Source organism: Pinus tabuliformis, chromosome 3_1 (genome assembly GCF_031772625.1).
Source record: "Pinus tabuliformis cultivar Carrire ecotype Pingquan chromosome 3_1, CPIR1, whole genome shotgun sequence".
NCBI lineage: Eukaryota > Viridiplantae > Streptophyta > Pinopsida > Pinales > Pinaceae > Pinus > Pinus tabuliformis.
In genome coordinates, this window is record NC_142301.1 from 205,325,609 (window position 1) to 205,397,697 (window position 72,089).

Below are 72,089 nucleotides of genomic sequence, written 5' to 3' on the forward strand. Positions count from 1 at the left end.
TTCACCTCATCTCTTCCCACATAGCCAAGAGAGTTTGTAATCTTTTCTTTGAGGAGTAAGTAGTGGCTCCAACGCCCCGCACTTGGGGTTAGTGATGTATGGTGTAACAATGTGTCTTGGAACTTTCGCTTAATTCAAAAGATTGTTAACATGCCAACACGTTTTCACAAATGTATTGTAACTGTTGTAAGACTAATCTTGAACACTAATAATGCACGTTCCTTTAACCTGTGTTGAACACTTGAACTATTTCACTTGTTGTAATACATAATCTGTTAATGGAAATGTGTTGTATATGTTGTTAATGTTGTCTCACCCGTGGTGGCTATCTCCCCGGACATCAGACATACCTTTCACATAAAGCTTGTTGTAACAACTGTTGCACTCGTTCAGACTCATCCATTGAGTGTTGTACGTGTTATCTTACCTTGTGTGTTGTGATTGCCGCATCCATGTGGACTGCTCCTTCGAAAAATGTGCACGTCCTGTTGTGTTGTGTGTTCCTAGCCAAGTTGGGACTTCATCTCAACCAACTTGGGACTGACTCTCACCCTCTCCCCTTACAGTGAAAGAACCATTGACACAAGTACATTAACATTCACCAATCACGCAAACCTCACTTCTCAAAGGAAAATCAGACCACTGTCCTATGTTGACAAACAAGATTTGAGGCAAATCCTTAAGACAATGGCAACCGGGCCATCATATCAGATGGGACTCCCACACCAAATGATGTGAGGTCTAGTTGGGACTTCATATCGGGGTGATCCCATGAATGTTGGTAGGTCCAGCACTGTCAACAGTACAATGGAGAGGTAAATGCAGAGAGATTAGATAATTTGATTCGTTAGATTGAAGTGTATTGCAGGATACAAAGAATCAAAGACGATGAAACTAAGATTCAACTTGCTTCTCTTAGATTGGAAGGTGCATCACTAATTTGGTGGGAAGCCAAAACTCAAGAGGACATGAAGAAACATGGTAAAGTTTTATCCTTTTGGAATGATTTTGTTTTTGTAATAAGAAGACAATTTTATCCATAGCATACATGTAAAAAACTATTATGGATTGGAAAAACTTTAGCCAAGCTAAAGGGAAAAATGTGCAATCTTATACTCAATAATTTAGGAAAAGAGCTTTGATTTTGGGTATAGATTTTTCCTCACAAGATACTTTTCTCAAATACATTTGAGGATTGCATAGTTATTTGAGACATACCATTCTCATGTTTAACCCTACAAAACTAAATGAAGTTTGTGTTTAGACAACTCATTTAGATGCTAGAGGGAAAAATGTTTCTAAAGAAACTAGTGAGAGTTCCTTTGAGTATGGAGAAAAAGGAAAGGGTAAGTTCAAAGGAAAAGGGAAGAAGAATGCTACCATCAAGATGGAGAAAGAAAAGATCACATGTAAACACTGTTCAAAAGAGGGTCATGATGAAGATCATTGCTAGAAACTTCATCCATAAATGAGACCCAAAAAGTTTAAGAATAAGGAGAAGGAGAAGACAATTGCAACTACACAACATGATTTAGGTTCAGATTCTGGAGATGAAACAAAGATCACAACCATGGGTTTGAAAGGTAAGGACATTTCAAGTACTAGTTCTTCAAATTGTCTTAATGAAACTCAATATGAAAAAACAAGAATAGATCTTTTCCACATTAGAGTTATTTCAAAACATACCAAGATAGATACACTGTTTGATAGTGGTTAACAAGCAAATCTTATCTCAAAAGACATTGTCAAGAAGTTTAATTTAGAAAGCATTCCTCATCCTAAACCTTATCCTTTAGGTTGGATATGTGATAATGCAAAATTGCATGTGACAAAAATAAGTAAATTGAAATTTGCAGTCACTGCAAACGTTTTAGATGAGGTAGAGCTTGATGTAATTCCAATTGATATATGTGGTATTGTTTTGGGAAGTCCATATCTATATGATAGGAGAGTTATCTATCATCGCCATGAGAAAATATATCATTTGTTCAAGAATGGGATTGAGTACGTTGTTAGAGCACACAACAAGAAGATGAATGCATCTCTTGTAGATGCAGGACAAATGAAGAGGATTGTTAATGCTAGTCAGAAATTTGCATTGTTAATGATCAAACATGCAGGTGTTGAGGAATCTAAAGCATTTCAAGGATATGAATCAAGATTGAAATATGATTTCATTGATGTTTCTAATTCATGTGATAAGATGTTTCAGGAGTCTAACATGTTGCCTCCTAAAAGAGGTAAACAAAATGAAGTAAATTTGTAGCAACATGCATCATTGTTGAACATTAGTGTGAACAAGATGCCAGTGTTATAGAGTGCAGAGGTCAAAGAGAAAATGCAAAAGGAAATTGACAAAGAGGAAATTGGTTCCAAAATTTCTTCTTGTGGATTTCATAATTTGTTGACTTTGAAAAGGGATGGTGCATGGTGATGGAGATCACATTTGGTCAAAAGTCGAGCCAAGTATAAGGCTAGATATGGTAAGCATCGTCACGACAATAATGTTCAAGGTGAGACGAATGTGAGATTGTTTATGTTTCCTTTGATTGGAGACCGAGGAGGGAATGTGTTTATTCCTTCAAAGGCAGTTTGTTGTTCTGCATATTTTGGGAAATTGCAGCAAGATGTCATCTATGACAGCAAGACAAGGACTCCAAAATTAGGGAAAATGATGTATTTTCATGAAAAGCTCAAAATGAAAAATTCAAGCAAAGTTCAGTGGATTGAGACTGGAACGGTGAGGGAACTATACCCTCATTTATTTGTTGACTGAAAAAGAGCTTTTGGAGGTCCAAAAGCTTCTAGTGGGGAGGAATGATCTTGTGGATCAAGAAAGTGCTCTAAGTTTAAATTGCTTGGATTGGCTCGAAACCAACACCAAAGCGTAGATCTCGTCACCCTGAATCCAATGCAACTTGTTTCACTCAAATCTAACATCGGTTGCTCCTGGAATCACGTTCTGTTCATTTTGGTAAAAAACTAAAAATATTGAAATTTGGGTTGCAGGGATGCCCAGTCAACAATCCGTACACTGAGGGGGCCATGAATTGGTAGGTTGACTGGTCCTCCATTGGCCAATGAATGGTTGACACTTGACACAATGTGGTTGGTTCCATTTGGTGAATTTTTATTGGTTGTGACATGGTGGTTTTCTATTGGTTGATGGTTTGGTGTGGTGGCCCAATGAGGGAGTGCCACATGGGCCAACCAATGGTTGCCACGTGGCCTCCTCATGCCCAACCAAAATTTAGTTATGGAGGCTAAGCAACCCATGGGATTCAAACGCAAGACCTCATACAAGCCAACAAACACCTCCACCAACTCTGCTATTTTGGTTCTTGACTTATATAGTGGTGAGGTTATATTTGAAGTTTTGTGATGCATCATTGGGGGAAGGGGGTCAGGCTAAGCCATAGCCCTTGGCCACCCCAGATCCATAGGACCATGGTCAAAGGGCCAAGGGCTAGCGCCTAGCCCAGTCCATGGGCCATGGGCATAGCCACATAACCCAAATGCGAAGGAGGAGAGATCGGAGGATAGTTGGAGGGGGCCAACCCCAGGTTGTATGATCTCCCATGTAACCATAACCGCGGAGAACCGACAGGATCCAGCTCCTAGGGGGCTAGCCCATATGCCATATGTGGGACCATAGAACCAGGAGCATGCGTCCAGCTGGGGCCTAGACAAAGCTCGAAATTTTTGGTCCCTTATGCAGTCTTATGGCTGCCATGTGACCTAAAAAATTGAGACTCAGGGCTTAATGGTGGATTTAACCATCCTACAAATTCACTTGCTAAGTGGGAATGTAGGCTATGTTTGCGTGCCATTTCTGCGTTTGGGGCACACAAGTCAGGAATATGCCGAATTGGAGGATGATTAGTAGGAGAATTTGGGAGAAACTGAAAATAGTTATAACTTTCTCAATTTGGTCAAATGAGGTGCAAAAAGAACCAAAATGGGGGTTTTTGACAGTGCTAGATCCATTGGAGACATCATTCCTACTATTTGGGTTGTGTAAAGCATATAAACACACTTTTGAATTTTTTTAATGAAAGAGGCCCAACATTGGAAGCTAGACTAGGAGATGTAGCCCAAGAGAGGGGTGAACTCCTTTATCATGATTTGTGTTATGTGTTTCAGATATGCTTATTTGTCTCTATTTGGCTATAAAATTTGGTTAAAATTTACTTGTTTATGTGTTTAGTAAATTTATCCTCTACCCAAAACACATATAAATTTAACTTGAAAATTGTTAAAAATCTTCAAGTTTACACATATAGATCAATTAATTTTGCCATTTTCTCATATCGATCATATGAAAAGGGAAGTTGAAATCATAGTCCATTCAAATATTTAATTCAAGCTACTGTAGTAAACATCATATCTTGTTTCCAATATTAACAGTAGTTTTCTTCAAAGTCAATCATTGTGACTTATGGAGTGTTAAACCCCAAATAATTTTAAATGGTAGTTATTTTCTATTATCACATTTGAAGGCAAAGTGATTAACAATGTTGAATGATGGAAAATGGGAATAAGAATAATGTAGCCAATTACAAACAGTTTAAAGTTTTAGGAAGCAACCATTTCGTGTAAGTGAACATTTTATTTAGGATGAAAATTCAATTATTGTATTTATGGTTGAATTATTGTAACACAAAAGTAAATGCACATCGTGAATAATTTTTATTTGCTTACATTGAGAGAGTGTGTGTATGTTTTGAGGGTGAGAATGAGAGATAGAGATATAGATGGGGGGGAGGGGAGTGGGAAGAAGAGTGAGGCAAAGACAGAGAGGGAGGAAGAGATATAGATATGGAGAGAGAAGTGTTAGAGAGAGAGAGAGAGAGGGGAAGAGAGAGAGAGAGGGAGGGTAAAATGGAGGTAGGGTAAAAGGGAGGTAGGGAGAGAGAGATAGAGATATAGATGGAGGGGGCAAAGATGTGTTTACACCAAAATTAATGCACACTATTAATTTAATTAGTTTGAAATTAATTTTGCATTGTACATCTATTTGCATCAAATCAAAAATCAACATCTACACTGAAATCAACGCATCTAGTGCAAGCAATCAAATAGGTTTAGAAAGCAACATCTACACTGAAATCAATGCATATTGTGCAAGCAATCAAATAGGATTAGAAATCAATATCTACACTGAAACCAATGCATCCAGTGCAAGCAATCAAATAGGAGTAGAAATCAACATCTACACTGAAATCAATGCATCTAGTGTAAGGTATTGAATATGATTAACCGACATCTACACTGAAATCAATGCATCTAATGCAAGCGATCAAATAAGATTAGAAATCAGTATCTACACTGAAACTGATGCATCTAGTGCAAGCAATCAAATAGGAGTATAAATCAACATCTACACTAAAATCAATGCATCTAGTGTAAGGTATTAAACATGATTAGAAATTGACATTTACACTGAAATCAATGCATCTAGTGCAAACGATCAAATAGGATTAGAAATCAACAACTACACTGAAATCAATACATCTATTTTAGTGAAAAACCAAAATATTCATGACTTTCTAGATCTAACTTCTATGTCTGTATTTGTCTTTGTGTGTCTCTTTCTTCTTCCCTCTCTCTCCACCTTCCATTCTGTGTCTATCTACCTCTCTCTCTCCCCTATCTCTCTCTCTCCACCTCTCCCTCCCTTACTCTATCTTTCTCTTCTTCCCCCTCTCCCCCTGGCATCTATATCTACACCTCCCTCCATCTCTCCTTATTTGTCTCTCTATCTCAACCCCATAAACACATCTCTCTCTCTCTCTCTCTCTCTCCATATCTATCTCTCTTCCTCCCTCCCTCTCTTTGTCTCTCTCTTCTTCCCTCTTGCCCCCTCCATCTATATCTCTATCTCCCTCCATCTCTCCGTTATCTCTCTATATCAGCCCACAAACATACACACTCTCTCCATATCTATCTATCTATCTCTGCCTCTTCCTCACCCTCTCTATTTATTCCCCTTATCTCTTTTTCTCTTTCCCCCTCCATCTATATATCTATCTCCCATTGTCTCTATATCTCATCCCCAAAACACACAGTCTCTCTCTCCATATCTATCTATCTCTCTCCCTCTCCCTCTCCCCCCCCTCTCTCTCTCTTTCACTTCTCTCTCCATATCTATCTCTCTTCCTCCCTCCCTCTCTTTTCCTCTCTCTTCTTCCCTCTCTCCCCCTCCATCTATATCTCTATCTCCCCTTGTCTCTCCTTATCACCCCCAAAACATACACACTCTCTCTCCATATCTCTCTATCTCTCTCTCCCTCCCCGTTGTCTCCCTCTCTCTCTTCCCCTTCTCTCTCTCTCTGTTCCCTTTTGCTCTCCTCTCTCCCTCACACCTCTCCATCTTTACCTTGTCACTCTATCTCCCTCTCCACATTTCTCTCTCTATTTCTTTCTTCCCCTTCAACCTCCCTCTCTCTCCCCCCTTCTCTCTCCTCTCTCTCAAGTCTTCTCTCTCCCTTTCTCTCCCACCTCCTTCTGTCTCTCCCCCCCATCACTCTCTCTCTCTCTCCACCCTCCAACTCTGTCACTATCTCCCTCCCTCTCCCCCCCCTCCATATATATGTCTCCTTGTCTCTCTCTTCCCCTTCTTTCCCTATCTCTATCCTATCCTTTTCTCTCTCTTCCCTCGTCTCCTCTCTCCTTCTTTCCATCTTCATATCTCCCTTGTCACTCCCTCTCTCTCTCTCTCTCCACCTCTATCTCTCAATGACTTTGTTCTTCCTCCCTCTCTTTATCCCTCCAAATCCATCTCTCTCTCCCTCCCTCTCTCCTCCCCTCACCCCCTCCTCTCTCTCCCTGTGTCTCCCACCTCTATGCCTCTCTCCCCCACTCTATTATCCCTCCATCTCTCTCTCTCTCTCTCTCTCTCTTAAATGATGGCATTGTATTGTATTTAATAAAGTAACTAAATTAAAAAAACCTAATTGATTGTAAAATATTAAACCTATATTTTGGATCAATCATGTCAAAGAAAATACAATAATAAAAAACTTAAAAGAATCATGTAGTATCTTTCCTCTATCATATTTACTCACTTTGCTTTCTCTCTTAGCTTGGATCCTTGGTTAAGATGCATCTATCCTGGTTCTTTATAATATTATTTATATTATATAAATTTCACATATGTATATATAAAAGTATTCTCATTTTTAATTTATTAAAACCTCGCTTTAATCTCGGTGGGAATATTTTTAGTAGTGGTGAGGATGGAGGGTTTAGATATATCTCAAAAGTAATTATAACCTTTTTGCTTTTAGATTTAATTAAAAAACGTTATAAAATTAAATTAAAATTAAATATTTGTAAAATATTTTGATTTGGAAATAGGTTATGCTTTTGGGCATGTGGTATTGATAACCCATGGTATTGGCCCACGGTATTGATAAACCATGGTATTATGATTTTCTTCCCTCCTCTCCCTTTCTCTCTTTCTCTTCTAGGTATTAACCCATGGTATTGTAAAAAAAACCTATTTAGAAGTTAATAATATCCATGTTAGATATTCATGATTAAAAATCTTGTTATATTGTAAATATCAAATTTTTATCTGCTTATTAATTAAATTTAAAGACAGTAATGGAATCATTATTTTAATATGGTAAAAATGATGTTAATTTATAAACACTATTTATATGTTATATATTTTAATGTGATATGTATATTATATTTTCTTTTATCTAAAAAAGTGTTGGTAATTTTATTAATAAAAACAAAATTACAATTAAAATTTTGAATTTAAAAAATATTTACATTTAATGTCATCTAACATTTCACATCTAATGGCTACACATATACCCTATACTAGGATGTAGGCGCCTCTAGGTGCAATAATATTTTATTATTTTAATAAAAATATATTTTGGCCATTGTTATGAAGTATTATCTAAACAATGAAATTGAAGATTTAAATTTTATATTATAAAATATTGTTTATCAATTAAAATTATAAATTATGGGTGAAAGCATGAAGATGGGTTACACTTTGGGCCAAATGTGGTGATGAAATTTTAAGTTTTTCCTCTTTTATCGAGTTGAAGCCCTCAAAATTCATACAAGCACTCCAAATTTTGATTTGGAGTAAAAAGACAAATTGTGAAGAATTATGTTGTGGTCCTAATGATATTTTTTGCAAAAAGATTTAGTGTCGTATAATATGTCAATTTTCCATTAAATGGAATTCTTGTCATTGCAAATTTTCATACATCTTAAGAGGCATGTGTGTGTTCATGTAGCATAAGTTAGTATAAAATGTGTAATGCAAAAATATAATTTTTATTATTTTTCAAAGTTGGCGAAGTGATATTTCAATTGCATTTTGTAGACACACATGTCACGTAAGGTTTTCTTCAACTATTTAAATAAATTGAAAAACCAAATGTACCTTTTGAAGAGGATTTGTAAACGAAGAAATTAAATGAAAAATATCATATGAATTCGAAAATGTCAAACTCATATGCCATTGGATAGAGGATTCCTTCATGAATCCAACGTCATCAACTTAGCCACTTAAGGAAAAATTAGCCCTAAGTCCGCTAGGGTACAAAATGATGTTGCAGGAAATTTTGCTGAAGGGGTGTTAAAATTATCGAGCTCTTAAAACACTCGATCAAGCACTTGATTTCGAAATTAAAATAGCTCAATTGAGCCCTTACCGTGGTTAAATAAAGGCTCGATCTAGCTTTAAAGCTCAATCTAGGTTTAAGGCTAGATCTAGCTTTAAGTCTAGGTCTAACTTTAAGGCTTGACCAGACCACTTTTTTTTAATTCTATGCCTAGGTTATATTGGCGGGAACTTTAAAAACCATGGCTCGATAGAGCTCCTGGCTAACCTCGGGTTACATTGTTTAAGCCCTCAAACAACACGATCGAGTGCTTAAAAAAGGCTCAATCGAGCCATCATTTTTTCCACTCAAACACGCCCTCTATCACCAAAAAGTGTAACCTTGATCCATGCTTTCACCCTTATAATAAGGAATTCAAAAAAATTATACATATATATATATCTATCTATATATATATATATATTTTAAAATTACAATGTATTTAAATATTACTATTCTATTATTAATAGTCCTAAGGGCTAGTTCAATTGGTCGATTTCTCATCATTAAAGCACCTTGTTAATGGGATATCACAAGGTCAACTCTCCTTGATGCTTTTCGGGTTAGGCTTCACTAATGAGCTGAATAGTTTCCATGGATATATCAACCAATCTCTGATGTCCGTGAACCACACATTTTTTTTGTAAGTCAAGTTGTATTGCCTTAGAAAATCAGATTACAACATGTCATCATCATCGATAAACCCAATACACCAAACTACATTTACTACATTCCTGGTATCATATCCCAAGATTGGACATGGATTTTTCCTTTTTCCTTTCCTTTTGTAGACATCAATCCATGTTGTTGAATTATTAGGGTCAACGATAGACAAAATATTGACATCATTTCTTTAGAATAGTCTATTGCCAAGGGTTTTTCCATATTGGTCATTTCCTTGTTATTATCTTATTGATTTGACTCGTGGGTGCACTTTTTCCCACTCATTGTAGAAGCCACAATTATGGCTGAGTCTCTTTCCTTTAATTTGAAAGATGAATCTCTTCCTATGAAGGATTAGCTGGTGCTCTTTGAGGTTGTGCTGGGGCTGGAGGAGTAAATGTTGTCTCTTCCTGAGGGTTACCCTAGTTTTTCCTTGAAGTATTCTTGGATCCTTTGATTCCCTTCAGATCTTGCCATCCATGGCTCATTTTTTTCATAGTCCGAGGAGAAAAGGGGCATACATTTTGAAGATGTCTAGGTTGTTGACAAGTCCCGCATCAGAAATAAATATTTTCATAATCCAATGATTGCGAGAAAACCTTACCCCCTTAGTGGAGTAGGATTTTATCCAGCAACCCCTTGCTGAGATCCACTTCAATATATATGCGGGTAAAAGTGAGAATTCCTTTTCAAAGCCTTTCATTATCAATTTTGATGAAGCTGACTATTAAATTTCCCACATCCTCTAAATTATGTTTGAATATGTCAAATGGATGGGTAAATTGGGAAGCCTTACCCAAATTGTAGTTGCCAGAGATGTCATAGAAAAGGATTAAATTCTGGAAACCATGGTTGCATTTAGAGCCCAAAATGACCCCAAAACTAGGGAGCATTGTCAAAAACCTTCTGCCTGCCGTAAAAGTTATTGAAGAACACCACAAAGAATCCTTTTGAGTAAAATAATAACTCTATATTTTGAGAGCACTTATGATAAACTAAAATATCGAGGGCCAAAATCCATTAAAATGATAAATAATCCCTTTCCATTCATGATTTGAAGCCAAGAGTTCAACTAAACCATTCTTTGCCTCATAAGAAGGGGTTTTCACTACCTACTCCACCACAAATGTTGGTCCAAAGAGATCTTAGGGTTTGGAGGTGGAGGTTCTGGTTTAAGGACATCCTTAAAATATTTGGATTGGGATGATGAGGATGCACCCTAGCCTTTGACTCCACATATTACTCTTGATACCATATAAATCATGGCATCCTTGACTATGTTGTACTCCCTTAGAGATTTCTAATCTTGAAGTTATTGTCCTCCAAACAAAGGTTGAAAATTTCCATATAGGATTCTAACCTGCTCTTATATCGTAGTTGCGAGAGAGAGTATGAGATTTGTATCTTTGACCAACATACAAAGGGAACCTCTTGAGATCGGTTTCACAAAGATCGTAAGAGTTTCTAGATCTGGGGTAGAAACCTCATCCTGAGAATAGAAAGGGCCTTACAGAGTGGGGGGCCTTGAGCTTTGAGAATGCTTCACACCAAGCATCTGAGCCCAACTACTCGTGGCCTAGGTGTTCTCCAGAGAGGGGCCTCACAAAAAGTTGGAAGAACTGGATCATTGAATACGGCTTGGGGGAGAAGATCCTTTACAACAAATGTAACACTAGGATCGAGAGCAAAGATCTGCTTGCTAGTAATTGCAAGGTGGCTAGGATTAGCTGCAATAGTGGTTGTGGTAGCATGAGATCTCTACGGATGCCATAAGACACTCGATTTAGTTCCTTTCGCTAATCGTCCTAAAGCCTTAGGAAAAAATGTGCTTGGATTCTTTAGTCGAGCTGCAACATTCTTGATCTTGCTGTCGAAAAGCACTGTGGGGTTTTCTAGATTACGCAGAGCCTTTACCATATTGTCACAACATGTGCCTTAAAAATATATTATTAATGTTAAAAAATATAAAAATAAATGATATAGTTCATTCATGACAACAACAAAGTTTTTCAAAATCTTACAATTAACATGATATTGATTTATTAAATTTTCATTATAATAAGATGTGGCAGGAAAAAATGTAGGAATTTTTTTTGTTGAGGTCCATAAAAATTACTTACTTTCACAAACATAATTAAATATTATTAATTAATAATAGTTTTTGAAATAAAATTTATATTTAATTAATTTATTCTATGATAATACTTTGAATAAATATGATAAAAACATTTATAATGAATTATATATTTGAAATAATTAAATAAAACATTTACATTTTAATTTAATAGTATAGGAAATTAACATTTATTAATAATAAAAATATAATTTTACTTAGAACTCTCTATACCATAAACTTGTTTCTAAACTTCTATTTCAACTTGTCTTCCCAAGAATTAGATCCTCTAGTAACCAATGTTCTCAGCAAAGGTATGGGGTTTGCGGTTGCTCCTAGAAGCCTCCCCATTGAAAGCATGATATGTAGCATAGAAGATGGGATTAGTAACCTCCCTTTGGAAGACAAAGAAACATTGAGGCAAGAATTTTCTCTCATCATGAGAAAAGCCAAAGCTCCCAAAAGCAACCTGAGTAGGGAAGAACAAAAAGCTTTCAAATCCTTGCGGAACAATGACAAGGTGGTGGTTCTTAAAGCAGATAAAGGAGGAGCAGCAGTCATCTTAGATAAAGAAGACTATGTGCGCAAAATGAATGATCACCTAAACTGTGGCAGTTATAAGAAGTTGAACAGTAATCCCATCCCCAAAATCATGAAGGATGTAAAAAAGATCATCTCAGATTCTAACCTCGACGAGAAATTAAAGAAGAAATTAATCCCATCTTGTGAAACCATCCCTAGAATCTATGGATTACCCAAGATCCATAAGGAAGGGGTACCCCTTAGACCGATAGTTAATACTATTGGTTCCCCAACCTATGAGCTTGCTAAATATGTTGCTAAAATCCTTAAATCCCTTGTCCGAAATACTGATTCCTTCATCAAAGACTCCTAGGACTTTGTGAATCTGATTAAAAATGAAAGGATGGAACGTGATGACATCCTTGTTAGCTTTGACGTGGTATCCTTATTCACGAAGATTCCTCTTGATGAATCCATTTAGGTTATAAAAGATGTTACTGATCCAGGGACTGCAAAGCTGGCTGAAATCTGCTTAAGGTCAACGGTGTTCACCTTCCAAGGAATATTTTATGAGCAGACATCAGGTGTGGCAATGGGATCACCCCTATCACCGATCGTAGCCAACCTATACATGGAACACTTTGAAAAGAAGGCCCTGGAATCATATCTTTTAAAGCCGGCGTGGTGGAAGCGTTTTGTCGATGACACCAACATAAAATGGACGCATGGTAAAGCAGAACTTGATAAGTTTTTCATTCACTTAAATTCCATCTCTCCGGAAATAAAATTTACGATGGAACTTGAAGAAAACATGAGCATCCCATTTTTGGACGTTCTAATCATCAGAAAAGAAGATGGCTCTCTAGGCCACAAGGTTTTCAGAAAGTCAACCCACACGGAAAGTTACCTCCATGCGGATTCCCACCATCACCCGGCCCAAAAGTTTGGTGTTCTAAACACCCTTGCCATTAGAGCCCTTCGAATTTCCGACTCAGAGCATCTGAATGAAGAAAAGAAGCATTTGGTTTCAGCTTTTAAGAATATAGGCTACAAAGAGCATGAGATTAAAAAAGCCATAGAGAGAGCTGAAAGAAAGTTGTCATCTCATGAGCATAAGGCGCAAGACCAACCTCAGTGTAAGATTTTTCTACCTTATATCCTTGGTGTTACAGACAAAATCGCTAAAATCCTAAGAAAGAAAAACATTATCACTCATTTCTCAGCTTCTGGTACCATCAGACAAGGTTTGAAGTCTGTTAAAGATGATATTGACAATCTTCAGCTTAAAGGAGTCTATAAAATAGACTGTTCTTGTGGAAAAAGCTACATAGGTGAAACAGGTCGCTCCCTCCAGACAAGGCTCAAAGAACATGGCGCTGATACCAGGAATGGAAGATCTCGTACCTCAGCATTGGCAGAACACTCCTTGAAGACTAAGCACCATATCTGCCTGGAAAACGCATCAATTATCGCAAGAGAGGAGCAACATCAAAGACGAAAGATCAGAGAAGCTCTTGAAATTATTAAGCATCCTCAGAATCTGAACAGAGACAATGGTATGGAAATTAGCGGAAGCTGGCTTCCCTTGATCAAAGAAATTAAAAGTCGCCAACCCATCCCCAGGTAATGCATCCCTTAGGTATGTTGTCCCCTCTCCTATTCTATTTTTTGGTCCAGTTTTATATCATTAGAGTACTATAATATTTTGATTTCTATATATAGCTATTAATTAATATATTTATTATTATATTAGTTAACTATAAATATTAATTATTTATAATTACTAATATGATTTAAATATATTAATTTAATTTATATAATAATTATTATAGTAATTAATATATTAATTATTATATTAATTAATTATTATTATAATATTTAATTATTATTATATAATAATAATTAATTAATTATTATATAATAATTGATTATTATTATATTAATATTATATTAATTTATATATTAGTTATTATATTAATTAATATATGAATTATTATATTAATTCATTATAAATATTAATTATTTATAATAATTAATATGATTTAAATATATTAATTTAATTTATATAGATATTAGCATATGGTATTAATTCTTGTCGCTAGTTTTCATTAGGTTATGAACCATGTCTCTTTCTCTTCAAAATTTTTAATAATATTAGAAAAATAAGAAAAATAAAAATAAAAGTAATCTTTTAGATTAAATAAAATTATATTAAATTAAAGATTCTAGCCGACAATGTGTTCTTCCTTGAAAATTTCGTCTTCATTAGTATTTATTCTGCCTTATTGCTCTTCTTTTATCATCATTCTTCAATCCTGATGATGGATCCCACTTGGGATTTGAAACGTTGGTATAAAAATGTTCATACTGTGGATTCTCCGGTCACTGATTCAAAAGATACAAACCACAGATCTCTTAAATCCAAAATAAAATTCAACCAATTGAGAAGATTTTATTCCCATTCCCAATAACCCATAAATTTAGAAATACGAGAAATCATTTAAGAAATGCCGAGAATGAATCCCATGCAATTATGGTTAAACCAATGCTATATTTCTCCCATGGTAAATATATTATATTTGACAAATTTGGAATTTGTAAAATTGACTTTCCTCACCCATTTTGAAGTTTTAAAATTGTCTCTAAATGGAGGGAATGGTGATAACTAGGTGAGGTGGAAATATAACTATTGGCTAAGTGACATCATGAAATAGGGCACTAATTTCATGGAAAGGGAAAAAATGGTTTGTTTTTGGAGTTTTAATATTGTCCCTACATGGAGGGTGTGGTGGTAACTTGGTGAGGTGGAAATATAACTATTGGCTAAGTGACATCGTAACTTCAAAATTGTCTCTAAATGGAGGGAATGGTGATAACTTGGTGAGGTGGAAATATAACTATTGGCTAAGTGACATCATGAAATAGGGCACTAATTTCATGGAAAGGGAAAAAATGGTTTGTTTTTGGAGTTTTAATATTGTCCCTACATGGAGGGTGTGGTGGTAACTTGGTGAGGTGGAAATATAACTATTGGCTAAGTGACATCGTGAAATAAGGCACTAATTTCATGGAAAGGGAAAAAATGGTTTGTTTTATAACTATTAGTAAGTCACTTCATGGAATAGGTCACTAATCTCATGGAAAAGGAAAAAAATGCTTTGTTTTCCAGTAGTGTGTAGTGTTAATGTGGTAAGGTGAAAATATAACTATTAGCTAAGTCATCTCATAGAATAAGGCACTAATCTCATGGAAAATGGGAAATATGGTTTGTTTTATAACTATTAGCTAAGTCACTTCATGGAATACAACACTAATCTCATGAAAAGGGAAATAATAGTTTGGTTTTTTTAATGTAACTTAGTTAATCTTGATGTTACATGTTCTCTTGTTCCTTGGGGTTAAGACCCTATTCCATTGGTGTGTTTTTATCAAAACTTTGTTAGAATTTGTGTGAATTTTTATTTGAAATGTTAATGCTTTTATTTATGAAAAGGGAAATAATAGTTTGTTTTTTTAATGTAACTTAGTTAATCTTGATGTTAGATATACATGTTCTAGATATATATGTTCTCTTGTTCCTGGGTTAAGCCTCTATTCTATTGGTGTGTTTTTATCGAAACTTTTTTAGAATGTGTGTGTGAATTATTATTTGAAATGTTAACGCTTTTGTTTATTTATTTTTATAGTAATGGGTTGGAGGTTTGTATTAAAAATGTTTTGGTGGAACTATATAATAAGAAATTACGTATGGATGAGTAGAATCTCTAAAAATATCCACCCAATGAAAAGTTATGGAATTCTTTCACTTGAGATTTTATTTGACATTAAGATTTCTTTTAGAGCTTGATAACACATCCAAATAAAAATATAGTGCATTGTTTTGAAAGATATTTCAATAATGTGTTCAAGTTTGGTATGTCACCACTAATAGAGGTGAGATGCTTGACGTGAGATGCTCTAATTGAGTTTTTTCTTCTTAAGTGGATTCTTTAATCTTTTCCTTATTGGATGTCTATGATCTCCAACATTTTTTCTTCAGACTTGGTTAATGGAACTCACTTTCGATTGAGTGACTAGAGTGGGTTTGCTTTCTTCCTTTTTTTTGGAGTTCAGGTTAAAGGAGTCAAAAGGATTTTTCTTCTAGCTTGGGTTGAGTCTACTCACAGTGATGGAGGTAGTTTCTTTGTGGGTAGAGGTAAGGTGGTTGCAATAGGTTCTCATTCATATCAAATGATGGGCCTTTGTGACCCCATCCCACAGGTTTAGTTCCTTTGGATATTTTGTAACACACCATACTATGGAAATTTTTAGGCAATGTGTTGATATATACCCTGTCTCAAAGCATGACCAATAATGAAAAGCTACCTGCTCGTAGTCCAACATTTACACATAGGTACAATCTTTTTATTATGAATTTATTTCAATTAGGAAACCTTTAGTAAAGTCCATATCAACACAAATGTGTTGCATAAGTAGTAATGCGCCTTTATACTATCTCTTCACTCCTAAATGGATTTTACATATTGAATCTCCAATATCCTTGAATGAATAAAAAATTGCAAATTGAGAGGGGATATATTATTAGATCAAAAGTAGGGGTTTAGGGCCTCATGTAGAGTTTGTATTTTCCCAAAAATGACAGTCAATTTATAACTTTGGTCTTTGTCCTCTACAAGATCAAACTCTACAATTAAAAAACCTTTATCATATGGGTAAATGACGGTTTCATCTGTTCGATGTGGTTTCCAAGTGTATGAAATCCGTTGTTTAAGGTTTGCTACTTTTGGCCAAAGGTCATTGAACCAATGTACTAGCCATTTTGCTTGTAAAATAAGATTGTTTTACAACACTTTGGTTGTAGTGATAGATGGGGTTGGGCTTCATTAACCATTTAGATCGTATGTAACTCTTTACTTTAGGGAACTAAAGTGGGGGCCCTTCATTCCTCCTACATTGCCATATCTTTGAAGCATGTTGTGAAAGAAGCCTAAGGAAGCACACCTTGTTTTGAAAAAGGAAATGAATCTACATTTATAGACACAACTTTCTGGCTTGAGGGAGATGTTGGGTAGAGGGTTATTCTTTGATCTAGAGAGGGAAAACATGGGAGGTTGGGAACACCAAGGGTGCCAAAACAAACATCAAGGTATCCATTGTCAATTCATGATACAAGATCCATACAAAAAGGAACATTATAGAGAGGAGTGTGGGTTGATGCATTTGTTGGAGGAAGGGAGGGGTGTGTGGGTGGTGGACTTTCATTGAAGGCAACCATTGGAAAGAATTGCTAGCTAGTGTAAACCGTAGTTGTTACTAATGAGGATTAGATATCTCTACTATTTTCACAACAAGGATCACCTTTTAGTGGAAGTTTATGTGGAGGTTTTTATTTTTAAAAGATTGGGAAAATTTATCACAAAAACCTCTACTAAAGCCTTCACTATTGGTAGGAAAGATTTTAGTGGATATTTTAATGTATTTTCACTATAACTAAAAATTCTCAGTAGTTGGAGGTTCTAGCAAAGGTTCTTTTTGTCAACATGCTTATATCGATAATGTGCACCAGTGTGCCCCTTAAATGTAATAAACACTAATGCATTATATATTGATACACATTAGGGCTTAAAAATATCTATACTATTGGTGCACCCACCATATTGTTGAAGCCTCAATGCATATTTTATATATTGAAAACAATAGGCTTGTACAATTATTAATAATCTGCATTGAAGCACCCCAATTTGATACTTATTGACACGTGTTATATATAACAATGTAAACTTTGAAACGAGAATTGTGCCGAGTACCCGTTTTTTGAGGCAGTAAAATATCATCTGATTTTGAAAAGTGTTGATTTAGAATACACCTTTTTTTTGGAGCATATTTTTGACACTTTAAATTTTCTTATGTATCAAGTATGAACATTTTTTTTTTAAATGTTAGTGATTTTCATGCTGATTTTGAAAAGGGGTCATCACCCTCTTTTTAGATGGCTTGTTTTTGACACTTTAAAATTTCTAATGTATTAAGTGTGGATATTTTTTTTGAAATGTTGGTGATTTTTCACGCGGATTTTGAAAAACATCGACATTTTTTTAAGACATATTTTTGACACTTTAAATTTTCTTTATGTCCTAAGTATGCATTTTTTTAAAATGTTGATTATTAACCATTTTTCAAGTTGTCTTATTCTTCTTCTTGTTTTTCATCCTAAGATGTTTGTTTTTAAAGGGTTTTTCAGAAATGTTTTTTTGTTTTTCTTTGCAATGTTTTTTTTTATAATGATTTTTATTTATTTATTTTTTATTTTTGTAAGGATTAAAAAAAAATGAACATTAATATTTTGAGGTTATGCTTTTTTATATATTTATATATCATTAATTAAAAATTCAATACACATAAAATAATTGTCACACAAATTAAACACTTGACAAAAAGTACACATTTTGCATATAGATATAATTAAAAAATATGTATTTTAGGACCTTTTCGCTAAAAATAATATGTTAAATAATTTTTTTAAATGAAAAAATTAAATAAAAGAAAGCTGAAAAAATAGCAAATTTTATGTAATTTTATATCCAAAAATGATGACATTTAAAGATTTTTTTTTTTTTTTAAAGAATGATTCAGATAAAATTTTAAGAAAAAAAACTGTTAAAAATAAAATAAAACATACAAGTAAAAATAACCAATAAAGAAAACAACAAAATCATTAAAAATAAGAATTAAAAACATAAAAAATAAAAATGTAATTATATTAAAAAACATAAAAAAATAAAGATAAAAAAACATAAAAAAAAAATATTAAAAGAATTAAAAAAAAAACATTAAAAAAAATTAAATTGAAAAAAAATATTAAAAGAAAAATTATAATTAAAAACATTAAAACAATTAAAAAAACATAAAAAAATTAAACTGAAAAAACATTAAAAAAAAAGAAATATTTTAAAAAACAATTAAAATTGAAATTAAAAAAATTACTTAACAAAAAACATTAAAACAATTAAAAAAAAAACTTAAAGGAACCAAATTGAAAATTAAAAAAACAACAACATTTAAATAAAAATAATAATAAAAAACATTTTAAAAAACCATTAAAATTAAATGAAATGAATTTAAAAAAATATTTTAAAAAATAAAAATAAATAAATAAAAAAGACATTAATAAAAATAAATTTAAAATAAAATAAAATTAGAAGCCTCAATTGTGCCCCACGGGCCCTGGACAAGGCAATTTGGTTTTGGGAATCAGATTGCACTACCTAGGGTTCGTGGGGCGTGACCTTGGGCGTGGAGTCCTATCTTCAGAATCCACGCTCATGGCAATGCCCCACCGGCCCTAGGCGTGGAGTCAGATTCCAGACTCCACGCCTAGTGTTGGTGGGGTGTGACCCTGGGCAGGGTAGCTGCCACCCCCACCCCCACCTAGCTGCAATCCGATTCCAGGAAACAAATTTCCCTGCCCAAGGCCCGTGGTTGGGCAGGGGTAACTGCCATCCCTACCTAGGGTCGTGCCCCATAGCCCCTGGGCGTTGGAATCCGATTCTGGGAATCAGATTGCCCTGTCTAGGCCCACTTCCCATGGGCCCTGGGTGTTTGAATCCTATTTCGAGAATCAGATTGCCCTACCCAGGGCTCGTGGGAGTGAGGTGCTTTTAATTATTATTATTATTATTTAATTATTTTTTTTGTTTAATTATTAATTCTTATTATTATTTTTTAAAATTTAATAAATATATTTTTTAATTTGTAATTTTAAAAAATGTTTTTCTTTTTTTTAAATGTTTTTTATTTAATTATTTAATATTGTTTATTATTATTTTTAAAGTGTTGATCTTAAACTAGATTTTTTTTGAGAATATATATATATATATATATATATATATATATATATATATATATATATTTATTTATTTATTTATTATGAGTGTTTTTTTTCATATCTTTTATGTTTGAATTTTTTTTTTTTTAATCACATTTTTTAATTTTCTTATATTTTAATATATATTTTTATTTACTTGCTATTATTTTTCTAATTATTTTTTTGTTTGTTAGTTTTTATTTTTTCCAATGTTTTTCTCATATATATATATTAATTATAAATTTTGTATGTTTATTATTATTATTTATTTATTTATTGTTTTTTTATGTTTTAATATAAATTTCTATTTACTTGTTATTATTTTATAAAAAAATTGTGTTTTTATTTTTTTATTTTTTTTCAATGTTTTAATATTTGTTTTCTTTTGTATTGTTCATTTTCATTTATTTATATATTTATTTATTATTTTGTTTGTTTTATTTTATTTTATTTTGTAGGGTTTGTGTCAATCCTCTATTAACAACTCAATCTCATTATGTGTCAATTTGATAGTTGATTTTAAAGCTTTCTTTATAATGGATCGAGTCTGTCCCTACATTGTTTCAATTTCATGGTTGGTCTTTAAGTTTTCATTACAATAAGTCGAGTTTTCCTACACTGCGTGTCAATTTGATGGTTGATTTTAAAATTTTTGTTGTAATGTGTCAAGTTGTCTTAGGCTAAGATTTTAAAATTGTTATACTTTTAGCATTTAAAAAATAAATTACTCTTGTTATAATGACTCTTTCATTCAGGTGTTTATTTTTAAAGTTTTTTTAGTCATAATTTTTTTCCATGATGCCATGGTAGAGATATGTTGAAAACTTAAAGTTTTCTATAGTCATGATCTTTAGTTTTAATTCCATGGTTGTCAAATTGTCAAAAGTTTAAAGGTTTTTTGAGTCATGATATTTTATCTTTGATGTTATGGCTGAAAACAATTATAAATATTTTATCTTTAACACCATGGATGAAAATAGTTGGAATTTTAAGGCTTTTCAGAGACTTGATATTTTATATTTAATGTCATGCCTGAAAATGGTTGGAATTTTAAGGTTTTTTGGAGTCATGATATTTTATCCCTAACATCATTGCTAAAAAATATTGAAAATTAACTTTAAAAAAGAATGTTATTCCAAAATCAACATTTTTTGTTTTCAGGTGTTTTCTGAATTTTTTTTTTTTTGGTTTTTATTGACTTTACTATCATTTTTAAAAAATGTCGAAAATTTACTTCGAAAAAAAAAACTTTTATTCCAGCATCAACACTTTTTATTTTCGGGTTGTTTTTCATGTTTTTTTTTTGGGTTTTTTGGCTAGAGTTCTTGTTTTGAATTTACAGTTCCCATTTCAAAGTTTACATTGGTATATATTATGAAGCCTCAATGTGTGGTTTATATAATGAAAACACCAATTTGTATTAAATATGTAAAAACACTAGTGCACACATTATCTTATGCACCATAAGATCATATAAAGGTGATGATAATATTAATGACAATGCTAACAATATTGTTGAAGGAAGTGTTAGATTTTGGGCATGTACGCTCAGTGTGTGCACGCACACACACACACACTAGATTTGGTAACAATCTCAAATTTAACTAATTAACTGTAACAAACTTATGTGCCTAACCAAAAAAAAATGGACACAATGAAAATTATAAAACCAACAATCAAATCATGCATGATAATAAAAATATTTAGAACCCCCGCACCACACACCCACACCCCCCCCCCCCCCCCCCCCCCACCATAAAAAAAACAATTCTTATTAGTCATTCATCAAGAATCTAGTGCTCCTGTACAAGGCAAAATGGCCCTTTTACAATGCTCACTAAAATGCCAATTACAAGGCCTAAGGGCATAAAATAGATGTTGACAAGGTGCTCTGTTAAGACACTTCATGGTGAAAAGGTCACTAGTTCAAGAATCATGCTAAGGGCTGGTGTGGCCCAGGTCAGGTACAATCCTCAGGGGATTTTGATGGCTTAGATGCCCCTGGGTTGTGGTTACTCAAGACACAGGTTAGGCATGTCAGTCATCTTAGGACTCACATTACCTAACAAACAAAAAAAATTCCAACTACAAGGGAAAACTAACATAGAAAAACCCTTGTCCTTACTACTGAAACCCTCCTCAATCTTCATGCCATAGTCTGCTCATTATACCTGCCATAGTCTAATCACTGATGGCTACTAAGTAGCTGTCCAATCAATAAAAGTCAAAGGAAAACTCAGCCCTCCAAACGGTGCTACTATTGAATAATAAACTAGCTACCACGACCTCCTTTTTAGGCTACAAAATATACCTTCTAGGCCTCAACCTATCCCTCTTTTGTTGTTCTCTTCTTCACAAACCTATAATTAACCCTCAAACTTGGTTTTGCTAACACCCTACAGGCCTCGACATGTCCTTCTTTTGTATGCAACCTATTTCAAGATTTGCTGCAACCTCCATTCTCTTTGCTACAACCTTCTCTATCGGCCCTCCCACATGGCTCGACCTCCCCTTTCTTGGTACACTGCCACACAAACAATGTTACAACCCTCTTTCATCTTTCTATCACAACAAACTAGACTTAACCATCTCCTTGCCCTACTTGGACCTCACAAGTCTGCCTAAGATTGAGGCCTACTTGACCTTCACAATAGATCTAATGCCTACTCGACCTTCTTTCCTCCACAATATGTCCACTCTTTCTCTCTTGCCACAAGAACAAATCACTCAATCATATAATGAATCTCTCTTATTTCATTGTATTTATATTTTTACAAAGAGAGTACCATAGGTCTATACCATGGGTTATTCTCACATGCCTAACACAAATGGCATGTGCAAGAATCCCTCTTGATGCTACAAAACATCAACACTCCTTAGTGAGGGAGGTATTTCTCACACCTCGACCTACAAGTTGTTGAAAATGCAATAAGAAAATCCTAATTTAATTTTGCCCTTGAATTAAATTGGGAATAAAATTGTAATTCCACATCTCATGACAACTTATATTAGTTAACTAAGTTAATTTGACTTATTTGATTTAGTTAATTTGAGTTTATGGTATAACTAGAGTCATGTAAAGTGTCTCCTACTTTATAGGATCCTTGGTTGAGTTTGTTTTGAATTGTAATTAATTAATCAGTCTAAGTGAGTTAAATTCAGTTAAACTAGTTCCAAATGATGGAGGAACTAGTGGGAGGTCTAGTAGTGTGGTGCTACCTACAATGATCAATCAGTAAACTAAATATTTACTCATAATTAACTCATGCATGTCAGATTTGAGAAAGACCTAGTTGAGATTGGAGTTCAGGGACAATGTACTTTTAGTTGTATGATCATCCGAATTGTACAGGTGGTCATGCAGTCAAAGGAAGGCATACTAAGGATTTCACATTTCATATTGAGGAATTTCCCTAATTAATAGGGGGCTAGTTCTTTAAGGAAAAACGCAAGGAAATAGGGACTTGGGCAAGTAGAAAATTGGTTAAGTATTAGCTTGGGCTTGTCTAGGAAGTTGTGAGAAAGATAGAGATAGTGCATAGGTTGATCAGGCTTGAGAACAACATTGTAATATTCTCATATTTTTTGACTAATGCAATATACAGATAACAGGGTTTTTTAGCTGTGGCTTTCCCCAGGAAATCATTATGTAATGTGTTGATTGAATTCTTTCTCTTGTATGCTTCATGATTTTGTGATAGTTTAATTATTTTCGCTGATGAGTAGAGTAGATTCAAGACTATTGTTTTAGAATCTTACAATTAGCAGTTTGAATCTACAAGGAATTTCTACATGGTATCGGAGCTGAAATCACTATAAAAGAGGAGACTATGAGTTTGTCTTTTGCTGGTGAAATCGAATTTGCAGTATCATACTTCGGAGGCAGTAGGATGTCGTTCTATGGATTGAGACTCGAATATGCCCTTGAGTGTATTTCGAACTATATTTCTTGGAAGGACATGATGGAGGTAGTGTTGGAAGACAATGGACTTAAGGAATTCATGGAAAAAGATATTCATAAGCCTTGAGTAACTAATGCTCAAGATCTGGTAGAGTGGAGAAAATGTGCAGCAAAGGCGATAAGGATTATTCTAGAAGGAGTTCAAGATCATATTGTCTCAAACCTCCACGGTAAGGAGACTCCATATGCTATGTGGAAGGCCTTAACAAACCTCTTTCTAAACATTAGTGACCACATGAAGCTGGCATTGAAGGAAAAGCTCAAAAAAATCAAGATGTAGAGGGGAAACACAATAGTAAAGTACTTGATCAAGTTCACCCAATGTCGGGATGAGCTTGCAAGTGTTGTGTTATAGTTTCTAAAGATGATCTGGTCAACCTAGCACTTCTAGGCCTTCCCAAGAGCTAGCACAACTACCAGGACTCGGTAAATGGGAGGGAGAAGCTACCAGAGTGGGAGCCCTTGTGGTCCAATTTGGTGCAAGATATTCGGCGAAACAACAGAGATGGATCCTCATCCAATCATGATGATGAGGAGAATTGTGCCTTAGCTAGAAAGGAGAATAAAGGGAAAGGGAATTCATCCCATTCCAAATAAGATTCTAGTAAGAGTGGAAAGAATAAGGACATGTCGAAGATTAAATGTTTTCACTGTCACGAGTTGGGACACTATGCCACAAAGTGTCTGCACAAGAAGGTAGACAATAAGCCCTTAGGAGGATCGACATGTGAAGCTATTGCTTCACAATTCGAGCTGGATTTCACCCTCATCGCTTGCATGGTTACATCGGTGATGGGTAGTGTTTGGTATATGGACATTGGAGCCTCATTCCATATGACTAGAAACAAAGATTTCTTCAGTGACTTGGAGGAGGAGGAACTCCAAATGCACATCTAAATGGGAGATGATGGGAGGTACAACACAATCGACATCGGTACTATTACCTTTAAGAGGGAGTCTCATTCTCCTCTCACATTAAAATATGTCATGTATGTTCCAGGTTTGAAGAAGAATTTGGTTTCAGTTACCATGTTGGAGTACCGTGGCTACTGCTATTCCTTAAGAAACCAATTTCCTGGCTATATATAAATTGTGCTGAAGATATTAATAAATATTATTTACTGTCACTTGTTTGCCACTTAGATATATATGTTGTGTTCTCAAATTAAGGACTTGGAGACTTGGTTTTTTACTCTTAATACATCTATGACTAGAACATCTCAGAATGCCATTTGTTGCTAGATACAAATGATGAATGAAGAATGCTTGAAGGAAAAGTTAAAGATAATATGCTGATCTTTCACAGAAACTATTATCCGTCACTTAGAAGAATTAGGAAAATGAGAACTGAATCATAGACAATATGCTGCTTAACACAGAAACTATTATCTGTGACCCTTGTAAAAGTTAAAGATAATATGCTAGTTTTTCACAGAAACTATTATCTATAATTTAGAAAGGAAGATGGAAACTTCAAGTATAGGAGCGCTCTTTTAAGGAATCTTAACTTTATCTACATAAGCAAATAAAGACTTGCAACTTCATTACTATACTTGAAAGAAGAAAACATAAGATGGCACATAACATAGAGGGTTACAAAATTATACCCAACAATTCATGGAAACTTCTGATTCTTTCATTAATCAACACTTATATCAAGAATACAGTGGGCTAGTCTTTGGGTTCTCCAAAGTTCGAACCATTTCTTAGTAAATTTTCCTCTTTTATACATTGTGGAAATAGTTGTTGATCTCAGAAACTGCCCCAAATTATTTAATTGCTTCTTTAACTATGAAGTAAAAACTATTATAGGATTTTACAGAGGGTAAAAGACACCTCAAAGAACATGAAATAACAAGAACATAACTGAATTCAGAAGGAGACGATAACTGTTGGCTTGCTTTGTTAATCTGCTTATGTAAATACCCTAATGATGCTTAATTCGTTTAGCTGTAATAAAATGCGTTTAGCTTGTGTAATCCTGAGTTTATATTGGCATTGTGATTGGCCAAAACACAAAGAAAACATACCCAACTGTCTTCTTCTTCAGATTCAGCTCTAACCCTGATTTTCCTCTTTACACAATGAACTTAACGCGAACTTTTGATTAATATGAGACTTAAAAAGAGTTAATCTTGCTTTATAAACCTGTCAAATCCGTCCATTTAGCACTCTATTGACTTCCATCGTAAATTGCAATCGGCCCAATATATCACTGCAAACTTAACTTTATGCACCCTTAAGCCACATGACTATGGTAGTGTTGGATTTATGCATAAATCCTTCATATTTGCGCTTTTCCATTATATACCTTTTATAATGAAAATATGCCATAAAAAATGCTTTTTCTTCTTTTAATACGGGCTCTGCAAAACTATTGAGGCATACCTTTCCCGCGATAAATCCCCACCGTAGATCTGCGCTTAGTAGATCAGATGGTCTACAAAGATTTCAGATGGGACATAAGCCTAGAAAATACCCGCCAGAAATGGGCAGTTTTCTCTCTCCACCCAGCTGCTACGTGTCAAACAATAAGTGGAATCGGGTAAGCTCCACTAAAAACCACTTACCCCTTTGCATCCGCTCGAAATTCTGCCTTTTAGCTTAAAATCTGCCTTTTCGTATGCCTCGCGGACCCGCTGGAGCTTTTAAATATAATATATATATGCTTCGAGTTTGGCCTTTCTATTATAATCCTTTATAATATAAATACATATAAAACTGCGTAAATAAATATATATGAAGGACTTTTGATATATCAATTAAAACATTTGCAACCAACATTAAGAAAAACCTGTGGAATGAACCTGCGCGCGCTCCTCTGCTCCCGCCGCCTGCAACCTTAGGTTTGAATTGCTCTTTGGCCGCTCAGTATGGCCCCTCCGGAGGTTTCACTGGAGGAGGCAGTTCTCCAACACAACTTTTCGGCCCTGATCAAATCCATGCCTCCTCAGCGAGCTCGTCCTTCAGGCTCAAAGTTTGTGAGAAAACTTGATGGGATACAGGAAGTTTCTCTCCCTCCAACTTTGCCCAGAATGGCTGCCCTTGCCTTGGCAGAAAAAGTACTTATTGGGAAATTTACAGGACTTTGGCCCTCTATCAGATTTTGTGGAAAGGGATACTTTACATTTCATTTTGAGACAAAGGAAGACAAGGATTTAATCTTCCGTAATGGGCCTCATTTCATGGATTCCAGAGGTTTATATCTAAATAAATGGACTCCAGACTTTGACCCGGAGCTTGATATTCCTAATGCGGTTCCTGTTTGGGTCCGACTTCCTCACCTCCACTTGCATTGCTGGGGAGATGAATCAGTGCGTGCTATTGGGAATGCCGTTGGGAAATACATTGATCAGAGCGACCCTAAAGATAACATGCAGGCCTGTGCTCGCATCTATGTAGAAGTTGATTTGGGTAAAGGATTGCCAGAAGCCATCAAGCTCAAGGTTGATGATTGGACACACATTCTACAACTTGACTATGAACAGATCCCCTTCAAGTGCAAGGTATGTCACAAGTACGGTCACTTTGCTAATTGTTGCACTAAACTTTCTAATGTATATATTACTCCACAAGAAGAGCAATAGGAAACCGTAAAAAAAAAAGACGACCCCTAACCCTAAACAATCCCATGAAGCTGGTCCTTCCTCTCGACCTCCTCCCAACTCTCCTCCCTCATCTCCCCCGCCTTCTCTTCCTCCCCCTTCTTCTCCACAGCCTCCCTTATCTTTTGATCGCCAGCCGGATCCCCTTTCTTCTTCTCCCTCCTCCAACCCCTTTCACATGCTCTCTCTTCCTGAGGAATCCCCTGCTCCCTTGATTCAATTTGATCCTCCCTCCTCTCCCCTTCCCCAGGTCATATCCTCTTCCCTCCCGTCTGATCCTCCCCCTCTTAGAATCACCAGAAGCAATTCTAAGGAGCATGGATCCACTCTAGACAACCAAAAGAAGCCTGGAAGAAAGTCTGCCAAACAACAAAGGGATGAAAATGTGCAAAAAGACATAGCATTGGGGCTCTAGAACCCCATTGAATCCTATATTCAAGGATCAATAGACAAGGACATAGAAAACAAAGACAAGGGAGGGAGAGAAACTCCTCACATCTCTCACCTGAAATGATGAAAATTATCTCATGGAAGAGCAGGGGACTAGGGCACCCCTCCAAATCAAATGCCTTAAAGGATCTTATTAACCAAGAGAAACCAACCATTGTTTTACTTAGAGAAACAAAGTAGAGGCAGCTAGAAATGAACAAGATTATTGCACAACATAGTGGAACAACACTGGGTCAAGATTGTCTTGCAGAACATTATGAACAATCAACAGATTGTTATCTACAATGTTTATGCTCCGAATCATTATAGGGATAAAGAAGTTTGCTGGGATTCCCTCAGCAATAACATAGCAGAAGAAGACAACAACAACATCATTTTAGGAGGTGACTTAAATCTCATTTTACATGCTAATGAAAAACGTGGAGGCAGCTTCACCCCAGAGCCTTTTAGAAATCAGTTGGAAAATGTAATGCAACATGGTGATCTTGTCGATATCATTCCAAAGAATTGTAAATACACTTGGAGTAATCGCAGATTGGGGAGAAACAATATTATGGAAAGGCTCGACCAAATCCTGGCAAATGTGTCCCTCCTCTCCACCTTTTCAGCTGTCAACACTTCCATCCTCCCTTTTGCTGCTTTAGACCATTATCCCATTGCCTTAACCTTTGAATCTCACTGCCCTCTAGGCCCACTCCCTTTTAAATACAACCCTTTATGGAATGACATCGAAGCAGCTAAAGAGTTGATTCAGCAAACTTGGTGTCAGCATGTTGAAGAATCTAAAAGTTTTATTGGGAAATCAAACTCAGAAATGTAAAGAATGCTCTCAAGAATTGGGCAAAAACTCAGTATAAAGAGCCAGAAGTAAAGAAAAGAGAAGTGAAAGCCAAATCAATGAACTTCACTATGCAATAGGAAAACAAGAATATTATCAGGCCGAAAAAAATCAAGAAGAAAATCTTTACAGTCAACTATATATTATCAGAAGAGAAGAGGAAGAAAAATGGCGAATAAAATCAAGGCAGACTTGGTTGAAGAGCGGAGATAGGAACACAACTTTTTTTCATAAACAAGCTACTGTTCGGCAAATTAGAAATAATATAACAGCTATAAAAAATAACGCAGGAATTCAACATAATGATCAAGCTGCTATCAAAAACGCTGCCTTAGACCATTTCAAAGAGCTCCTAACCGAATCAGGGGAGGACGAAAACTATGCTGACCTCCTACAACATTTTCCAAACAAGATTGCAACAGAAACAAATGACAAGTTGACAGAAGAAATAACGGAAGAAGAAATCAAGGGAGAAATTTGGGGCCTCCAGCCTGCCAAAGTACTAGGGCCGGATGACTTTCCTATTTGTTTCTATAGGGAGTACTAGGAAATGATCAAAAAGGACCTCATCAAATACTTTAAATGGATTTGGAGGAAAAATAAATTCGGAGGCTACACAAATTCAACACACCTAGTCCTCATCGCAAAGGAGAATCACACCTCTAATTTTTCCCATTTCCGCCCCATATCCTTATGTAATTCTTCCTATAAAATCTTCACAAAAATCCTTGCCTCCCGTCTCAAACCTCTATTGCCAATGCTAATCTCTGAAAATCAAGGTGGCTTTATGGCAAATAGGCAAATTTCAGATTCTATTCTCTTAGTTCAGGAAGCCATTCACTCAAGCCATTCTAGAAACGAAAAGGGCTTCATCCTGAAATTGGACTTGGCAAATGCCTTTGACAGGGTTAAACATTCCTTTCTATTTGCTGTTCTTCAAAAAATGGGCTTCACTTCCTCTTTTATTGATCTCATAAGAGCTTGTATCTCTGGTCCTTGGATAGCTCCCCTTATCAATGGCAGACCTGGCCCTGCCTTTCAATCCTCAAGAGGATTAAGGCAAGGCTGTCCTTTGTCCCCCTACCTTTTCCTCTTATTGGCTGAGTCCTTCAGTTGCACCCTTGACCATAAGCGGCAGATAGGCCTCATCACTGGTATTAAATTTGAAGATGGAGTGAAAAACATGAATCACTCCCAATTTGCTGATGATACCCTGCTGATAGGAGGGGCGTCCGTAATCATAACTCGAATATTCAAATCTTTATTAGACAAATTCATGATATATTCAAGGGGAATTATTAACCACTTCAAAAGTTGTGTTTATGGATGGAATGCCTCAGCTCAAATGCTTCAAAACATAGCCAACATCTTTGGTGTGCCTTGCAAGTTAAATTGGGACCATTTCAGCTATTTGGGCATGCCAGTGAGTATAGGAAATGCAAGAGCTGATGTTTGGGAAACAACTTTAGATAAAATGAAAAGAAAAGTCCAAAAGTGGGGAACCACTTGGCTCAACCCAGCTGGTCGATTGGTGCTCCTCAAATCGGGCCTTTCCTCTCTTCCTCTATATCAATTCTCTCTTGCCCAGGCTCTATCTTCATTTCACCGCAAAATGGACAATATTCTCAGGTTTTTCCTTTGGCAGGGAGGGAAAAATGAAAGGAGAAAATTTAACTTGGTTGGCTGGAAACAAGTCATCCAAAACCAAGAAAAAGGAGGTCTTGGAATCAGATCTCCAACTCTCACAAATTTAGCCTTTGGCGGCAAGATAGTTTGGAGGCTTATTGAAGATCAGTTAGCTTGGTGGAAAAAAGTTTTGGAGGCCAAATACCTCAGCCACCCAAGACAACAACTGCTTACAATTGAAATACCCAATAGAAACAACATAAGGATCTGGAAACTCTGTAAAAAATCCATCTCCTTTATGGATCAAAATGTCTCCAAGGTTCCCAAAGGTGGTAGCAAAATCAACATTGGCACTGATAAAATTATGGGGAATCAGCCAATTAGCGGTCTTCTAGGTATGGCTTCAATTATTCTCTTTCTTCAAAGTAAAGGAATACACAGTTTAGATCAAATTTCACAATGGGATACAAATACCCAAGCTTGGAAGAGATGGAGCCTTCCTCCCATCCCTCAACGCCTTAAAGAGAATCTTGACAACTTCCAGATACATCTTCACAACATTGCTCCTACAATTAAAAATGGCAAGGATGGATTCCGATGGGACCCCACTGGCACTAGCTACTCAATACAAGCAGTTTATAATTATCTATGCAACAGGGACTACCCAGCACCATCATGGATATATTGGAAAATAGTGTGGAAATCAGAAGCCATACCTAAGGTGAAATTATTTATGTGGACTCTCTTAAAAGAGAAAACTCTCACTGCAGAGAATATAAAAAAAAAGGCATTGCTAGACCTTCCAGATGCCCTAATTGTCAAGAGGCAGAGGAGTCTATCCAGCACCTCTTCATTTCGTGCCCCTTTGCTTTTTCCTGTTGGAATAGCATTACCCCAATCGTCCCTCTCACCTGGAATTCATAGCTATCCATTGGGGAAGTCCTTAACAACTGGAAAAAAAACTACCCCTGGCAATCCAAGAAAAACAACATTGCCAAGAGGGTGTGGGATGCCCTCCCATTTTCCCTCTTATGGAGAATCTGGATTGCTAGGAACAACAAGATCTTTAAAGATAAAGAGACCTCAACCAGGCATCTTTGTAGCAAGGCTAAAAGCCTTGCGATAGAAACCATTGCAGCTAAGAGCACAAAGAAAATTGACATGACAAGTCTTTGTGTTGAAGAAAAGGATTTCATCAGGAGTCTGATAGACAAGATTAGTATCCTTCCAGTAGCGAGAATCTACAGCAACTTGGACAACACTGATAGCCACAGCTAGAAAATTCGACTAAAGTAGGATGCCTTCAACAAATGGCTTCGCACTAGCAACTCCCATTCCTTGTTCTTTGACGGTGCCTCCAAATCAAATCCGGGAGCGGCGGGAGCAGGGGGTGTTATCTACAAACCCAATGGTGAGCCCTTAGTCACCTTTGAGTGGGGATTAGGGAACCTTTCAAATAACAGAGCCGAGGCTCTGGCGCTTTATCAAGGAATACTTCAACTACAAATTCATGGAATCAAGAAAGCTATGATCTTCGGCGATTCTGCTATCATTATTAGTTTAATGACTAGCAAGCGAAAAGCCTCCAACATCTTCTTACAGCAAACCATCAGCAGATGCCAAGTCATGATCAATCAAACTCGGGATTTCCAATTTTTCCATATCCTTCGCACCATAATTTGAGAAGCTGATAAATGTGCCAGTCAAGCATGCATACGGCCAAAAGGAAATATCCTCTGTAACAATGAGGATCTGTTTCAATTTCTTCCATGATCCCCTCATGATTTGTGACAATTTACCATATCTAGTGACTCACATTTTTCTCAGGGCGTACCCTGACCAAATCCAAAACAATCCCGATGTAATCTATTCCACGCCATCGAAAATCCTCCCATCTCTCCCTGTAGAATCCTCAGCTTTTTTGAACCCATGTTGCCCTTGTGGAATCCGTGATCACTCCAGCTCTCACCGCGTGATCCTGTCCTTTACTCCTTACAGCTCGCTTGCTACAAATACCAGGTTGCATCCTCTTTATTTCTATGCCTCCCTTTCTATCTACATTTGTTCCGTTGCTCTTGCGACCATCTTTGATCGCAGCTATCCCCCAACGTTCATTTTCTGTGTCAGTTCCCTCTTTTTCCCCATCGCTTACTCCTCTTTCTGCAATCCCTTCCTTGCCCGATCCTTTACTTCTGCTCTCCTTGAGATTTGATGGCCTCTGTTCTCTCCTCTCTATTTTTATATCCCTCCTCTCTTTAAAGTGCTTCCCTTCGAGCCGGTGTTGCCAAAGATCGCCTCACTCCATCTCCATAATCTAATTTCCTATAATCATCCTGCCCCCTTTTCTTCTTTCCCATCAGACTCTATATTTTCTGGAATTCCTGGTTGCCCTGTTCTCGATTCTTTGAGCCTTCACTCCTCTCACTTCCCTATTCTTTAGACCTTTTGTTTGGCTTTTATTGCCACGACTATTTTAGTTTGTTGGAGAAGTATTTTAGTGATTCTTCAGGAAAGAGCCGAGGACCTCCGTATGGACCATAGTGAATATTGTCTTCATTGCCGTGACTTGCAGGAATAACTTGAGAAAATCAGAATGCATCAACGCCTCTTGGATGAGAAAATTGATTCTGCCACTCGGATAATCACTGCTAAATATGAAGCCGATCTAAACCTATTCCTTCATCGTATTTCCTCTCTGCAGGAGCAATTTAATGCCTTATCAAATACCTGCGCACATATCCAAGAATCTATGGACATTCTCAAATACATGATGGAAAAACTCAATGCCCCAAGTACCAGTTCCTCTAGCATCAAGATCGCTGAAGCTGATAACCATCCGGAGGATTCCACTGCATGACAGATCAGTCACATAAGTATAGATTAGGATGTTTTGTAAAGTCCGTTTACTTCTTTTTCAGTTTGTCCGAATCTATTCCTGTGTTAGTTCTCTTCAAGTTGAAAACGAAAGTAATTTAGCAGAATGTTTTAATGTAATTCAGTTGCAAGCTCATCCTCTGAGATCTTCTCATGTAACTCTGGAGCTTAGCCTCCCTATCCTTTTTTGAATACAACTAGCATCTGAATTTTTCAAAAAAGAAAAACCTTTACAACCCACGATAAGACGGACGCGCTGAGCTATAAAATATAGCATATAAACTTGTCGGGTCTAGAATCCCCATTGCTCATCGCAATCAGCGCTTTCCATATATATATATATATATAATATGTTATGCGATATGACGGACCCGCCGCAATTATAAAACATAATATATATGCTTTCGGGTCTAGCCCGTGATCGCAAATCGCAATCAGCGAAATGAACTAACACATATACATAAGGCACTTTACGGAACGCCAAACTTTACAATATAATATATATATGTTTTGGGTCCAGCCATTGCATATCGCAATCGGTGGTATCCAACGTTCATAGTTTTGCGGTGCAGCGGACCCGACAGACTTTATAAAGCATAGTATATATATTTCAGGTCCGGGCCTTTAACTTTAACACTTGTTTCCTTTGCAAATCCAATATATTTATGCTTTGCGATATATATATATATATATATATATATATATATATATATATATATATATATATATATATATATATATATATCAAATGTGTTTTCATATATTTTCGATATGTAATTACCACAAGCAAAATACTTCTACTTTTAGACTTTGCGGGGTAGAGAATATAAAGGGCTTCATTGAGGTTGAACCCCCTTAATGATTTTAGGCCACACATTGTGATAAAAATGGATAATAAGCTTAAAACCAATATAAGCTACAACATCTGGCTCCAACTGGGGATAGTGCTTTTGCCACAGAAGAATTAAGAACCGTAGATCAGTGCCTTCTCCATTGGGCATGGAGTCATATATTGCTTCACCAAACTTAACTATGTGAAAATTTATCAGTGATAAAATGCTTGCACTTTGATAACAACATATTGAGAATCGTAGATTAGTATCCTTAGTTGGGCATGGAATCCAAAACTGTGAAAACCTTGAAATCTGACAACTGAAACCTGACAATCTTGAAGTTTGACACCTCTGCAAACTAGTGTCCAACTGGGAAAGTCACCCATATTCATCAAGTAATAATTAAACCGAAGAACTACAACTGGAAAACCAAATGCTCAACACCTGAGCTTATTTATGTACAAGTTCATACATATATACATGATTGATCTCCATCAAGTGAAGTCAATCTTCCAATGATACCAAATTAGCATTTGAGTGCATAATCTTGAACCATTCTACCAGTGAATCTTGAAAAAACAATTCATTCTGAGTTTCTCCTGAGTTCCAATGTTGTGATCCTGAATGTGTTCATCTTGTGAAACCTTCCTTGAGTCAACAACCAAATCATTTGGGTTAGAAAACCTTTCAAGAGGAACAAGTCCCTTTACCAAAATATTATCCTTCAATTGAAAAATATTCGGATTAGCTATTGAATCTTTTAAACCAATGATTTTTGCAACTTCTGTTGTTTCTTCTTTATCCTGATCAATTTCTATGCCTTGAAACTCCTCAACTATAGTAAAAAATTCTTTAATCTACTGATCATCTTCAAAATCTTGCCAAATTTTAACATTATTAGGAACAGAGGGTCAATGTATCATCCCTACCTCATATCTTAGCCTTGGATTAATAGGAGGCTTGAAAATACTAGCAGACACAACCAATGAATCTGCTAATCTATTCTCGTTTCTTGGAATAAATTGAATGTTAAAAGCTTCAAAAAATTTCTCAATCAAATCTCATACCTCATATCTGTATACCTTAAGCCTAGGGTTCTTTGTTTGGAAATGATTTTTTATTTTCTTGATAATCATATCTGAATCTCCAAAAGCAAAAATCGACTTAACTCCCATCTGTTTAGCTGTTTGTAGTGCAATAATCAAAGACTCATACTCTGCCACATTGTTTGTTGCCTCGAACTCTAATTTGAAAGAAAAAGGGAACATATTACCTTTAGGTGCAATTAGAAGAAAACCAACACCTGTTCCTTCCTTGGAATAAGCTCCATCAAAGAAGCATTTCCACACTGCTTCAGTTTGCAGCTCTGTAATTACATTGGCTGAAGCAAGCTGCTTTTGATTATCTTCAGCCAGCTCTGCATTATCATAGAATGTGAAACAAGCAAAATCATCCTTCTCCTAACTATATACAGGTGAATTGCGTGCTCCATTTTTTGTAATTGTTTTTACAAACCTAGTTTCTTTGTACAATCTCCTCTCCTCCCCACCAAAAATTGGTATAACAACATATGTAAAATCTAGTTTCAAAACACCCCCCAATTTGGCCCCCCAGGACCTAGATAGAAGCATTCCAAATCTAGCGGGAATATCTGCTACTACAACATCCATGACCAAGCTTCTAGCTATAATTTCGGCTAGTGACACTGCCAGATCCTTAATAACCCCCAGACAGCTGACTTTGCTCGAATCGAAAGAATACAAGTCCCTATAGGGTTTGGTAACTTGTAGATTTAGTTGCTTCATTAATGACAAGGGCATAAGATTGTGTGAAGCTCCCAAATCAAACATACAATTATGTAAGAGGAAGTCATGGACCAATAAGGAAATATAAAAAGGAGGTATTGAAGGATCTACTTCTTCTACATGTGGAAAAAAAACCACTACTAGATTATCTTCCTGCAGATTTACAGTGTCATTTATACTCTCATTTTCTTTTAAATTAATAAACTCAGCAATCTCCTTTTGATAAGTAGGTATTTTTGTCAATTCTGTAAGAGGAACTTGAATTCTTACCTTTTCCAAATCCTTAGTAAGACTAAACAAGTGACCCTGTTTAGCAATCCTTTCGTTCTCATCTTCACCTTTCTTCATGGCTAGAATTACTTGAGGAATTGAAACAAGTTTCTCCAAAGGAATTTTTTCAGTTTGATCTTGAGAAGACTCACCTTGAAGTATCTGTGTCTTGTCAATTGCATTCTGTTGCTGCTCTCCTTTATTCACTTGTTTTGCAGACTGAGATTCTTGTGGAGTCACCTTTGGTGAGGAAGTTGAAACTTGCTGCCCACTTTCATTTTCTTGATTTCTTGATCTCTTCCTCGATCTCAAGTCATATTTCTTATGTAGTTCAACCTGCATAAAATCAGAGAATTGCTTGCAATATTCACCAATTTTATCGTGAATGACATATGTTTCATCATATTCATACTCTTCTTCTTCGATACCAAGGTCATCTTCATCCACTGCATATAATGTAAAAATTTGATCTTCAGGATGCTCTTGTTTTTCAACAGGACCCGCCTCTATATATGATGGTACTTGAATTTTATCTGGATCTTTTCTTTCCCTTTGCAAGATTTGCAAAGGTTGTCTTTCGTATTGGGGATTAAAGTTCTTATTATACTTTATTTGCTTCTGAAAACTCGTATTTTCTAACTCTAATCTACTTACCTTATTTGACAAAATTTTAATTACATCACACATATCCTCCCATGTTTGACTTTGAGAGGATTCCATCTTTGCCTTTCCCTTGTCTTGGATAGGCTGTGTTTCTGGTGCTTTTCTTGTAGCCACCAGATTTGCTTCTATCTCTAATGCATATGTTTGGATCTGATCAAGGGTTGGAGCTCTTCTTTCCCTTAATTTGAATCCAAAATTTGATTCAAAATCCCCTGCAATTGCACTAGCAGAAGGAGGCTTAATCTCCGCTGGGAGACTATTGTACAATTTTTTAAATCTTCTGACAAATTCAACCATAGTTTCATCAGAATTTTTCTTTATGGCATTAAAATCTGTTAATGAATACCCATGGTCTCTTTTTTCTCCCCATCTCTGAATAAACAAACGTTCCATCTCTTCCCAAGAAGGAATAGTATTATTGGGAAGTCCTTTAAACCATTTCCTTGCTTCTCCATCCAAGGACTGAACAAAAAGTCTTAGAGCAACATCTACATGTTCAATATATTTGTTTGCTGCAAAATATTGAGACATGATTCTCTGTAGTTTGTTCATCTTCCCCTGTAAAACAAGGAAGAGTTTTAAGGTAATCCTGTGGCATTTGATTTAATGGTTGTGGAAATTGAAGAGGTGCATATCTATTCATCAAGCATGCAGGTATTGCCATGTTTATTGAACTTTGATTACCAACAGATGTGGAACCTGACTGAGAGGCAAATGGAATGTTCACATGTGGTAATGTGGCTATTGGTTGAGGTTGAATGATTATAGCAGATAAATGAAAAGTAATAGATTCTAAAGATTGCTCTTGATAGTTAGGTTCCTGAAATGAAGATGATGAAAAAGATGGCTCTTTATCAGATGAATGTTCAGGTGAATTGCTACCTAATGCAGACAATATAGGAATGGGTGTAATTGGAATCTTAGGCCTTCCAACTCTCCTAGAAACTAGCCTTTCAGGATCTGAAAGAGCTTGAACCTTCTGTTGTGAAGTGCTTGATCTTGTATGGGGTCTTCTTAAAGCCAGAGTTATTGCTTTGATTCAAAACAACCAAATATTTCCTCCTCACTGAACAACCAGAGGAAAATATTGAAAACCCAAGGAAAAGTATTATTGTCTTCTTTCCCTGGCAATGACGCCAATTAATGTTGTTCCTTAAGAAACCAATTTCCTCGCTGTAGAGAAATTGTGCTTAAGACATTAATAAATATTATTTGTTGTCACTTGTTTTTCACTTAGGTATATATGTTGTTTTCTCAAATGAAGGACTTGGAGACTTGGTTTTTTACTCTTAATACATGTATGACCAGAACATCTTAGAATGCCATTTGTTGCTAGATACAAATGACGAATGAAGAATTCTTGAAGGAAAAGTTAAAGATAATGCTGATCTTTCTCCGTCACTTAGAAGAATCAGGAAAATGAGAATTGAATCATAGACAACATGTTGCTTAACACAAAAACGATTATCTGTGACCCTTGGAAAATTTAAAGATAATGTGCTGGTTTTTCACAGAAACTATTATCTATATCTTAGAAAGGAAGATGGAAACTTCAAGTATAGGAGTGCTCTTTTAAGGAATTTTAACTTTATCTACATAAGCAAATAAAGACCTACAACTTCATTACTATAATTGAAAGAAGAAATCATAAGATGGCACATAATAGAGAGGGTTAGAAAATTATACCCAACAATTCATGTAAACTTATGATTCTTTCATTAATCAACAATTATATCACGAATCCAGTGGCCTAGTCTTTGGGTTCTCCAAAGTTCGAACCATTTCTTAGTAAATTTTCCTCTTTTATACATTGTGGAAACAGTTGTTGATCTCAGAAACTGCCCCAAATTATTTAACTGCTTCTCTAACTATATGAAGTAAAAACAATTACAGGATTTTACAGAGGGTAAAAGACACCTCAAAGAACATGAAATAACAGGAACATAACTGAATTCAGAAGGAGACGATAACTGCTGGCTTGCTTTGTTAATCTACTTCTGTAAATACCCTAATGATGCTTAATTCGTTTAGCCGTAATAAAATGCATTTAACTTAGTTAATTGACTATCTTCTTCTTTAGATTCGGCTCTAACCCTGATTTTTCTCTTTACACAGCAAAATTAACGCGAACTTTTGATTAATATGAGACTTAAAAAGAGTTAATCTTGCTTTATAAACCTGTCAAATCCGTCCATTTAGCGCTTCATTGACTTCCATTGCAAATCGCAATTGGCCCGATATATCATTTCAAACTTAACTTTACGCACCCTTAAGCCACATAACTTTGGTAGTGTTGGACTTATGCATAAATCCTTCATATTTGCGCTTTTCCATTATATACCTTTTATAATGAAAATATGCCATAAAACATGATTTTTCCTCTTTTAATACGGGCTCCGCACAACTATCGAGGCATACCTTTCCCGCAATAAATCCCCACCGTAGATCTTCGCTTAGCAGATCAGACGGTCTACAAAGATTTCGAATGGGACATAAGCCCGGAGAATACCCGCCCGAAATGGGCGGTTTTCTCTCTCCACCCAACTGCTACGTGTCAAACAATAAGTGGAATCAGGTAAGCTCCACTAAAAACTGCTTACCCCTTTGCATCCACCTGAAATTTTGCCTTTTAGCTTAAAATCCGCCTTTTCGTATGCCTCGCGGACTCACTGGGGCTTTTAAATATATATGTATATGCTTTGAGTCCGACCTTTCTATTATAATCCTTTATAATAGAAATACATATAAAACTGCGTAAACAAATATATGTGAAGGACTTTTGATATATCAATAAAAACATTTACAACCTGCGATAAGACAGACGCGTTGAGTTATAAAATATAGCATATAAACTTATCGGGTCCAGAATCCCCATCGCTCATCGCAATCAGTGCTTTCCATATATATATAATATGTTATGCGATATGACGGACCCGCCACAATTATAAAACATAATATATATGCTTTCGAGTCCAGCCCGCGATTGCAAATTGCAATCAACGAAATGAACTAACACATATACATAAGGCACTTTACAGACCCGCTGAACTTTACAATATAATATATATATGTTTCGGGTTCGGCCATCGCATATCGCAATCGGCGGTATCCAACATTCATAGTTCTACGGTGCAGCGGACCCGACACACTTTATAAAGCATAGTATATATATTTTAGGTCCGGGCCTTTAACTTTAACACTTGTTTCCTTTGTAAATCTGATATATTTATGCTTTGCGATATATATATATATATATATATATATATATATATATATATATATATATATATATATATATATCAAATGTGTTTTCATATATTTTCGATATGTAATTACCACAAGCAAATTACTTATACTTTTAGACATTGCAGGGTAGAGAATATAAAGGGCTTTATTGAGGTTGAACCCCCTTAATGATTTTAGGCCACACATTGTGATAAAAATGGATAATAAGCTTAAAACCAATATAAGCTACAACAGCTACGATGTGACATTTAGCAAAGGAAAGGATTTCCTTTGTCACATAGCCTCAGGACAGGTGAAGCGTATTGGGTTTCAAGTGAAGAACCTATACAAATTGGATGTAGAAGACTATGATTCTTTGAGCACAAAAGTAGAGAACATCCAGAGCCAAGACATTAATGAGTTGACGCATAAACTATTAGGTCACTTGCACCACGGAGATTTAAAGATCACGCATTAAATTTCTACAGGACTTCCTAAAAGTACACTAGAGCAAAGAGACACATGCAAAAGGTGTATATTGGGGAAGTACACCAAAGCTACCTTTCATGATAAGGACAACCTAGTGCAAAGAATCCTTGAAATAGTTCACTCAGATGTGTGTGGACCGTTCTCAATAGCCTCCATGACCAAGAATAGGTATTATGTAATATTTGTAGATGATTTTTCTCGTAGGTGATGGATTTTCTTCATGCAAAAGAAAGATGAGACGTTCGCTAAATTTTGTGAATTTAAAGAAATTATGGAGAAAGAAATTGGAAAGAAAGATAAATCTCTTAGGAGCGATAATGGTGGAGAATATGCATTGAATGAATGCACAAAATTCTATGCATTAGAAGGAACTCGATGGGAGTTAATAACACCCCATAACCCACAACCGAATGGGGTGGCTGAAAGGAAGAACATAAGTATTGTGGGAGCTGCACGGGCAATGTTACATGATCAAGGCCTACCATTGCACTTGTGGAATGAAGCATGCAACACAATTGTATACTTGTAGAACATGAGTCCTCATCGAATTCTCGGGATGAGTACACCAGAAGAATATTTTTAAGGTAAGAAACTAGATGTGGAACACTTCAGGATCTTTGGTTCATCAGTCTATTGTCATGTTGCCAAGGATGAAAGAAAAAACTAGAACCAACAATTGTGTTGGGCATAATTATGGGGTACACTGATACACCTCACAACTATCGGGTGTACCCCCCATATCATAAGATGATAGTGGTTCGTAGAGATGTGAAGTTCGATTAAGAGAAGGTCATGAGATGTTCCTTTGAGAGGGAGCTTCACTTGCATGGAGAAGATGAGATTTTAACTCCAAAGGAAGAACCTTAGGATGATGTGGAGCAGACACATGCAGAGGAGCAGAGAGTGGAAGAACCCACTCATGCAGAGACTCCAAATATGGAAGGAAGCACACTAGAGAGGCTGAGAGATTGATGCATGATTCTAGAGAGAATGTGGGAACACCTACATCATAACACAGGTAAAGGAGGTCACCAGACCGCTACACTAGCTACATGGCTCTGATGAGCGAGAGTGTAGAGATTGAGCCATCCTCATTCGAGGAAGTAGTGTAGAAATTAGTATGGGTTGATGCCATGGTTGAGGAGTATGATTCCATTATCATAAATAGTGTTTGGGAAGTGGTCCCAAGACCAGTAGACAATTTGGTGTTGAGCTCCATATGGATTTACAAGGTAAAGCAAGTAGCATATGGGAGTGTGGAGAAACAAAAGGCCAAATTTGTGGCCAAAGGATTCTCTCAGTTGGAGGGAATTGATTACGAGGAGACATTTTCTCCAATAGCAAGGTACTCTTCAATCAGATCTATTATAACCCTTTCAACACAGATGGGATGGAAGATACATTAGATGAATGTGAAGACAACATTCCTCATGGGTGTGCTTGAGGAAGAAGTGTACATTGAGCAACCGAAAGGATTTGAGACCTTTAACAGAGATTCACATGTGTGCAAAATCAAGCGAGCGATGTATGGATTGAAACAAGAATCCCGTGCTTGGTACACCAGGATTGACAACTATTTCACGAGGTTGGGCTTCACCAAAAGTGAAGCAGATGCGGACCTTTACCATATTGTGGTTGAAGGTAAACTGTTGATTATAGTATTATATGTTGATGATTTAATTCTAATAGGTGATGAGAAGCTGGTAAAATATTGTTGAGAATTTGAGATGAAGGACCTGGGGCTCATGCATTATTTCCTTGATATGGAATTTTCGCAAAGAGATTAGGAATTGTTTGTCCCTCAGGGAAAGTATGCCAACAAGATACTAAAAAATTTCCACATGGAGAGCAACAAACCCATGGAGACTCCTCTAGCAGGGAATTGGAGGAAGGAAGATGCTACTTCAGGTGAAGTAATAGAGGTTACTATTTATAGGCAGCTTGTGGGTTCACTTATGTATTTGGTGAACACACAACCGAACATATGTTTTGCAGTTAACCATCTTAGTCAAGCAACAGTTAATCCAACCAAACTCTATTGGAAGGAAACTAAACATGTGTTGAGATATCTCAGAGGCACCACTCATTTTTTTATTTGGTATAGATGGAAAGAGAGAGTGAAGCTTCAAGGATTCAGAGATGCAGATTGGGCGGGGAGTCCATCTGAGAGAAAGAGAACATCAGGAGGAATCTTTAGTATTGGGTCAACAACATTTTTTTGGTACAACAAGAAGCATAAATCAGTTGCACTCAGTTCGACAAAGGCATAGTAGATGGATGTTAGTCAAACAACTTGTGAGGCTATCTAGATGAGGAAGATCCTTGTTGGATTATTTGGTCAGCAGATGAATCCTACAATGGTTTACTGTGAAAACCATAGTTGTATCAAACTTCGTGTCTATATTCTCCCACAATGTAGTCCATAATGCACTGAGAAATCTTGTATCCCTGTCTGAAATGATGCTCCTTGGTATACCAAAATGTACCCAGACCTGTCCAAAGAACAAGTTTGCTACTGCTTGTTTGCATATGGTCTTTTTATAGGGCATTATAACACACATCTTACTGAACCTGTCAACTACCATGTACAGGTAGTCATGTCCCTTCCTAGTTGTCGGTAAACCTCCCACAAAGTCTATGGAAATTCTTTCCCAAGGATGAGTAGGTACAAGTAAGGAATGATACAAACCCTGTCTCTTGTTGCCAGGCTTGCTGGTACAACAAAGCATGCATCGTCTTATGAACCTAGCTACTTGTTCTTGGATCTTGGGCCAAAACATATACCTATGCAATTTAGCCATGATCTTCCCTACACCAAAGTGCCCTACAACCTTGGAGGTGTGAGCCTCTCTAATCATCTGCAAACACTCACCTTTAGGAACACATAGCTTATCCAAACTATATAGTAACCCATCTTGGAGATGGTAGTCAATGGTGATGTCGCCATCATGCACATGACAACGACTCTGCAACTGCCGATACACCTCCTTGAAGTCCTTGTCTTCTAAATATGCCTCTCTGTATGCATCATGGGTGAATGGCTCCATGTGCATAAGAGTTCCAAGAGCTATATCGTTGATGTGGGTGGCATTGAAATCATATCGACCAACTTATTTGTGCTTCCCTTCTTATACTTGATCACCAAATGAAACTGGTGTAAAAACCCCATCCACTTGTAGTGCCTCGTCTGATGTAGCTTATTCTGGGCCTGCAAGTACTGTAACGACTGGTGATTTGTGTGGATTATTGTTTCCTTTCCCATCAGATAGTGCTTCCACTTCTTCATAGCTTGCACCATGGCCTAGAGCTCCTTGTCGCTGGTAGGGTAGTTAAGAACTGCCCCATGAAATACTTCAGAATGGTAGAAAACATGCCTTTCTCCTTGCATCAAGACAACTCCCATAGCATACCCACTCGCATTTGTCTCCACTTAAAAGGCACGTTGCAAGTTTTGTAATGCCAGAACTAGTGCATCACTAATTTTCTTCTTTAACTCATCGAAATCCTTCTACTACCCTTTTCCCTACTATAAACTCTTGCCACTTGTTGTTATGGTGTGGAGCAATGTTGCTACCACTAAAAATGAGGCGATAAATTTCCTCAAGTACTGTGCTACTCCAATGAAACTCCTAACCTTAGTAACATTAGTAGGCACCGACCATTTCATGATGGCCTCCATCTTGGAAGGATCTATTTTCAATTCTCCTCCACCAATCACATATCCCAAATACACAAAGGACTATTGCACAAACTCGCTTTTCTTGAGATTTGCTAGCAGATGATGCTTCTTCAATGTTTCCAGAACCTGTGTCAAATGTGAAATATGCTCCTCCCAGGTAGCACTATATACCAATATATCATCCAAATAGATAATAACAAATGAATCTATAAAAGGGCACAATACATCATTCATTAATCTCATAAATGTCGCTGGTGCATTATATAGACCAAATGTCATAACTAATGAATCATACAAACCCTGTTTGGTTTTGAAGGTGGTCTTCCATGTATCTTCTTCTTTGACTCAAACCTCGTGATATCCAGAATTCAAGTCTAGCTTGGTGAAATACTTTGCTTACTGCAGCTGATCTAGCAGATCGTCTATTCTAGGAAGGGGGTATCTGTTCTTGAGCGTGATTTTATTCAACGCCTTGTAATCTATACACATCTGCCAAGTCCCATCCTTATTTGGAACAATGATGATGGGTGACCCACATGGTGATGTAATCGCTCGAATGAAACCATGTTCTAGCAGTTGTTGCAACTGTTTCTTCACCTCACTTGCTTCTATAACAGACTGCCTGTATAGCCCAATATTTGGCAATGGGGAGTCTAGCAATAGCTGGATCTCGTGCTCCACTTCTCTCTTAGGGGTAGCCCTTTAGGCTTTCAGAACACGTCCTTGTATGCCTGCAATAAATTGCTATTTTTGTTTCTTAGCACACCCCTCTAGGGATGCCTTGCCTCTTATTGACTCCTCTCTAGACTTATTTTCCCTTAAAAACAATAAAACATACTTCTTGCTAGAACTTATCAATTTCTTGGCTTGGTTGACACTTACTAGGGAAATTTTTGACTTGCCTTTTTGTGCGTTGATGGTGAATGTTTTTCCATCCTTGATGAGACGATATTGGTTAGCTCTCCTCATGAGTATTGCATCAAACATGTACATGTATGGACTCCCAAACAGGACTCCAGATACATCAAGGGGAACCACATCCATATCTACTTCATGAATAAAATCAGCACTGATAGCAAATCTAATTTTACATTGTTTTTTTACCTTCAACTCTGCATCCTTATGTACCCATCCCAGAGGATACGGGTTTGGATGATCAAGAACTTCCAACCCCAATTTCTTGACTGGATATGCTGCAATGAGATTCACATGCGATCCTCAGTCAAACAAAGCATCAATATTCGTCTTCTTGACCTATATCTTTACATGGAAGAGTTTGGTCATTTCTTTCCCTTCCTGCTACTGAAGGCTACTCAGATTCATCTCCTTCTACACTAACATACAAACGATCTTCTCATCCACATCCGAGCTGCTTTCAACTTGGTTTCTTGAATCAATGGCCATGATATTCTTCTTCTTATTATCTTTCTTCTTGTTCTTCAGGTTTAACTCTGGATGCAATTTCTAGCACTTCTCCTCTGTATGGCCATTAATGTTGCAGTGGTTGCTAGCATATTTTCACTAGTGAGTTGTGGCTACCATATTTTTATCTTTTCCCCCTTTTTGTTTATTCTTCCCCTCCTTAGAAGCAACTTGTTGCTCCTTTTGCTTCGATCCACTTGATTGCGCTCTTTTCAGGCCTATGTTATCTAGGTATTGTGCCTGTACACAAACCTCATCCACCGTTTTGGGCTTGAACAACATCACTTTATCACATAGATGGTGGTACAGACCCCCCAAATACTTGAGGAGTACATTTGTGTTCTTTGGAGAGATACCCAACATTATAGCCATTTTTCTGAATCTTGTGGTGTACTCCTGCATGCTTTGGCCTGATTTTTGCCCAAAGTAATGCTATCGGATCCATTGGTCTTCCATGTACCTAATGGGATAAAACTGTGACTTAATGAGGGTTTTGAAGTCCTCCCACTTAGTCACTAGAGATTCTCCCCCCAAACTCAAGGCTTCCGTGTGGCTCTCCCACCAAGTCAGTGCATGGCCCTTCAATTTCAGTCACACGAATGAGATCTTCTGCCCTTCGATCTGATGGAAACTGAAATAAACTTCCATTTGTTGCACACAATGTTTCAGCTTCAGATTGTCGATCTCATTGTGGTATGGCTTGATATTGACTTTTTCTTCCACTTTAAACAGGGATTTTTTCACAGTACTCGAAATGGGTTGATCTTTGCCAGGTTCTTTCTTCGGTTGGTTATCTGCGTCTTCCCGATCTCTTGACCCCCCTTCTGATTTTTCCTCTGTGATCGAACCCCCTTCTTCTCCAAATATCCCCAGCTTATTTCTTAGGGCCGCCATGAGGAGGTTTACATTGCATTTTATATCCGCAACTTGTTCTTCGAGCCACAAAAACCTCACCTTTGTAGGATCACGAGGTTCATTTACATATTCGTTGCCCATGATTAGGATTTTACGATTTTCAACCTCACCGATTTAGATCCTTGCAATCTCCACAAAATAACCAAAGAAACCTACTATGATAACAAATGATCCATAAACCATCATGGATATTCCACTGGACAATTTGTCACAACAGATTGATAATATTATATTAAAAATATGAGATTTTGCACTGTTACAGTTTTATTTAATTTATAGATATGTAAAATTGACTATAATTAGTGCATTCATGTAAAAGTAAATCAAGCAGAAAAGTAGAGAACGAAAAAATAAGCTTACACACACATAATACACAAGATATGCTCTCTGGGAAACCCTTTTGGGAGAAAACCCAATTGGAAGGTGAGGCCGCTTTGCTCTCTTTCTCTGTATGGAAATATGGTTGCAGATACAAAGAAGTAATGTCTATGGCCCATGGGCTGTTATAGTGCACAGATCCTCTTTTTTTGCTCTACCTCCTATCTCTCCTGGATATCTTTTCTCAACTATGGAACAAAATTCTCTTGAAAGAATGGAATGCCTCTACCTCCTAGCGGCCTGGTTATAACACAACTCGATAACTTACTAGTGGTTAATTTTGACTACACCAAATCTTAACTAGAGTTACAAAATAGACTCTTCTTGAGTCTTTTACATCAAAAACACGTGGCTATCCCCTTTTCCATGAATAATGGGGCTGATGCGACATCCTCCAGAACTATAGGTGTGAAAACTGGAAGGTCAACTTCTGAGTGGCATAACTTTTGCATATGGACTCCAATTGACCTGATTCTTGTGCCGTTGGAAATTTCTCTGTCTGTAGAATAGAATGAAAGGGTGCTACACTTAAGCAACAATTTTTTACCCCCCAAAAACGTTATTTGCTGCCTCGAAACCCTCCCGGAAGGTTTCAGACCCCTTTTTGCCAAACTGGGTCTTGCCAGTAAAAATGGTCCAGTGAAATGATTCCTCCACTTTTTCCACTCCAAATGCATAGATATGGATGAAAAAAATATAATGATCTAATTCCGATCATAGGTCATCACATATAATCATACAAATTACTATTCATGAGACAATAACATATCAGGAATAAGACATGAGCTTCTTTATTGATTAACAACAATAGGTACAGGAAAGGCACAACTTGATCCAAGACAAAGAACCAACGAAGCCTTCCTGTGGATCCATCTAGCCTGAGCCACAAAGACAACCTCTCTAACAACTTGAAGGAGATGATATAAATATGATGGAAATCACTGCAAAGGAAACCATGGTTTCCATAGAGACTAGGAGTGTAGGAGGCATGGGAAAATCAAACTTGATCTGGGAGAAAAGTGGGTATAATGTTGTTATCCCTTCTATTATGTATTCTAGGCCTACCCAAGATGTGTATATATACCAAATGAAATTAGTTAATTAAATTGTGCTACAAGTTCCTATAGGTGGGCTCCCAGAAAAACCCGTGAACCCTGCCCAAAAAATAACATTTAATTTTATTTTTTCATATTTTAAAAGGTATTCGTGGGTATAGAGTTATAGGACCCATGTATGTACGTGATTTAGTGTGGGAAAAGTCACGTATGGAATTTGAAATATTGTTTTTTAATATAAGATCAAGTCTGCATGGGAAAAGGCTTCCCAAGGCCATATAAGAGCATTAAGTCTACAATAGTGATAAATGATGCTATAACAGATGCCCCCTAATATATGAGGTTAGAAGGGGTACATGATGGCCGAAATATATTAAGTATAGAGAGAGAAGTCATCCAAGAACCCAGGAGGAGATCACCAGATTCCATCCCGTCGAATACTTGTGGAAGGAATCAGAAAGAAAACTCATGTCTGAGGTGTGCATGCCCATGCTTATAAATAATAAAGCATGTCTGCTGATCAAGTATAAAGTGGATCTAGAATGTATACATAAGTGAGTAGAAGGAGCTTTAGAATATATAGCGGATCATCAAATCATAGTCGTAAAGGAACACAATGGAGCTATGTATCAATGTCACATATAGAAGAATATCTGATCAATGATGCTAGAAGACTGACTAATCAATGATGCTAGAATATTGACTGATCAATGATGCTGCATAACTGATCCTCATAAAAGTACAAAGTCATATAGGTGAAATAGTCATACTACATAAAATCAGGTGCCAACATGCAAGATGTTGTTGTGAAGGAATACAACATATAAAGGTGGAGGTGTCACTGGCAGAAAACTAAAGGAGCTGCCAAGTGAACCAAAATGCTGACACAACCTGAGGTCTTCACCAACCGCAGATGGTACATTTCTATACTATGGGAATAAATGAGATGAATTTGACCATGTGAGAAATCCTTTGATGATCGGTCATTGATGTATATTGTTAACAAATTCGAGACAACTCACCAATAATGATAATGAGTGTCAAGATACCCCAATACAATCTAACAAGTGCGAATAAATGTGTTGAAGTTGAACACTTGAAAGAATCTACCAATTAGGAGACATTGATGTATTCTTACTGTCGATAGAGAGGGAGTTTGCCACTAATGATTGTAAACCCTAAGGTATTGAAAAAATGACTATAGACCTTATTCCCAAAGCAATGATTCCGAGTCAATGGGAAAATATCCACTGGAAGGAAGGCATTAAGGCATCCCACATCAACCAGTGTGAGTGTAACCCGCATGCCAATAATTTGGAAGAATTTCGATGAAGAGAGATGAAGTAACCATTCCGAAGTACTTTTCCAGCGTACACAAGATGTGGCTAGCACACGAAAGAAATCCTATAAACCAAACAATAATGAAGGCTTACATAGAGGCGAGGAATCCACCAATAGGGTTAAATGGAAACCACGGTACTGCACAAATCCCAATGTGTGATAATGTAAGTTTACATCGAACACAATAGAAACCACTTTGTTAAAGACCCATGGTAATGATTGACGTTGAGCACAAGGTCACCTATCAATGATGTAAATAGGGCTAGGGTGCGACTCTAGTTCTACTCTTAGAGAAATTTGTCGGAGTCAATAAGAGAAGACCCGCCAGTAAGAAGTCAATGGGGACCTCCTTAACTAGCATGAGTGATGGACCAAATAACTAATGTGATACTAAATATAACTTGACAGACTGGGTATGGCTGGCAGAAATGAGTCAAGAGACACCACAAAATGGATGACATAAGTTTACTTCCCTTGAACAAAAGCACGACTTGATGTGAGTTTATGGCAGCATAAGATAACTTTGTATAAGTTTGCAATGTAGGAGGCATTAACAAAATCTCCATATGATTGGAAGAGATAACCAACCAGAGGATGAATAACTGAAGAACAAGGTTATGGCTTCCCTAGAGCCATACTAAGTCCCATCCTGATGGAGGAAAGACTCATTTTAAGTTCTTTGTTCAAGGGAAACACGAATGACCCTCGCTACCATCAAAAGATGAAGAAATTGTCCTATTCCCACTTTTTTTTTGGAATACTGATTTTTTGATTTTTTGCATTTAAAGCGTGAAAAAGAATAAAATAATGCCTATAGTACAATGGAGAGAATGAGTGTCAAGGGAAAGTTCACTAGTTCCTGGTACTGGAAAATTCCTATGCTCAATGCAAGGTGGCAGATGCTGGTCATTGACACTTTGGGGATGTTCTCTCGATGGAAAAAATAGGTGTCAAGTCGTAGAGGCTAATCAATGCATGGTTTGAACTTGAAAAGGTCAAAAGTGGCTTCTACATGAGTCAAAATCAAGTCAGATTAAGTCCAAAAGAGGCAAAAGTGGTCAAAACGCAATGCAGTAGTAAAACTTAACACATGGGAGCCTCTAGGATATAAGGCCAGAAAATAGTGAAGAAGAAGAAGAATGAGGCTTCAACTCAAAGTCACGGAGGGAATAAAGAGGAATCTTGAGCCTACAAAATCCTTGCAACATGGGTGACATATGTTAACAAGGATCTAAATAGGAAGCTGTTTTAGCGTCCACAAACACCCTCCAAAATTTTTCCTTAGCTTTGTTTTGGAGCCTCCCTACCAACGTTTCACAGCAACATGTCTTGATTTTTCAAGTACACAAGCTTCAGTGTTTTTCTTGCAGAATGACAACCTATCCTTCAAATCTTGTTGCATCCCCCTCACAGGTTGTTTCACCGGACTTGGTCTAGCTGTAGGCTGAGCAGCTCCCTCAAGAAATTACGCAATTTTGGAGGGGAACCAGCCTTCCCTCCAGAAATTGTGCAATTCTGTTGGGTAGCCCATTGGGCTCCAAAATTGCGCAAATATTCCTGTCACTGTTCAATGGAAAAATTGCATAATTCCTCCCAGCAGGACTGCTCAGCCCTGAAATTGCACAATTTTGGGCAACAGTCAGCTGCTTTGCCAAGAAATTGTGTGATCCCTTTGGGCAGCCATCCTAGCTCCCTCCCAGAAATGCACATTTTTTCCTCCCAACTGAGCAGACTGTTGCATGTGCAGTTGAGTTAACGGTTCCCTCCAGGACAGAGCAAAACTAATTTGCATGCATGGTTTGCTTCTCCCAAGGCAACATGCAAAGGCATCCCTTGATTCAGGGATCTAATTTTAGCAGCAAGAGGTTGCATGCAAGGATCATTTCAGAAACCTCCCACCAAGTGTCGCTCTTCCTAGATTTGTGGCATGCACGTCACATTTTCGATTTTATCAAAACTCATGAACCAGATGCTGCAAAGCTAATTCCTCACATCAACCTTGTAGATTTGACATCCCACATTGCATCTAGGAGTCGTTGGCACATTTAGCTCAACTGTTTTAGGGTAAGACCGCCTTCCATGTCTTGTGTTGAATTTCTGTCGCTTTTTGTGTTTCACTTAGTGTGATTGTTGTCTGCTTGATTTGAGTGAACGTTTGCTATCATTTTGATGCATGTTAGATTGTAGAAGCATCGTTTCAGTTTTCGTTCGCATCTCACTGCTGTCACATGCATGACACTGTTTTGCACGCATGGTCGCCGTTGCGGCGACTTGCTTCACACACATGCATGCTTTCCAATTTTCTGAATCTTGTGCTTGTTGTTTGCATGATGACCATTAACTCTTGTTTGCACTCATATCATCATACATTTACAATTCTCATGTTTTCAGTAGCCCATCCGCGAGATTGGGTTGCCTTGGCCCGGACGTGCCTTGCCCAGCTAGCATTGTGCATCTCCAGAAGTGAAGGATCTGCCTTCCCTCTAGAAATTGTGCAAGTCTAGCTAGGCACTGATCTCCAAGCATGCATTGCGCAATTCTTGGAGGCAGTGTCCTGTTGGCCCCAAAAACTGTGCAATGCAGTTTGCTAGTTGCATGTCACTGCTAATGGAAAGTGCGCATTCCGCAGTTTCAATCCTCAACAGGCTAGGCTGGACTGTGCATTGCGCAGTTCCAACAGTCAATCAGCCTATTGATAGCCTAGACTATGCCTTGCACAGTTTTGGAAGTCAGTCTCCTGACCTTCTGATGGAAATTGCGCAACCTTCATGATCAGTCACATAGGTATGTTTCAAGTCAGTTCTCAAGTTCGTTTTAGTTTTCGACTGAAAGATTGCTTGCCATGAGTGTTTCCATGTCTCCAGGTATCATAGGTGTTCATCTGCCTCTCAGCAGCATAGGCAAAATGGTTTCCAGGAGAGTAGAGTTGAAGACACCATTCAGACCACACTTGGAGATGCAGTCGATCAAGTGTCCATGAACTTGCCTACCCGCGAAGACATCAAGTTGTTCGTAGACAAGGATATCAAGATATGATGGAAGAAACAATACCATCAACAATAGTTGAAAGCAGCATACCGAATGCAATGAACGCAAGAGGAATTTTGTTAACAAAACAGAGGCAGAACAAAGTTGCAAGCTCAAGGAGATCCACTTGTTATGAAAGCAACTTTGGAGACTCAGGCTATGAGGTGATGACGCGACATGAAGATCGCGCGAAGGCAGAGAACGGAACAAAGAAGGAGTTGCATGTGCTGATGCAACAACTCAAGGAAGAATAAGAGCTGCATAGATGAGAGAATGAGTTGCAGCAGGAACAGTTACAACAAGAGGTGCAACATGCACTCACGGATGAAATTGCGCCTGTACAAGTTATAGACCCATCCCAACAGCTGGCGTGGAGCAGAAAAGGTGAGTAGTGTTGTTGATCGCATGAAAGGGAATGCAACAACATGCATGTCATTGTGCACATGCATGCGATCCCACCCATTTGACACACTCACTGAGGCGAAGACAAGTAGCAAGTCTGACTGGAGCTGAACATGTACCTCAACAAGTTGATGTGCACGACCACCAACACATGCTTGTAGAGCAACATAGACACTATGCATCAACATGTTGCCGGTCCTGTCACACCAAGAGGACCATGCACATGCTATCCGACAAGTTGGACAGAGGAACCATATCAGTGGATGCAACGAAGGCAAGAGTTCGCTTCAGCAAGATGTCACCATTGAGTGCACAAACACCATCACGGACAACCAATCTTGGCATCAGCTCATCACCTTCGACCATCACAAGCATGTCAAAGAGTTGGTCTCACCACGACAGTCCGAGTGTCAGTGATGTCTTGCATGGATTTCTCAAGCCATTTTGTCTCACATGGGAACATGTGCATTGTAATGTAACGTCTTTTTAAGTGGAAGTCCAAGTGTCGATAGTTGAATGTAACAATCTAGAGTAGTTGAAGAGTCATGAGGGTAGGTGAATGGTCTCAAAGGGGAATGTCAAGGGTCACCCCACGCTTTTCAATAAATAGTACCTCATAACTCATTGTATGGGATTTTGTTCAGCCAAATTCGATAGGAGTATCTTAGAAAAGCTTGGACAATATTGTAATGCGCCTTGACTTCTCCAATGCATAGAGCTACCATATCTCTTTGGAGGAGCAGGCGGTTGTGGATGTAATGTTCCATTATCGGAACTAGTGGTTGGACATGGATGTATTGTATGACTGAAACTTACACTTATTAATATAAAAGAGGCAACACATTTTCATGCATATTTTGTTATTGTAGTTGGACTATTCTGGTTGCTATAGCAATGTATGTTATTTAACTTACGCATTTGTGTATGAAATATTTTGTATGCAAATGTATAAATATTGTTGCAGATGTGTTGTTTCTTTAAACATCACTTTGGATTGCTCGCTATCTTTCTTTCCAGCTGGTGATGCATCTTTTCTCGTGTGTTCCCTTCCAAGCTGAGTACAATTACAGGTTTCCAAGGGGTACACTCACCTCACTCTCCGTGTTTTAGAACCTCTCATGCACCTTCCTTGACTTACAACAGTTTTCACATCCTTACTACCAATAGGGACATCTTACTTGCCTCTGTGCGAAAGCGCGGTTAAGGCATTATTGTACGACCCACTGTTGGGGCTCCTACACCAAACGGTCTGAGGTCTAATTAGAACTTCTTATCGGGGAGATCCCCTGACATGTTGGAGGGTCCATCACCGTCAACATTTCTGGAACTAGAGGGAGGGCTAGATGACAAGCTGAGTCCTCATCATCTGTTTTGATTTTTCACACTTCTATCATGGAGTTTGTTATAGTTCGCCCTCCGAAATATCTGTCCAACAGACATATATTTCACATCGAGAGGGAGTTTTGGGATCACTTGTCACAAATCACGTATGATGGTGAAGGCAAAGTGGCCTGGCTTGAGCACTTAGATGACTTCCATGCGCCCATGGACGTCATGGAAGATTTTAATGAAACAAAGGTCTGTTTTCTGCTTGCACACACACTTTGCGACCACCCGTCACAATGGTGTGGCACACTACCTCATAACTCCGTGCACTCATTCAAGCAATTTAGCGATCTAACAGAATATATTTTCCATCATTTTGATCCTGAAGTAGTTGATAAAAATTTGTTAAAACAACAGAAGGCCTCACATGAATCACCTATGGAGTTTTCGGAGCGCTTCCATCTATTCATGTTTGAAACCTCGAAAATTCAGATGAAATTTCAGTATCTCATGGACAGATTTGAACATTTCCTTATCCAATATGTTAATCCCAAGAAGAAGTTCATGCTCAAACCCTGCTCAGCATACTTCAGTGATGGAATTACACAATCACATATGAACACGGTCACTGTCACAAGTGACTGTCCACCGTCCCCTCATCGAATAACTCCACAACTGCAGAGTGATGTGGGAGAATAGGTATACACATCTCTTCAACCATCACATCCTCCCGAAATCACTCCTTTCGATTGTTGCGCAAGCTTGGTTGCGAATCCATTGGGTTATCACATGTATTTTTTACCTCAACCTCCATCTTCATACTTTGATCATCCTTTGGATTTCATTGTCTTGTGTTCTTCCATTCAGAACTCTACACCTATTTTGAACGAGGATCGCTCTGTCGACGGAGTTGGTGTTGCACAACCAACATGCGTTGTCATCCACGAAGAGTATGACTGGGAGCTTGAACATCCATCGGTAGTGGAGGACCATCCCTATCTGTCTATACCTCCTTTTTTTTTTCCTGTCATCCTTGATGATCCTGCCATCCCTGATTTTTCATGTGCATCTCCATCCACGGATGCACCCATTGTTGATCATTCGCAAGACACACCGGATATCAATACATCACCTGACAACGAAGAGGACCAATCATTAATTGAAAATGCACTTGATCTTTCATCTTCTTTTTCTGAAAATGTAGAGGGTAACCATCCTTGCTTCTCATCTACCCCTCTGTGTGATTCATCAAATCATGAAGATGTCGACCAACATCCTGATTTTTTTGGTCTTGGTTGTCGTGATCTCTTTACCTCAGCATTCGATCACGATGTTGATTCACTCATTCTTAATCCGTCTAAGCCACTGGTCTACGATGATCCATCTATCAATGACGTCGAAACCCCCCAGACTGTCAAGACACTTCAGCCCGAGCTGATGGTTATGTCAGGCCCTTGCTGTCCCGATGTTGCTTTCACTTCTGCTTAGGAAATTGTTCAAATACCTGAGGCTCCTCATCACTCATCTATATGCATTGAAGAAAAATCCAACACTCATATTTCACTTCCTCCACTTGAACTACATGATCCCATCGCTCATGCATTGGAGGAATCTTACTCGGAAGCACACTTGCGCAACGTAAGTGGTTTACCTTCCTCACATGTACTCGCATGTCACATTCAAGAGTATATGTGTGCTTAGCATATACACGTAGTGTCACAAAACATTATGGTATGTTCACAGACTGCATGTCATTCACATTCACTCATTTTTATTTTATGGACACTTGTAAGCTCGGAGTGTGTCTGTCTTGATTATTGTATCTTTCACATCTGCTGGTTCGCCCAACTGTGTTGTTTGCGAACCATGCATTCACTGACATGGGTAAAACAATGCGCTGGTGACTACATTGGAAGTATCACTTCATGTGATATGACCCATGCAGTGATAGCTTAGGAGTAGGAGTAGTGTTTGCTTGCATGCATGTTTTCTTCTTTCTTTGTGTGTTTTCTTTCTTGCTTGTTTGTTTGCTTACTCACTTTGCATATGCATTTGATTCTGCTTCTTGATTTTCTTTTTGGTTTGTTTGCTTGTTTATGTCCGTAGGTTAGTTCGAATGGACCGTGTGCGACTCTTGAAAAAGGCTGGGTAAAGTACGAGAGGACTTGTACAACTATCAACATTTGGTTATCTGTTATCCGCTCTCTTACAAAAGAACTTATTGTCTTCATTCCATGATACATCAATGGAAAATACGTACTGTTTGAAGTGAACCTTGGTGAAAACACAATGCTTGCATGCTAGCTAGTGTCACCTACTCTAGTCGGTTTTTTTTGGGTTAACCCTTGGCATCTCAGTCAAGTAGAGTAAGGTGAGGGGGAAAACCTTAACAGGCACATCAGAGGTATATAATAAACTACTTCTGTAAAGGAACAACCTCTTCTGATCTCAATAAGTCGAGATCCCTCTTCCACGTCTGAAATGAATAAGTGCTATGCACAGTTATGAAAATGAAAAAGTGAAAAGTGAAGAAATTTTGAAAAAATGAAAAATGATAAGGCGAAAGAAGAGAAAGGCTTATTTCACAGAGAGGTGATGCAAGTAACTCTGTCGGGGTACTGACTAGGCTCGCTGGTAGTGGAGCGACGCTTGTGTTCCTGTGTGACTCCGTCGGGGTACTGTCTAGGCCTGCTGGCAGCGGAGCAACACCAGAGATGAAATTAAAACTCTGACGACTATACTGGTTGTGCACCAATATACCCCTCAACCCCAATCGAAACAACTGTGTTGACTTGGCTTGGAATGTATGTCAATCAAACAAGATCTTGGTAGATGCTACATATTACAATCAAGCAAGTGTGGAAACCAAGACGAATTGAGAACTGAACAATACTTATGGAGGTGTTAGACTTGATTTTCACAAACAAGGTCTATTCGGAGAGCTGGAGTTCTACCAGTGTGTCGCCAAGTGTTGTAGCGGCTACAACCACCCTCCAAAACGTTTCCTTAGCCTCGTTTTGGAGCCTCCCTACCAACGTTTCACAGAAACATGTCTTGCCTTGTCAAGTACACAAGCTTTAGTGTTTTTCTTGCAAAATGAAAGCCTATCCATCAAAGCTTGTTGCATCCCCCTCACAGGCTGTTTCATTGCACTTGGTCCAACTGCTGGCTAAGCAGGTCCCTCAAGAAATTGTGCAATTCTGAAGGGGAACCAACCTTCCCTCCAGAAATTACGTAATTATGTTTGGCAGCTTACGGGGCTCCAAAATTGCGCAAATATGCCTGTCACTGTTCACTGGACAAATTGTGCAATTCCTCCCAGTAGGACTACTCAGCCAAAAAATTGCGTAATTATGGGCAGAAGTTAGCTGCGCTGCCCAGTAATTGCATGATCCCTCTGAGAAGCCAGCCTAGCGCCCTCCCAGAAATGCGCTTTTTTTCCTCCCAGTTGAGCATACTATTGCATGTGCAGTTGAGTTGACCAGTTCCCTCCAGGACCGAGCAAAATTGATTTGCATGCATGGACTGCTTCTCCCAAGGTAGCTTGCAAAGGCATCCCTTGATTTAGGGATCTACTTTTAGCAGCTAGAGGTTGCAAGCAAGGATCATTTCAGAAACCTCCCACCAAGTTCCGCTCTTTCTAGATTTGTGGCACGCGTGTCACATTTTTGATTTTATCAAAACCCATGAATCAGACATTCCAGAGCTCATTCCTCACATTGACCTTGCAGCTTTGACATCCCACATTGCATCTAGGAGTTGTCGACACATTCAGCTTAGCTATTTTGGGGTAAGCCTGCCTTCCATGTCTTATATTTCATTTCTGTCGCTTTTTGTGTTTTACTTAGTGTGATTACTATTTGCTTGATTTTAGTGAATTCTCGCTGTCATTTTGATGCATGTTAGCTCATAGAAGCATTGTTTCAGTTTTGTTCGTATCTCACTGTTGTCGCATGCATGACACTGTTTTGCGCGGAAGATTGCCGTTGTGGTGACTTTCTTCACACACATGCATGCTTTCCCATTTTCTGAATCATGCGCTTACTATTTGCATGAATGGCCATTCACTCTTGTTTGCAATCATCTCATCATACATTCACACTTCTCATGTTTTCAGTCGCCCGTCGGCCAGATTGAGCTACCTTGGCCTAGACCGTGCCTTGTCTGTCTAGCACTGCACATTTCTGAAAGCAAAGGCTCTGCCTTCCCTCCAGAAATTACGCAAGTCTTGCCAGGCACTGACCTCCAGGCATGCATTGCACAATTCTTGGAGGCAGTTTCCTGTTGACCCCAAAAATTGTGCAATGTAATTTGCTAGTTGCATGTCGCTACTGACTGAAAGTTTGCATCGTACAGTTTCAGTCCTCAGCAGGCCAGGCTGGACTATGCATTGTGCAGTTGTAGTAGTCAGCCAACCTATTGACAGCCCGAACTGTGCCTTGCGCAGTTTTGGTAGTCAGTCTCCCAACCTCCCAGCGGAAATTGTATGTTGCAAGTCAATTCTCAAGTTCGTTTTGGTTTTCGACTGACAAATTACTTGTACTGTGTGTTTCCATGTTTCTAGGTATCGAAGGTGTTCATCTGCCTCTCAGCAGCATAGGTACAATGGTTTCTAGGAGAGTAGAGTTGAATACACCATTCAGAGCACACTTGGAGATGGAATCGATCAAGTGTCTATGAACTTGCCTACTCGCTAAGACATCGGGTTGTTCATAGACAAGGACATCATTATATGATGACATCAACATCATAACAAGAAGCTCCATCAATAGTAGTTGAAGGCAACATACTAGATGAAACGAACGCAAGAGGAAGTTTGTTGACAACACAGAGGCAGAGCAAAGTTGCAAGCTCAAGCATATCCACTTATGATGAAAGCAACTTTGGAGACTCAGGCTATGAGGTGATGGCTTGACATGAAGATCGCGCAAAGGAAGAGAATGACAAAGAAGGAGTTGCATGTGCTGGAGCAGAAACTCAAGGAAGAATAGAAGCTGCATAGATGAGAGAATGAGTTGCAGAATGAACATTTGCAACAGGAGGTGCAACATGCACGCACAGATAAAACTATGCCCATACAAATTATAGACCCATCCTAGTAGCTAGAACATAGTAGACAAGGTAAGAAGTGTTGTTTATCGCATGCAAGGGAATGCAACAACATGCATGACATTGTTTGTGTTAGACTCCGTCTCACGTCAGAGATTGATTCTTCTTCAAAACCCTGTTTTGAAGAAGAAATCATTAATGTGTTGTTTAAATTTGTGTAATTTATTCTCTAGCTCTTCAGAAGGCAGCAGCAAACTTCAAAACTTCAAAGCTCCTAGCCCTGCACAAGCACAATTTGAAACATTATCAGCAACCAAAGTCTGGAAATTTATTTCTGTATATTATGCTGCCCTTCTTTTTGTTATCCTCTCTTGGAGGCCTTCATTAAATCCAGTTCAACTTCTCACAGTGCTGCAAAGGTCTTTGTTTTGAAGCGCCTTGCTTACACTTTGCGCTGAGAAATAACGAAAGTATTGTTTCTGGTGGTTCTTCATCCTATCAAGATGAGATCTTAGATACCATGGTCAACAAAATATATCCGAGTTTGTTGGAAACCACAACAAAGGTGATGACCGAATTGAAACTGTAAACATTTCATGTAATGTTGTTGGGTCGGCTTCTTGGGTTCCAAATCTGACATGCAGCAAAAAGGATAAGGGTGAAATTATGGTAGAAATAATGGTTGAAGCAGATGAAGTGAAGCAACATGGCGATGCATAGAAGATTGTCCTGGATGCATGCTTACCTTTTATGGATTTACTAGATTTGTTTCAGTTCGATAGCAGAGCAGCTGGTAGATGGAAATTTTGATGTAAAATCAAATATTCAAACATTTGTTTTTTGTCGAAAAATGAACATGAATACTTGTTGCTTCCCAGCTTACAATTGGAAGCTGTACAAGAGGCAATTAGAATGGTTGTGGAGGTTGTTTACAAGCCACAGTTTTCCAAAATTTCACATAGCTGTAGAAGTGGAAGAGGACAACATTCAGCTCTAAAATACATTCAAAATCAGATTCATAATCCTAATTGGTGGTTCAGCATTGTCATACAAAAGAAACTTGATGCTTTAGTCTTTATGAAATTGGTCACTGCAGTTGAAGATTAAAGAAAAATGATTACAGACAATTACCAGATGTTTGTATGCAGTGAGGCCATGGATAGCACTACACATATTTCATGACAAATATACTCTGAAAACAGTGAGCAGGGTGGCAATGGCAACTACCCAAGTCATAGAAGAAGCCATAGCGGGTGCACTGAATGTGGCTCCTGCAATGGCTGCAATGCCATCTTATGAGCGTAAGGCAGTGTTACAATATGTGGTGGGCGAACTCCAAAGACTAGCAGAAGAGATAGCGCGAATCATAACTACAGAATCTGGGAAGCCCGTCAAAGACTCCAGAAGTGAAGTGCAACGAACCATTGATACATTCCAGGTTGCAGCAGAAGAGACCACTAGAATTTTTGGAGAATGCATCCCTCTCGACATTTCTCCTCCAAACAAAGGCTTACAGGGGCTAGTTAAGAAGTATCCTATAGCGGCTGTCTCAATGATCAGCCCTTGGAATTTCCGTTTGAATCTCGTGGCACACAAAGTGGTTCCAGCATTAGCTGTTGGATGCCCTTTTGTTTTGAAGCCAAGCAGTCGAACTCCTATCTCGGTTCTCATGTTGGGACAAATCTTGGCATCTTCCAAAAGCTTGCCTAAAGGTGCATTTTCCATATTGCCCTGTTCAAGAGAGGATTCGGATGCTTTAATAACAGATGATAGACTCAAGCTGCTCACGTTCACAGGGTCAGGAAATTCAGGGTGGAACATGAAGGCCAAAGCTGGCAAAAAGAAGGTAGTGATGGAGCTAGGGGGCAATTCCCCTTGCATAATGGAGGAGCTCGTTCCTGATTTGCAAGGAACTGTAGAAAGGCTTGTTCAAGGAGGATTTTATCAGAGTGGTCAATCATGTATACATATGCAACGCCTTTATGTGCGACAACAACTCCTTTATGTGCGACAACAACTCTATAGTCAGGTTCAAGGTGTTTTAGTTGACGTAGTGAAGAAACTGAAGATGGGCAATCCTCATGAGGAAGATACATTTATTGGCCCAATCATATCATAATCTGCAGCTAAATCGATTGAAGACCGAATACAAGATGCTGTGAAAATGGGAGGGAGAATAATAGTAGGTGGAAAGAGAAATGGAGCATTCATCGAACCCACTATTCTAGAGAATGTCCCCTTGGAAGTAGAAGTGAGAAAAGAAGAGATTTTTGGACCAGTAGTTCTCATGTATTCTTACAGAGACGTTAAGGAAGCAGTACATGAAGTAAATAATACGCATTATGGATTGCAAGCAGGGGTTTTCACTACAGATGTGAACAAAGCATTTTATGCTCTTGATCTCTTTCAGGTAGGAGGCGTGTGTTTGAATGATTCTCCCGGGCACAAGGATTTTGTTCCAAGCTTGATCGTTGGTGCGTCTCAAGCAGATGCCGCAGTCTTAGTTGTGGATGCTTCTACAGGTGCATTTGAGGCAGGAATGGATGGGCAAGGACAAGGGGACAGACAGAGGAGCATGGTCTGTTTCGATATATATTTTTCATTGCAGAGCACGCCCTCTGGCGGTAATCCTGGAAGTACATAAAGACATATTAGAATTCACTGACATCATGCCAGAATTTGAGATTGTTACTGTAGCATACAGAATGGGAGGAGACCCTGAGAGATTTGTTTAGTGAAAATGGGAATGTCTTGGGTGCAAAAGTCGTTTATAATCGTAAAGATGGAGTGCCTCGTGCCTTTGGTTTTGTTTCTTTAGCCTCGCAATCAGAAGTGGAGGCTGCCATTACTTCATTGCACGGGAAGGAGTTTCATGGAAGAATTCTGGTGGTGAGACAAGTCAGAGCAACGAACAAAGAATTTTATGAAAGAATGCTGGTCTTGAAGATGTGATAACTTATGGAACAGGACTTATTATACTTCTCTGCGGGCCATCAGGAAATGGAAAGACAATGACAGTCAATGCCGTTGCTCATCATCTACTTCACGTGAAACGTGTTCTTGGTCCTCATCACGCAACCGTAAACAAAAACTTAGGAACGAATTTCCTATTTCAAGACCACCTAAATCAAAAAGATATGCGCTCCAGTTTAGCCTCATAATTAGCCAAATCATCAACAGAATGTTAGTTTAAAGTTTGTTTTATTAAAATCGCCAATGTATTTCCAGAAATTCGGGAGCAGTTGTAATTTCCAGCATATGCAAAGTGGCAGAGAACGAGGAGCGATTGCCTATGTTTGTCTTCAGTCGGGATTGACACCTGTAAATGCTACTTCATCAGTTATCAAGTAGAAAGAGCGCCACTCTCTCTTCAGGAAGCGCTGATTGTTTTGTTTTAGTTTATTTTGTTAAATAAGGATAAAAACAAATTCCTGGTCTTGGGGTCGACTTGTTTTCCCCCAGCTGTATTTTGTTTCATATTTTTGTGATGTTAGTTAAAACAACGCCCCTGTTTTGGGCAGCATGGTATTTATTATAAAACAAATTCATTTGTAATAGGTTGGAGAGAGTGTAGGGGAGAGATTTTTTCTGAGTGCTGAGAGTTGCTGTAGCGTAGCAGAGCTTCATTGTACAGTCATTGGCAGAGATATTTAATGGAATTTCACAGCTCTGTTTGCTGAGATTCATGTGGTATGTTAATTTAGCATAAGTTTTCCCTTTGTCTCATATGTAAACTGTTATGTTTCATTTCATTTCATGACCATTTTAAGCTGAACAAATGAAGTGATTAGGTAGGAATTCATAGTATTATATGCTCCTCCTATAAGTTTGTTCGCGTTCAATGTTTTCTACTGTTTAAGGAGGATTCAGAGTTATTGTCTGCCCTCCTTAGCTCCTCACCAGTCTTGCCATCCCATTGAAATCCAGATTTGATGCTAAATTTCATGCCTACCTTGCCTCAGTCAATAAACTGTGTTGTTCATTATATTTTTCTGTTTCAAACTGTGATCTTGCCCATTCAGCTCGGAAAATCCCCGTCATTTAATTAAAAACCCCCTTAGATCAATTTACTAGCCTAAGATCTTTATTCCTAATTGGGTCAGCCTAATCATATTGAAAGATCTATCAAATCTGACCCGAGAGAGCCTTCTCATACCTCGTAGGGCTAGCTACGAGGTGAAATGGTTTGATGTAGCCTTGAGAGTTTGTCTATCTCAGCCTAGGTGAATTCCAAGCGCTAACAGTGTGCACACATGTGATCCCACCCATTTGGCACACTCACCGGGGTGAAGACAAGAAGCAAGTCTGAATCGAGCTAAACATGTACCTCGACAAGTTGATGCACATGGCCACCAGCACATGCTTGGAGAGTAGCGTAGACACTATGCATCAACATTTTTCCAGTCTGGTCGCCCCAGGATGACCATGCGCATGATATCATATGAGTTGGACAGAGGAGCCATATCAGTGCACCTAGATGCAGGAAAGGAAAGAGTTTGCTTCAACAAGTTTTCACCATTGGGCGCATAGACACCATTGCAGACAACCAAGCTTGGCATCAACTCATCACCTTCGACCACCACAAGCATGCCAAAGAGTTGGTATCACCACAACAGTCTAAGTGTCAGTGATGTCTTACATGGCTTTGTGAAGCCATTTTGTCTCACATGGGCACATGTGCATTGTAATGTAACATCTTGTTAAGTGGAAGTTCAAGTGTCGATAGTTGAATGTAACAGTCATAGAGTAGTTGAAGAGTCACGAGGGTAGATGAATGGTCTCAAATGGGAATGTGAAGGGTCACCCCACCCTTCGCTATAAATAGTACCTCATAACTCATTATATGGGCTTTTGGTCAGCCAAGCTTTGATAGGAGTATCTTAGAAAAAACTTGGATAGTATTGTAACGTGCCTTGGCTTCTCCAATGCGTAGAGCTAGTATATCTCTTTGGAGGATCAGGTGGTTGTGGCTGTAATGTTCCGCTATCAGAACTAATGGTTGGGCATGGATGTATTGTATGAATAGAACTTACACTTCTTAATATAACATAGCTAACATGTTTTCCTGCATATGTTGTTATTGTAGTTGGACTATTCTGGTTGCTGTAGCAATGTATGTTATTTAACTTACACATTTGTGTATGAAATATTTTGTATGCAATTGTATAAATATTGTTGCAGATGTGTTGTTGGTTTAAATATCACTTTGTGTTGTTCATTATCTTGCTTTCTAGCTGGTGATGCATCTTTGCTTGTGTGTTCCCTTCCAAGCCGAGTACTATTACAGGTTTCCAAGGGGAGAACTCACCTCACTCTCCATGTGTTAGAACCTCTCATGCAACTTCCTTGACTTAATGAAGCTGCCACACCCTTGCTACCAGTAGGGACATCTTACTTGCCTCTGTGCGAAACCGCGGTCAAGGCATTACCGTATGACCCACTGTTGGGACTCCTAGACCAAATAGTTTGAGGTATAATTGGGACTTCTTACCAGGGAGATTCCCTGAAATGTTGGTGGGTCCAGCACCATCAACAAAATTCGATGGAAGAAAAGGTTCTACAACTATGTTAAATTTTTAAGACGGTGAGTGAAAGAGGTTAAAATCACAACATAATGGGATCGACCCTATAGAAAAATATCGCAGTTTGAGGTCAAGATGCATAATGCAACAAAAAAGTGATATGTATGAACCTATATGCCAGTTCAGGAAATGATACCTACCATGATAGGTCAACGATCGTGGGGTCGAAGCGACGAAAAAATATCACTAAGCCTTCGTTACCTTGAAAAATAACCTCTCCCAACACTCCAAGAAAAAAGTCAAAAGTTCATGAAATTATAAAAGTTAAAAATATTGAACTTTAGGAAGGTGGGTTTTTAAAATTTGGCTACAAAAAATGTTTTTGGACTCATCCCAATTCAATTTCACCATCCAAGTGTTGAGAAGAGGGCTCTTGGAGAAAATTTGGGCAAAGCGATCCGATCAAATCCACCGATGAATTCATCACACACAGTCTCCAAGTAATTTTTATCATTAAACAAAACCATTTGATCCAAGATTTCATGATTTAAATCGATTTTAGAGAGGAATTTTTTGTTTTCAAATGATTCTTGGCATGTATGTGGGTCGATAACTTGAAAACCGCATACAAAAATCCCTATACACGAGTTTTGAAAGGAAAATCTGTGTGTGTATGCAACTGTTTCTTACAAAATTTGCATACATGCAGAGTCAAATTGAAAACCTTAATTTCTAATGGATGAAAGCCTTCAATTTTGTAGGATGTCGATCATTTGGAGAGAGAGAGAGCACATTGATATTGATGATGAAGTCTTAGAGGATCAAGAATCACTAGATGGATTAAAAAATTGCGGATTGCTCAAATTATTCATGAGAACACATGCTTGATTTTTGGAAATGTTAGTTCATTATTGGGACCCAGAGCAAGAGCTATTCATTGTAGATCATATGCCTTTATAGATCGAATTAGAAGATATCTACTTCATAATAGGACTTTCCCGAAGGGGAGAAGCGGTTGACTTGAAAGGGAAGGCCTGTGGAGGCCTTAAAATTGTTAATTATATTTCCGTATACTGTGCACTAGATACTAACAAGGTTGGATCACAAGTTCCAGTCAAAGAAATCACTAACCTGCTAATTAAAATGATCCTTTTCACCATTGCTAGAATAGCAGTTTCAACCTCACTGCGTCAAGCTTCGTGACCTGCTATGTTCTTGGTAGTAGAATGCCTAAGACCAGTAGTCTATGATTGGTGTACAATGCTCTTGATGACCATGAAGAAGCAATTGACATCAGTTAGATAGGGAAAAACAAATAAATTTGGGTATGGTTGTATCCTTTTCTCATTTTTATTTGAGCGAATTCTTGCACTACGACCTAGAGTAACTACTTCCATAAGCAGTCCTAGAGATCCCAAGATGGCTAGATGGAAAGATTTGATGAAGTGACTTGGCAGAGGCGAAGTCACTCAGGTGGCCTTTGATGATGAGTTCTTCCACTGGTGGGAGCAACAAGTCATGTCCATAGATGATTACCCCTATGCGGGAGTAGACTTCTGAGAGGACTTAGATCTAGTGCTTCCCGCAAGAGCTACATGGGGCGACATTGGTAAAATTACAATTTTTAACTTATTCGATTACTTTTGGATTTTTGAATATAATCTCAATAAATTCAAAATCTTTTTTTCGTGAAACAAAAATCTTACAATATTAAATGATCATGATACAAATATTGGACTAGTGAGACCTGAGGGTCTATCGAGGCATAGGCGTCATGGCAGAGACGCGGAGAGAGAAACAACTGAGTCTGAGAGGGCTCTTCATGCTGTTAAGAGTAACTTGGAGAGTTTTACTCGCCGTGTTCCCATGGCAGCAGTAGAATTTCTGCTTGAGACTATACAAAGACGAGTGGTTGGAGTACCACGAGAGTGGGTGCAGCTCTTTTGACGAATGGCAAATGCCATCGTCTTCTTTCAAGATGCTCATCCAAGGTAGGGCCCATAGCCTTAGAATTTAGATGACTGATCTTTTTGATAAATGGACATGATCGAGCTTAAGCCCTAATTTTGTAAGAAAATTTTTCATATTTTGTAATATTTTGACATACTATATCTATCTATATACAAAGATTTCGTGATGATTCGATCATATATACAAATGATTTTATGATATTTTGATTTAATGTGATGAATTATTAATGTTCCAGTCCAATGCTTGGTTAATTATAAATCAACAAATGCATTATCTGATCATGGAATATGAATGGAAGTAATTAAAGTAAATGATATTTGCAATAATCTCACTCTCAGAAATTAGCGATGTAATAAAGGATCCCTCACATGATAAATGTTATTTAATTGAGACACAACTAGTTGTGAATACAAATAAACCATTGATGATTCAATACCATAAGATGTTGAAAATGGCAACAAGAAATGCTAAAAATAGAAATGCTAAAAATAGAATTGCTATAAATAGCAGTTTGGGTACCAGTGTTGGACATAGCAACAAGGAATGAAAAATGGAAGTCATAAAAATAGCATTGCTATAAATATCATTTCGAGATGGATTCCAATTTTAGTTATTCCCTGAACTAAAATTGAGAAGTAAATTCGAATTTGATCTTAGCAGCTGTTTGTAAAATAATTAATTAATTCACCATGAGTTAATTAGTTGGAAAAAATCAAACATGAAGTCTATGTGAGGACATGCAACAATTATCCCATTAATTGAGGAATTTATCCCGTAGTTAAAGAGATAAGGATGAGTTGTAATTAGTTAGCTCAGTTATCCGAGTCAAGTTCAGTTAGATTAATTCAAACAATTTGTTGAATTAATTGTGAGTTCAGTTAGTTAATGCTTGCATGCATGTAACTACTGCTCTCTAGATAACTGAATATTCTCTCATAAATAACTCATGCATGTCAGTTCAATTAGAGACCCATGTTACACAACAATTTGTCACCGTCCCTGTTACCCTTCACCTGTACACTGGAGGACTCATTCTGGGACCTGTGAGAAGTGACATGACCTGAAACCACTTGCATCATATTCCTCTTAGCATGAGCTTCATTTGCCCTGAAGACATCTCCTGCAAAATCCTCATGAAAACAACTCTTTTTACATTAGCGCGGGTTCACAGTTCATTGCCCACGCCAATGAGGGAAATGCTCTATAAAGGGCGCGCCATTGGCGCTCTGTCCCAGAGTCGCACTCGCGCCAACCGAATTGAGTAAATTTTTCAACGACCAAACTCCCGAAGGTTCTCTTCAACCCATTCACCAACTGAATCTATGTTGAGCCAGGATGGTTTGGCTTCAAATCTCCATAGAAGGGAAAGTGGTTTGCCACCTTTCATGGAAGTTTCCAAGTGATAAAGCCAATCCCATGAATAATGTGGTTGATCCTATCTCTTTCCCTCTCTATCTATAAAAGCTTGCCTCTATGTCTTGAGCAAGCTAGTTAGAATTACAATAGTCTAGGAGTTTAAGAGTTTGAAGCTGCAAGAGCCTTCTTTGCACCCATAAGGCCAAATCTAAGTAAGGAGATTCTTGTCACCCAAAGAGAGAGAGGCTTGTTTCCCATCTCAACAAGCTTTGCAAGACTTGTGTAGCTGATCACCCAGCCAAAGAAGGATTTGACGTCAGAACAATGGTTGTATTCTTCTTTGCTATTTATTAATAATAGATGACTATCATTATGGTTCCACTCTCATTGTCTCATGTTTGATGTTGAGTTATATCTTTTCTGACTGATATATAATTTCATCTACTAGATTTTACGCTTGTTTTCATGTTGTTCTTTGCGTGTGTAGGTATCCTATCATGGATATCGTGTGGATCGTGACCGGCCAAGGCAAAGGAACGAAGGCGACATCTCTTCGACGAACACTAGCGTTGAAATCCAAGTAGGTTCTCACCATCTACTTTGTATTTGCAGTTAGGAACTTGCGTGATAGCATTGTGTGATTGTTGCTAGACCCGTCTGGGCTAGTAGGGATCGTCTCTATCCACAGAGAGGATTTACCTCCACAACAATTTGGCGACTCCGCTGGGGAGATCTTGTTGTTTGATTTGTAAACTTTAGACGGAGCCTGAAGCACAGCCAGGTAGCCTTCGAAACGCTATTGCTTTGCATTAGCGAAGTAGATCAACGCCACTTCAGTCAATCTCCGGTTTGGTTTACGGACTAAACAACTTGGAGTTTGTCTTGTCTCTTTGGTTTTTCTTGCTTTGATTGCTTAGATAGCTTTCTGGGTTGGATTTCTTGCTGTTTCTTGCTTCCTGGTTTGCCTAGATACTGTCTTCAAGCCCTGAGTCGCTTGCTTTTGTTTTTGACTAAGCCAACTCGATTAGCGCGCTTTTTAGCCTTACAGTCGCGCCAATTGGCGCAAGTTTCTCAAAGACAACCCGCGCCAATCCTATAAAAGCGCGAGTTGCAGCCTGACAGTCGCGCCAGGCCTGTCAACTTTTCAGTTTGCTTGTCCTTAAGCCCTCTGAGCTTGGATTTTGTGTCTTGCTGTGTCTTTTTCAACTACTGGAGTGTATTTGATCCTGGTTTGATTGGTTTTAGACCTTCATCCTTCAGGTGTTTGCCTTTTTCTATCGATTACACTTTTTAGCCCTAGGGCATCTAGTGGCTTGGTGCATCGAGCCTTCCGTAGGAGTCTTGGGTTCTTTGATTGTCCAGTCTACTTTGCGATTACTTTTGCGTTTGCTCGGTAGTTGTTAAAGCTTTTTTCAAGGGATTTGTTTCTTTATCGCTTGGGTTTCAATTGGCTTCATTTGAGCTTGGATCACATAGCTCGTAAGAGGTCTTTGTATTTTCTTTTTGGTTTGAAGGACTGTTTTGGTGTTTTGGGGATTCGATTGTGTTCTCATTGAGTGAAATTGATCTTTTGCTCGGTGTTACTATCTCTCAAAATTTGTTTAGTGCACGTTGTCATTGAAAAAGAAAAACGAATAATCTCTTTTCCGTTGCATTAGTTAATTGAAATTTAGAAGCTTTTCATTGATTAAGTGATCTAAAACAAAGAAAATTTCGGTTATTTGTCATTAGCTGCATCAGAGTGCTTCTTGATTGTGGTCATTTTGTTTGAAAAATTCTCAACTCGCTCGTAATTAGTATTCATCGAACGAAATGACATTCTTTGGCATATAGCTTGCATTTAGGGAATTGTGAGAGATCACATACGGTAGGACCTGGAAACCGAAACTTAACTAAAGATCAACCATAAAATGAGCTGAATGAACTTAAAAACACATTGGAACATAACGCTCACTAATTAGAGGTCTAGGCTAGAGACGTGCTCCAGCGTCGTTAAACCTAGTCACTGTTGTTTCACACTACGGTTGGGTGATTCCTCCTTTTGTGACTCGATAGTGGTCTAGCACGGACTTGAGCTCCCACGTACCGTCGCGTATATAGGGGATACCCCACTAGGTTATCATCCTTTATCCACAGGAAGCCGTGTCTGCCACCTTACAAGCCGTAACGCACCGAACACAGCATTCGGGAAGATTGACTGCAGTACGGGAAGTCCTTGGTTTTCATATGATTTCCAAGGTGTATAAGCAGTTTTACGGATTGTCTGGTAAACCCTTTGCCTAGTTTCTCCGAAGTAGTCACTTTTGATCCTTTTCAGACTCTTTAAACGAAAAGGCTCACTTGAGCAGTTTGTCACTTCGGGTTCATAAAACATTCGAAGGCGACTAGAGTCACCTTTTTGTCCTTTTCTCGACTCTTAAAACATGAAAAGGTCAAGTTGTGTCTTTGCGTCTTAAAATTCATTTGGCCACGATAAACATTACCTGGTTAGATCTTGTGTGCGTTAGTTTGAGTAGGGTCCTTTATCGTTAGATTCCTCTAGGTCTTCTTTGAAGTTTGTCATCCTGGCTGAACTGTCGACTCCCATTCCAAGTGATCAAGGGTCTCCGTCTTCCACCGCTCCTGAGGTACCGGTTGTAAGTGATACTCTTCCTATTATCCTGAGTATCCAACCGATCAACTCTCGCGCTCCGGACGACGAAGGTTACGAAATTCATTGGAACCCGATCTGGGAGCCTGACGAGGATGATATTCTTTTTACCCCCCCTGGTGTCTCGTCTCCAATGTCTACCTCTCACATGGATGAGACATATCCTAGCACGAGTGAGACACCTGTGGTGTCGAATATCGACACTCCCATCCCAGCTACTTCTCCACTCCCCACAGGCTATCATTCGTTGAGGGATAGGGTAGCTGCCAGGACTCCTGCTTCGACCATGTGGGATCCTCATGTCACTCCCACCACAGGACCTTTTGTTTCACAACCCCGTACTACACCTGTTACTTCAGTTCCGATGAATCCAACTATTTGTGTAGCACATTCAACTCCGGTCGTTAGTGCCGTAACAGCATCCTCATCTTTGAACACTGGTTCTGGTCCCCCTCATGGTCAAGTGAGTAGTCGCCAGCCGGAACTCTCACCTAGAGTTGTTCACCCTGCACAAAGTGCTCCACCCTCTTCTGGTCCTGTTCCAGGAGGAGGGCCATATGATGCTTATGGGCAAGCTGTTCAGGATCCGAACGCGCAAGGTCCACTCTTTTACTACGATTCTACTGGTCAATACCTTCAACTTTCTCAACCCTTGCCTGCTCAACCTTTCGTTGAGGTTTCGGTACCATTATCCATTGCTTGGGACCCTAGTACTCACTCTTTTCATGGAGGCCAAGCAATGCCTGCACAGCTTCAAGGACCACCTAACCAAGGCCAGCCACCTTATGTGCAAGCCCCCCAAGGGCAGCCACATTATGGCCAGTCTTACCCAGGACAATCTGGGGGCCCATAAGGACAACCCTATCAGGGACAACCTTCGGCCGCTGGTGGTCCATCGTTTACCTATCTGAGTCAACCTTCCGGTTATTCGGGGCAACCTGGTACCCAGCAAGGTTACCCTTCTGGACAACCAGGACAACCTTACATCCAACAAGGCCAACCTGGTCTCCAGCAGGGTTATCCCTCTGGACAAGCTGGACAAACTTATATTCCACAAGGTCAACCGACAGTCCAACAGGGGTATCCTTCTGGGCAAGGGGGGCAGCCTTACGTACAGCAAGGCCAACCCACTGCTCAGTCTAGTCATCCTTCTGGGCAAACGGGTCAGCTTTCTGCGCAGCAAGGCCAACCCACTGCCCAACTTAGTCATCCTTCTGGACAGGCTGGCCAACCTCAAGGTCAACCGGCTGTCCAGCCCGCTCAACCATCTGTTCCGCAAGGACAACCCCTGGTTACTCAGGGACAACCTGGTACCCAGCAAGCGCATCCTTCTGGGCAAACAGGTCCATCCCAAACCCAACCAGGCCAACCTTTCGGCCAGATGGTCGAAGCCCAACCTGTTTAAGGACATCTTTCTGGGCCCCAAACTCAAGTTGGTTATCAAATGCAAGGTGGGCCACGACCCCAACCTTCTTACCAAGCACAACCTTCTTATCAGGCTCAGTATGGAGCTCAACAAATGTATGGCTACCAGCAACCCCAGGGGCAAACTCAGTTTACCC

General features: G+C 38.2%; 1 protein-coding gene across 1 annotated transcript; it reads left to right on the forward strand.

The window, feature by feature from the left end:
* Nucleotides 1-26,629: 26,629 nt before the first annotated feature.
* On the forward strand, nucleotides 26,630-56,217 carry LOC149186510 (uncharacterized). Its single transcript, XM_089409374.1, has 2 exons — nucleotides 26,630-27,262; nucleotides 56,086-56,217. The coding sequence occupies exons 1-2, from the start codon at nucleotides 26,630-26,632 to the stop codon at nucleotides 56,215-56,217; spliced, it is 765 nt and encodes a 254-aa protein (XP_089265500.1).
* The last annotated feature ends 15,872 nt before the right edge of the window (nucleotides 56,218-72,089 follow it).

What these genes read in the sequence shown, in the direction of transcription:
- LOC149186510 (XM_089409374.1), top strand. Translation starts at nt 26,630, where the DNA reads ATGGCCCCTCCGGAGGTTTCACTGGAGGAGGCAGTTCTCCAACACAAC. An exon ending in AGATCCCCTTCAAGTGCAAG is followed by an intron (nt 27,263 to 56,085) that starts GTATGTCACAAG and finishes TTATGTCCGTAG; the next exon opens with GTTAGTTCGAATGGACCGTG.